This window comes from Maniola jurtina, chromosome 18 (assembly GCF_905333055.1).
Source record: "Maniola jurtina chromosome 18, ilManJurt1.1, whole genome shotgun sequence".
In the NCBI taxonomy this organism is placed as follows: Eukaryota; Metazoa; Arthropoda; class Insecta; order Lepidoptera; family Nymphalidae; genus Maniola; species Maniola jurtina.
Window position 1 is genome coordinate 13,063,002 of NC_060046.1, and position 72,089 is coordinate 13,135,090.

Here is a 72,089-nt window from a genome sequence, read left to right on the forward strand (position 1 = left end):
ACATTGTAGAATTTAGACCTGTGATCTTTCGAAATTCAGTTCGCCCTCTCGCGATAGATATTGATAGAGTAGTGTTTAGTCAGATCTTATATTTATTTATTATATTTATATTGTTGATTTTAATCCTGTAGTCGTAATAAATTGTGTCATTTCGGTCGCTCGGCTATCAGTACTGGCCTAGGTCTAGCAAAAAGCTAAACGCGGCGCAGGCAGACATCGCTACCTAGATAAATGGCAGGCTGCCCCACTTTCAGCCATTTGTCGTCGCCGCGGAAACGTTTCGCTAAACTTGTGCTCAATGCGAATATTGTAATGCTTCTTGCTTTAAACGTTTTTTAACTGACTTTAACGGAAAATCTAGGTTACAATGACTGCTATTGTACGCGACAGGTTGGAATGGCAATTGGGGAAGGAACGCCCGCGATAAACGATGTGGGCGAGCGGGTGTACACTGTACAGGGCGTCCCCCCATCTCATACCCCGATTGCCATCAAAACCTGTCGCGGACTCCAGATTTAAACTAATTAAGGAGCTTCAGGAAAGATTTTAGACATCTGTTCAAAAAAGGAGTATGTTTTCAGTGATCGTGTATGTTCATTGTATATGCGTGAGTTTCTTTATTCCACTGTAACTCCTAAATGCTCGAAGAGATATGGCAGAATTCTCACATCATCTCGAGTGACACTGGCTAAAATTTTTGAAAACAATTCAAGATATCAGAGCAGTCGTGTTTTTATTTTGCTAAATTATTATTATAAAACTTTAGCAAAAGTAGAAGGACTTTTATGACCTAACCTTTATAGCTAATTGGCCAGGGCTGAAGCCTCAGAAGTCAGAATAAATCAGTGAGTGATGGAATCATAGATGTATAGTATTATTTGGATTTCTGTGGATGGAATGATAATGGAAAGCGCAGCGTTGGTAGAGCGTAGAGTGTATGTTGACCCCCTAGAGTGTTTGTAGAGATACACAGAACGAGTTGCAGGAAGCCACAGGATTAAAGCGGTGTAAGACCGTGGCATGTTAAAGTCCCTACGAGAAACCAATGTCCAGCGGTGGACAGATTATGTAAATGATAAAAGAGCGTGGATTTGACCTGCAGCTCGCTCCAACAATGCGCGAGACCTCAATTGCTTTTATACATGGCATAATATTGTATATGAAATCTTTGAAAAGAGCAACCGTCGAGTTTCTTGCTGGTTCTTCTCGGAAAGGCATTCCGAACCAGTGGTAGATGCTTTTGACTATTCAAAAGAACTTGTAAAATTCTAATTGAATAACAATAAGTATTTTGAATTTGAATTTGAATTTGACATCTATTCGTTGATGATGACACAAAAAGTCATGACTCGCAGTGAAATAAGTAAATGTGTGTCACCTGAACACATCGAGTGTGTAAGTAGTTTCATGTCACTCGCACAAGCACACTTAACTTCATAAATCCGTGTCACGAGCAGCAAAGTTAGAAAGCGTAACATATTTCAACCCGCTGCGAGCGGGGGCCACTTTTTTGTCGCTTCTGAGTTGTATGAACTATTTGAAAACGGGAACTGAAAAAAGTGCTGTAGGTAGTTTTTTGTTAGTCTTTACTTTCTTCTAACTTAACTTAACTTCAGCAATATCTAGATATTTCATTGAATCATTGTGTGGAAATATAAAAATGATAAAAGCGAACAAGTGCGAGTCAGACTCGCGCACCGAGGGTTCCGTACTCGGGTATTTTTTCCGACATTTTGCACGGTAAATCAAAAACTGTTATGCATAAAAATAAATAAAAATCTCTTTTAGAATAAACAGGTAAAGCCCTTTCATATGATATCCCACATGGTATAGTTATCTAACTTTGAAAATTGAAAATACTTTTTATTATTTGTTCATGAATATATTACTTTTTTTTTGTGATGTCACCACAAATTCACAGTTTTCGGATTTTTCCATAACAAGTGCTATAAGATTTACCTACCAGCCAAATTTCATGATTCAAGGTCAACGGTTAGTACCCTATAGGTTTTTTTGACAGACGGACAGCCAGACTGGTATATAGATAGACACACAGATAGACAGACAACAAAATGATCTTATGAGGGTTCCGTTTTTCCTTTTGGGAAGTTAAAAGAGAAAGTTGGTATGAAAATTCTTAGTAGGTGACTATTTCCTTTTGCTTATTTACTTTACTATCATCATTCCGAGTTAAGCTTGTGTCCTGAAAATTATTTACTATTCAAAAAGGTATGAGTTTCACTAGAGACACCATTAAGCTGTAAAAAATAAATCTCACTTTATATGACAAATTAAAATGAAGCCACGGGTATATCAACTTGAACAACATTACTCACACACTTACACTAACCTTTAACTCAGTACAAATAGAGTTCAAAATTGCGAGGTAATTAGCAAAAACTACTTTGTTAGTCCTGTTAAAGAACTATGTTCAATTTGCGTTCGCAAATGCGTTATTTCTATTGAGGTAGAGTTCAAAATGATTGTCAATTATTGCGAAGATAATATGGTAAATAAAGCTGCAGTTTCCATTGAAGCGTCACAATAATTATGACAAGTGACGTTCTTCGCAGTGACTTTGCGCGAAGTCAAGTTATTGCACTTTGTGGCTCGTTCCGCTCATTTTGCTGAACTACCTACTTCGTTCTGTATTCGCGATATGTTGTCCTAAGAATTAGGATCACATTAACGACATGTAGACAAAAAGTGGCTATTATACAGCATGTATTGAATACCATGAAAATTGCTTTGTTTAAGGTTTAGTGAAATGATCGTCAAGTTCGTAATAATGCATAAGCTTAGGTCGAATATGATCCAGAACGAACTCTTGTTTGAAACGCAGTCTTGTCAGTCCTACCTCGAGTGTTTTTGTAAAGTGCAAAGTCAGATGCAAGTCTTCTAGCATAGACCATTTCAAAAAAAAATTACACTCTTGTTTTGTATCTATCTCAGGATTTCAGTCTAAACCGCCTCAGTTAAACGGAAGGCCTATTATTACATAGACTCACTTAGCGAACGTTTCACTAAACTATGTTGAGGGTTTTGCCATTTACCTAGATTATTTTAGTAAAATGAAGTTAGTCATCAATTGGGGTATTCAGCTACAACCGTAGATTTCATTATATCTCTTTCCCTAGGAAATCCTTCTGAGTGGAGACCCGTACTCAGTAATGAGCCGGCAATAGTTTGATCATGATTGATGGTGGTGGAAAAATTTGCAAAATCATTGACTTCGCCATTTTCCTGTGACGTAATATACAAAGTAAGTAATTACAGTCAACATTTTGTCGCACGACAAATTCGCTAATGTGATTAGAAGCTTTCGCGAATTAACTCGCAGAAATTAGGTCAACTTGTTTTAAGTTTCGCTAACTCGTCTAACGTCGGGGCAAATAATACGACTTCTACACATTAGCTCAGTTTGCTTCACTTCACTTCATTCACTTTTTAATAACGTAACTTTATTTATGCTCGAACACATAATGGAACTAGAAATACATTTTGTGAGCAATGCGATGGGGAATATAATCAATTTTTAGGGTTCCGTACCTCGAAAGGAAAAAGGAACCTTTAGGATCACCTTGTTGTCTGTCTGTCATGGCCTAGAATCATGAAATTTGGCAGGTAGGTAGGTCTTATAGCAAAGGTAAGGGAAAAATCCGAAAATAGTTACATACAAAAAAAAAATTAAACGTTTGTACGAAAAAAATATTTCACTAAATCATATGTAGATGGCGCAGTCCGTCATTAACTTGCAGTGTTCTACAAAGAACTCGCACTTGTATTAATAAGAAAATAAGTGCTCCAGATTTAAAAAAAATGTGAAAGTTGTGGTAAAAATTGCTGAAAAACTGCAAATCGAGACCTAAGCGTTGAATTGATTACTACTCAACTATTTATTGTTTGTAATTGATTTTTAAAGATCAACTTTTCACAAAACTACTTCAAAAACTTGACTAGCAATCAATTCCCGTAAAAATTCCACCAATTTATATATGTATAAGGAAACATCCAAGTTTCAAGTTGCTTTCAAGTCATTCGTCAAGGGCCCGGAGATCAAAGCGGGCGAGTTTTCCGAATTCCCGGAATCCGTTACAAATTTGTCACTAATCTAACTTTTAATGGCGACTGACCCTTGTCAGTCCACAGTGAAGGGTTCGAGAGATTCATTTACTGAAAAACATTCTTAGATATAAAGTAAGGAGGTATTTTTATAGATTTGTGAGGTCAAATGTACAGAAATAGATAAAAATAAGATATGAAACCATTTTGTTGTGCGTTGAGTGTGCACAAAAACTCTTTGACCTGGTTCCTTCTTCAACTTTCTACCATCGTTCTGCAAGGCCTGCATCCGTACGTAGTTGAAATTCCTCGGATACTTACGCAGCGATTTGCTTCCTCGTTTCTAATCCGAAACGCTAGGATATGGAACGCCCTTCCGGCATCAGTTTTCCCTTCCACTTCAAGGAAACCTATGGGTACCTTCAAGTCAAGAGTGAATAGGCAACTTCTAGGCAAGCGCGCTCCATCTTAGGCTGCATCCTCACTTGCTAGCAGGTCTGATTGCAGTCAAGCGCTTGTCTATTTAAAAAAACCTTTCTGGTGGTTTGGAATATCTGCGCAAAAGTTTGCTATCTATTAGTTTTCTACAGGGTATATTTTATAGAGCATGATCAAGAACTTTTAACTTGGTACCTCCTTAGTTCTTCACCTTGCTACTATCGTACCGCTGCAGGGCATCATCAAGAATATATGTACCCGTACGTAGACAATACTCCACAAGTAGGTACGTACGAAGCGATTTGTTTCCTCGTTTCTTAATTCTAATTCGAATCGATATGGTACACCCTCCTGGCATAAGTTTATACTTTCCAAATTGTCTGGTGGGAGGTTTCGGTTGAGGTTAGTTACTACTATGTCAGCAATAACTTACCGCCTAGCGATTTAGGGTTCTAGTAGGATCTTCCAAACCATTTGGTATCATACGGTACCTACTCGGATGACATTTTCATTCTTTTTAAATTTAAATCTTCTAATCAGCAAAATAAAATATTTCAATTTTTAAAAAAAATCTATTTAAAAGTAACATGGATATGGATTATCCTGTCCATGATTAATATATTAAAAGGTTCATGATTTAAACATATTTTTGTTTAATGTAAAAAATCCACGAAACTAACATTTTCCCGACACGCCAAGGTTTCGTACCAAAGTTTCGGATTCCCCAAAATATACAATTAATAATAATATTATTATAACGTAAATTAATTCAATGCCTCTCACAGGTTTACCGTTAGTTATTAAATTACCTAATTAACGTTCTGCCACGTAAACTGTAAATATTATGTATTACATTAATTCCACGTCTAATTACAGGACGCGATGTTATAATTAACTGAAGTCAGAGGGAAATATATATTACGTTTTCTGTAAAGCATTATTTTAATAAACAGTTAAATGTCATTTGCTTTAACTGTGAAGAAAAGCAGTCAGTAAAAGATAAAAAAGTATCCTATGTCCATCCCCGGGATATAAGCTAACCCTGTACCTTCGTCAGAATCGGTTAAACAGTTGGGCTAGTGAAATGGTAGCAGACAGACGGACAGACACACTTTCGCATTTATAATATTATTAAGTTGGATTAAACTTTTAATTCGTTGTAGATCATGGACTTCTGCAAAGTAACGCCTGCTTCTACACAATATTTAAAATGTTATGAGTTCCCCTTACGATGGTTTAATTAATTAATGACCCTAATTTGAACCCGGGGCCATATCCACGAGGGCTATAGGTAATCAGGAAATTTTTTGGTCAGATTACTTATTTTCTGATAACTTTTCCTGTCACGTTAACCAAAAGAGCTCATATAAGACGTAACTTCCTAATGAAGGTGACATTACCGGCGCCCGGCACCTAATGACATCACTCGGGACCAACCCTCAACCCTAATCCTATCGCAGAGTCTTAGGCTCGGCGCACACAAACCACCGACCACTGGTAGCCAGCGACAAACAGTTCACACGCTTTTTCATACTTTTACAGGGACCAAACTCAAAGCATTTATTCAAATTGAGAATGTACATTTTTTGATTTATTAATAATTGTCAATTGTTGAATTTGTAAGATGATATGTAATAGTGATAATTATTTATGTAGACTTAAAACTAAATTTACGAGGGTTCCAAACACGCCCTGGTCTGTGAAGAAGCATACAATAAACTCAGCCGTAATCTTTTTACTGTCACCATTTAACAGTATCTTATTAGAACTATCGAAGCTACTCGCCGCAAATATTGTCTGGGCAGTTAACTGTTAGGTATCACACTCATCGCATTTCTCATTATAGAGCATCCGAAATGAATATAGCTATATCCATTATTCCGAACACCAGTGACTGCCGCAAGAAATAAATAAATTTTATTAGATTTTTTTTTGTTTTTTTTTTTTGCGGCAACTTATTTTATTATAAATGAAATAGTAATATTTTTAGAGTGGGAAATTATTTCATTTAATTCAATAAATTTTCTTAAATATTTATTAACAATGGCGGTGCAGTGGCGCGTGACATCTACCAGTGGTTCGTGGCTCGTTTGCGCCCAGCCTTAATGTTGAGAAAAATCTCCGAGATTATCCCAATGTTGGTTTCCACAATTTGATTTTGTTTTTTTGGTTTGTACGACATGACTGGATGAAAAATGTATTTCTTTTAAGCTGACCGATGCATTTTGTTTTTACAAGCAATTTGGAGGTCCAATAGAAAAATCAGCAGTTTAGTTTTTGTAATTAAAGAGAATGGCGAGATTGCATACATATATTCTACTAATAGGGATAGCGTACGTCGTGGAAACTTATTAACAAAATTGTAGAACGTGAACGTAAAAAAGCAAACGAAACACTTCGAGAAAAAGGTACGTAGCGCCCCGGCCGCCGCGTTTGGCTCGTCTTGGCGGGGGCACTGCCGTGCCCCCTGATGGTAAGTAAGTCTAAAAAAGTGAAAGAAAAAAGATTGATTCTATAGTAAAATTATTATAACCATATGTATATTGACTAACTTTCTAAATAGCATTATAGAGACTGATCGATCCTTTATTATGCCCCTAACGGTTCGAATTATAATTATTATCAATCTGTCTGTCGATTAAGTTACCTAACGATGTTTTTGATAAGAAAGACCATTCAATTTTGACAATTAACAAGAAAGTTGTTAACGGAACTTACCGACAGATCATAGATAGAAAGATTTATTGGTCTTGGACGTAAAACAAGTCAGTAATGTGAGGACGAGTATAGGACGCGACAGGTCGAGATGGAAATCGGGGTGGGGATGCCTCACACACCCGTAACCCGATTGCCATCTCGGCCTGTCGCGGATTTTCTATTAACATATTCGCTTGGAGGGCAGTAGGTATGGAATATGTTAGTGATATATTGGTTCCTCGCAAAACAAACGCACCAACCCTTCCCTGACGAGGGTCAGTGTTTGCCATTAAAAGTTAGATTAGTCACAGATACCAAACGATAGGACAACTTTACTATCAAACATCTCCAGATATTTCTAAAAGCCCAAATATTTGGGTGTGTTTTACGGCGATAAAAAAGCTTATAAAGTTATGGGTAATTCATCATCGGCCCACTACCTGAGCACGGGTCTTTCCTCAGAATTAGAAGGGCTATAGTATACCACGCTGACCAAGTGCGGATTGGCTGACTTCGCACATTTTTGGGAACGCTATGGAGAACTCTTATCCATGCAAGTTTTTTCACGATGTTTTCCTTCACCGTTTAAAACTAGTATTTAATTCACTAAAACGCACATAGCTCCAAAAAATTGAGGTGCGTGCCTGGAATCGAACCCCGCCCGAATGCCCGAATAGACAGACGGCGGACGTCCTAACCACTAGACTATCGTAACGTAGCTATCTACGTAATAAAGTAATTATAATTGGTTATAATATTCCATGTAATGTTAAATAAACACCAAATTATCGATTTAGGTCAACGTTACAGCATAACGTTGCTCTAATAAAACAAACATCTTCTTGCAACTAAATACCTACAAATGAAACGGTACCTACAGATAATAATTACAGAGAAAGTTAGTAGAAAGCAGGAGAACTAAATTACAGAGAGACTAAATCTGAAATCCGCTAGACTGCAAGATTCCGAGTCAGTGAGCGCATTGTTTAACTACCTTTACTTAAGTGCCTTTAAACATTGCGTCATTTTCACGCGCAACCAACGCGCGTTTTATGAACGCACAGCAACAGTGCTGCAAACTACTAGGTAAGTATATTTCAAAATATACAGGCAAAGTTACACAAGCCACATAATCGTCAGTGAAGTTCTAACAGTGCGTAAGTCATTTTTGGCGGGTTTTGACATTTGCCGTTTGATGAAGACAGTTCACCCGCTTTCATTTCACCAATCAGAATCATATTAACGTCTTTTGTTTCGTCAATAACTTAATTTTAAATCCTTGTTCAATATATAATAAATACATCAAGGGTTGCTGACGAATATTTTATATAACTTTTTTCTCTCCTGTAAAGTAGATTTTTTTGTCTTACGTACTGTTAGAACTTTACTGGCGATATCGCGTTTGCGGCGCGTTTCAGCTGCGCGTGGAAATGTCGACATGTGTAGAGACAGTAGTACATTGTCGACTGGCGTCGCTAAACTAAGCTAATGTAACAAGCTATTTTACACTGTGTATTTTTAACTAAGGGTGAGGATGGAATGGCTCAGTTGCTACAGCGCACATCTGTAACTTGTTTTTACAGATTCAAATCGATAGTTATATTAATGGGTGACCATTTGACCAACTTTTATGTTCAAAGGCTTTTATCTTTCGTCGGAAATCACATTAATCCTTAAGCGTTAGAGAGAGTTGCGGTGCGTTTTAAAATCCGTAAATTTAAATCAATCAAAACCCCGTGTGCGCTTGCCTAGAAGATGCTTATTAATTCTTGAGTTGAAGGTAATATAAAAAGTGGAGGAGAAAACTAGTGCCAAAAGCGAATTATCCTGGTAGTTCGAATTAGAAACGAGGAAGCAAATCGCTTCGTACGTGTCCGTGGAATTTGTACTACGTATACAGGTGCAGACCTTAACAATGCCTTGACGAGGTTCAAAAGGTGAAGCAGGAACTACTCACCTATATAAAATAGGTAAATAAATTTCATTTACATCAATGGAAGTGCACAAATCTGAAAGGGTTGTGAAAGTTTATTACACCCATACCCCTTCTGCTACGTTTTCCTTTCCAAGATCAATCATTTAAGTTGGAACATGTTGGCAATAAAATGTAACGCGTTTAAAATATATGGAACCTTTTAAGTTGGGTGACAGGTGACGTCATAAATCTGGCTCGTAAACAGCAAAAGTTGGGGAGTGTAACATATTTCACTTCTCTGCAATTGCTGCACTTTTATACTTTTCTGGTACCTATATAACAAGGGTTTTAAACATTTTTGAAAGCTTGTTGCTATAGAGGAATTTATTCAAAACTAACCCCTTTGGTTATACAAGTTTTAAAATCCCATAGGGATCCTACAATTTTTAAAGATCTTCCCCGGGAACCTATCTCTGTATCCAATTTCGTCAAAATTGGGTAAACGGATGGACTGTAAAAACTTAGCAGATAAATAGACAGACAGATTTTCGCGTTTATATTAGGTAGTATGCAAGTATGAATGGTGGATGATGACATCGACCTTTAGAAAGAGATAGCGGTTACGTAGAGCGTTGTCTCTATCGTTGAAATTGACAATACGTCGCATAGGTATGAGTGACAGAGACAACGCTCTACGAAGCTGAAATCCCTTTCGAAAGGTCGATGTACAATATTTCCTGCCGGCTACTGTAGGTTTTTGAAATCTCGTGGGTACTCTATAATTTTCTCGAAATGTCCGTTTCTATGACGGAAGCCAACCATTTTCGACGGAATCGGTTAAAAAGACGGACCGTGAAGTTTTTAGTTGTCTGTCTGTCTAGTACCAGACAGACAGACAACTAAAAACTTAACCATTAGGTACTGCTTGGTGTTAAAATAATTAAAAAAATAAAGTGGTATTTTTAATTAAAGCTAAACCTAGTTTTATTTAATTTTAGTCCGATCGCATTAGATTTGTATGCGTAGAACACAAACTCTTAAATATTATCGACAGTAAAATACAGCAAAATATTTCGCATTTTGCTAGTTATCGGCAAGAATCCATAATTACGCGGCGCCGTTGAATATCAAATTGTGTTTATTAATTAATTAATTAACCTTATGGAATCACGGCGCGGTTCTGCCGTTTTAATTAACCGCCAACATATTGCGGAAGTACAACATTTTGTGGTGTTTCTAGGAACTTTCAAGTTGTAAGGGTACTTTTAGACGTGCCACAATCACAAGAACACCATAGTGCGAGCGGTGAAATGTCACGAGGAACAAAATTGAATTAAACCTAGTGGGAAATCTAGTGATCAGTAGATTTCAAATTAAGCTACAGTTTACTATGTATATATTGCTGATGGCTGGGACTTCGTCCCATGGATTTGGATTTTTAAAAATCCTGTGGGATCTCTTTAATTTTCCAAGATAAAACTAGCTTACGTCATTTTCCACATCTTTAACTATGTTCACAAAAAAAAAAATCATGTGAATGTTTGTTGTTGTTGTGTGGCGGCGTAATTGAAGGGCAAACTGACAACCAAACACTATTTTGCATTTATTATGAGTAGGATATAAGAAAGCGTACTATAAAATGCAATTGCAAGCCGTTACCATTCACAAACGGCTAATGCCAAACAACACGGCGTGGTGCGGTTCGTCTGAATAGACCCTTATGTCGAGGTATTTTTATTACGTAGAATTACTTCGCTAACTCTGGTTTTATAAGTAGGTAAACAAATTAGCTGAAAACATTTAAAATATAGAAGTAATTTCCTTACAGATATTATTCCTTAGCGAAAATATGAATTAAGTAAGAAAGTTTTTAAGGATTTGAGTCTTGAATTTATAATGTCGGCTTTTGTACTTTTGGTAAGTGATGGAGTCGTATGAACTCTTTGACGTCCACTGCTGGACATACTTAGGTCCATTTGGTGACAGACACGTGGTGTTGTGGTGTGGTCGTGTGTATTGCTTGCTTTTCCTGCTTCTTTAGTAGTGGGGGGGAAGGTAATCAGTGCATATCACATGCTGCACGTTGTTTTAGCTGTGAAAATAGTTTTGACTGGTTTAGCGAATTAACCTTTGTTTGTTTATACATTCAAGTGATACAATACTTTTGGATTAGTACTTGCCTACTATGTAAAAGTGTTATCAATAACCTCAGCAAAAATAACACATTACCTTATCTAACGCGCCGTAATATTGCAAAGTCAATAATATCCCCCAAAAAGTGTTGGAACAAATCGTTTTGTGTGTAAAGGAAAGCTCATGTGAGTGACGGTGACAAATGGATTCCCAAACCCGGCCCTTGTTTGAATTGTGTACCGGCTAACTTACCTTTACATTGTAAAGAACCCAGTGCCACAGCCTACCGACATAAAACAGTCTGTCAATACGCGAACAAGGACTTTACTTTTTCGTATAAAATTTAGCCTGTGTCACCCGGACAATAATAACGCATCGATTGACACCTCATTCATCAAAATCGACTCAGTAGTTAAGGCGCTACGGCGGAACACACATAAATGCAAACCTACATATTTCAAAATCATCACCCTTCCTTTTGGCGTTGCCGTAGTCAAGTAAAAATAACTATTTTAGCTGGAATACAAACTCTTATAATGTTAAACGTATAATTAACAAGTGTAAATTAAATATTTATAACACCCCCGGCAAGTGAAGGTTACAGTAACAAGAAAAGAGCTGATAACTTTCAAACGGCTGAACCGAATCGATCAAGCCAGCCACCTTTCAAATAAAAAAACTAAATTAAAATCGGTTCATTAGTTTATTAGCTACGATGTCACAGACAGATACACAAATACACACGTCAAACTTATAACACCGCTCTTTTTGGGTCGGAGGTTAAAAAGTATGATTGAAAAGATATTTAAGTGGGTTTTCTTTCAGTTTTCCTACTCTGTGGCGGTATCGATGTAAGCAAGCAAAGAAGCGGGCAGCGAGGTGCTAATGTTGTTGTTCAGGAGCCGGCGAGCAAACACTTTCAGGCGAGGAGGGAAATGGCCGCCGAGTGCGGTGTTGCTTGTCTCTTTGTTTTGGGTTCCGCACACCGCCGCCGCACTTAATGCCCATCGGTTTCACAAACAAACCACTTCTTCAGCAATTTTTATATTATTTAGGTAACTACTTATATTATTATCTATATATTGACTGACTGATCGATCAGATGATACAGTGGGTAAACAAGTGTAAATTAAAAATTTATAACATCCCCGACAAGTGAAGGTAACAGTAACTAGAAAAGAGCTGATAACTTTCAAACGGCTGAACCGATTTTCTTGGATTATAGCTAAGAACACTCCCGATCAAGCCACCTTTCAAACAAAAAAAACTAAATTAAAATCGGTTCATTAGTTTAGGCGCTACGGTGCCACAGACAGATACACAGATACACAGAGACACAGATACACAGATACACACGTCAAACTTATGACACCCCTCTTTTTGGGTCGAGGGTTAATAAAAAGAGCAAATCAGTATAATCACACGTTTATTTGTCACTTCACTCAACACACTAATGAACACTTTCATTTATTTGTTATATATTTACACAATACTAATAACTGCACTCTTTGACTATTCATAGCACAATAATAGACAATATTTGTACTTATTTACTTATTTACACAAACTAACAACGTTTTACAATGCACAGTTCAAACCACTGAAATGATCGGGCTGGCGGGCGGGCTGGAGGATCAGAAACCTACCAAAATGCCTCTAAGAGTTTCCATGATATTCCCAAAGGTGTATGAAGTTTAGCAAGCCGCACTTGGCCAGCGTGGTGGACTCTATCCTAAGCCCTTCTCATTTTGAGAGGACACTGGCTGGACACTGCTCAGTATTTCCGTTTTATTTATGAAAAGGACATAACAACAAATACACTACTTACTTATTTGTTTTTCTGACCTTTTTAAACAATATTAAAAAGACAAAGATGAAACCTTTGACTTTGAGGTACCACCTTTTGTACCTGTACTCAAGCAAATATAAAATACAAATCATCATCATCAGCCTTTGGATGTCCACTGTTGGACATAGGCCTTCCCTAAAGAGCGCCACCACACCCGGTCCTCAGCCCTCTTCATCAGCGTTGCCAGAATGTTACTTTTGTAACATTTTACGTTACTTTTGACCCCCTCATGTTTCCTCTATGTTACACGACTCAAAATGTTACTTTACGTTACTTTTAGGACTTCATAAAAATATTCAAATTTTTCCCAGCAAACCAAAAATAATCGTGAAACGGAACGCATCCAAAACAGTTTTCGTTTGTCGTAATTGGCCCATTTGTTAGTTTATTTCACTTTCTCTAAGTTATTGGTCTAAGTTCACTTTGTTTTGTAATTACTCTGTGATTAAAAAAGTGTTTTGTTTGTTTTTCTCTGTGACTCAACTTTGTTTTGGCCAAGTTTTGGCTAATAAAGTTATTCGTGGATTTCGTCTGTGGTGGCGTTTGCTGGCGCGCGTGTTGTGACTTTTTGGAGTGTTTTTTTGTTAGAAGTGGCCGGTTTTTGTGTTCTGCTAGTGTTTATTGGTGGTGGAACTGACCAAGGAACTGACTGGGAAGCACTCTAAAGGGGCGCCGCGTGTATGTTGGCGGGCGCCGGTACAGACGAAGTCCATTCTTATACATATTATAGTTTTCCTAACTTGTAAATAACTACAAACTTGACATTGGCTAATCAGTATAAAGCCAGTCGAGAGAAAAAAAAAAAAGTTATTCGTTGCGGGGTAGTGATATTGTAGGTAGTTAGGTATCTAAGTACAAAAAAAATTTGTATCTTTATTTCGTCAAAATTCGAAAGTGATTGGTTTGTTCGTTATCCTTATCGACTGTGTATATGTGTTGCTAACACTACTTGCTTGGTAAGTAAATGTTGTATACAATGTAGTTTTAAGTAAATAAGTAAGTAGTTAACTAATTAGGGAATCAGTAATGCAAAAACAAAGTTATAGTATTTGCAACTGAAAGCAGTTCGTTTTTGTATTGACTGTCATCTTATTATTAAGTCACATTAGTTTCCAGAAGTTCATTTAGCTATTTACTACTTAGTTATTGTTGTAGGTAACTTCGGTTTTCTTTACAGGCATGAGAGCGAGCTGAGTAGATACCGGCCGGCGTAACCTAAAATTTGAGTTTTGCTATCGAATCTATCGATCTCTTTGCTGAGACCAAGGTAAGTAGTTAGGTACCTACCTAGTATTGTTCAGTTAACAAAACGAATTTGAAATTCCCGCGTAATTTTCTTCACTGCGTACCTACCTAGTGCGTTTTTTTTTATTCTCTCGTCTGGCTTTACAAAGATTAACCAATGTCAAGTTTGAAGATATTTTTAGGTTAGGGAAACTATATAAGTAAGGACATCGTCTGTGCCGGCGCTCGCCGACATACGCACGGCACCCCTTTAGAGCGCTTCCCAGTTAGTTCCAGCATGGTTCTAGCACCAAAAACGCCAGTGAAACACAAAAATCAGCCACTTTTAACAAAAAAAAAAAAAACGCTCCAAAAAGGCACCACACGCGCGCCATCAAACGCTACACAGACAAAGTCCACCTAGTGCGTAGCCTCTCAAACTCAAACAGTCCTGTGTTGCCAGATCGCCCGATATAAGACGATTTTAATCTTTTTAACCCCCGATCCAAAAAGAGGGGTGTTATAAGTTTGACGTGTGTATCTGTGTATGGCATCGTAGCTCTCAAACTAATGAACCGATTTTAATTTAGTTGTAATTTAGTGGCTTGATGGAGAGTGTTCTTAGCTATAATCAAAGAAAATCGGTTCAGCCGTTTGAAAGTTATCAGCTCTTTTCTAGTTAATGTAACCTTCACTTGTTGGGGTGATATAAATTTTTAATTTAAGTACACTTGTATTATAAATTGATTAACAAAATAAGTTATAGCTATTCAAAGACATTTCTAAATCCATTGGTATATTATTATTTTACATATTGATTTGTTTTTCTTTTTCAGGATCAGCAGTCAATTTATTCAATCAACAATTATTATTACGATTCTTTTTAAGCTTAACTAATGGGACAAGAAAACTGTTTAAATTTTTGTATAATAAAGTGCCATATTAACCTGTGTACCTTATTACTTTTATTTTCCACGAAAAATAAGGAAATGTTACTTTTCTCGTGAAAATGTTACATTTTGAGATGTCTCGTGTTACAATTGACTATCTGCCACTGGCAACACTGCTCTTCATCCAGCCACTTCCCGCCAGCCGCTTTATATCGTCGGTCCATCGTGCTGGGCGAATACAAATAAAGAATACGATTATAATTATGATTATTATGAAATTACTTACAGTTGAATTAACTTCTAATCTCGAATAGAAGCTACGTTTTCAGAAAAAAGTTGCATTCATTAATAAAACAGGGTGCGTTCGTATGATCAACTCTTTAATAGGCACCACACCACTCAGACTCAAAGATAAACCGGTAAATTAAAGCTACGACTCAATGTTAGAGATACACAGTTGATGGTTTGTTCCAAAGGTGTAATATCCCGGGGGACCATTGAGCTAAACACATAAGACACACCTGCAACCAAGAAGCGATTTCCAACCTTAACACTTGTTAATACGATACAAATTACTTTGTAGCTAATGCATATTAGAAACAGCGAATCCTTACAAGGGAATTTAAACTTTACTTATCAGTGATAGAGTGTAGTTTAGGTTGGCACAGTTTAATAAACAGAGCTGTTGTGATTCCTTGAGATTATCTTGTGTTAAAAATCCCGAGTGAACGCTGCCTTCATCAAGGGCCTTTGAGGACGCACTTTTTACGGGCGGGAGTGAGTGCGCCGATATTATCAATGTTTTTTTTTCGTACCTCTAGCGTTTTATTTTAGTCTATCTTCCGCTTCCCGTGTTCATTTCAGACTTCCTCGTTTCGAGATTATTTTTAGCTATATCTACATAGTTACTGAAAGTAGTAGAACATTTTTAAGGGTTCCGTATCTCAAAAGGAAAAACGGAACCCTTATTCCACTTTGTCTGTCTGTGTGTCTATCTATATACCAGTCTGTCTGTCTGTCTGTCAAAAAAACCTATAGGGTACTTTCCGTTGACCTAGAATCATGAAATTTGGCTGATAGGTAGGTCTTATAGCATAAGGAGAAAATCCGAAAACTATTAATTTGTGGTTACATCAGAAAAAAAACGTCTTTCAATATTCAAACTAAGATACTACACCAAGTGGGGTATCTTTACCTGTACATTCTAAAACAGACTTTATTTATTTTTATGCATAACAGTTAAAGGAATATAAATAACAGTAACATAACAGCCTGTGTCACCCGGGCCTTAACAGGGCTCTCTCCGTCACTCGTTTCATACAATCGTAGTTCCGATTTTATTTGAATATTAAGCAACCAAAGTCCATGAAATTTTGCAGACTTATTCTAGAAGCTAATATCTGTGTCTGTGGTGTTTTAGATTTTTCTAAAAATATGTAGTTTTAAAATTACAGGGGCTCAAAGATTTGTATGAAAATTTCTAAGACCGCGTAACTTTGAAACCGAATATTTTAACAGAAATCTGGAAAACCACAGACATAGATATTAGTTTGGTTGCTTAATATTCAAATGAAATTGGAACTACGATTGTATGAAACGAGTGACGGAGAGAGCCCTCTTAACAACGAATCAATTGACACCTCATTCATCAAAATCGGCCCAGTAGTTTAGGCACTACGGTGGAACACGGAATCTGGATACATAAGTATCATACATACATATATAGGATAGGATAGGTACATACATACATAGACTGCTAAAATCATAACCCTTCCTTTTGGCTTTGCCGCAGTCGGTTAAAAAAATACTCACACCTATATAGTATTCTAAAGCTTTTTTTTAAACCCAAAAACTACAGTTACTACTTAGGTGGTTTCAATGTGCATACGTTACTACGGCGCCACCATCATCAGATTACGCGCGAACAGTGTAGCTACGCCGTACGGTCGCGGATTCGCGCGGATTAGCGGGCTCGCGTTAAATTGCATACAATGTTCCGAGCTTTACATTCCAAGCACTAGTTGAAAAAGTTAGTTGAAATTAAGTGTTTAAAAGCTAAGCTTTCATTATACCTGCTTAATTTAAGAATATGCAATTTAGTAAAACTTTTACTACTTGGAAGCTAACTAAATAAAATCTTAGTGTTTTTTATGTTAGATTCTTCATTATGTTCTAGATAGAATATGTATATACTGGCTGAGTGACATAATTATAAACGTACTAAATAAATCCACTGCGTTTATAAACTTGAGATTTTTGTATCTAGGTTTTTCTATAAGGTTGACCCGAACACCTGAAAACAACAACTACATTTATTCATTGCAAATACGCGTTTTACATTATAGGTGGTACAAAATATAAAACGTGTAAAATCTACAATGTAAATCGTGTATTTGCAATGAATAAATTATGATTATGATTTTATAAATTCCACCGGAACAACGCCTGGGCGGATCAACCAGACGGAGATGACGATATCTCATTATTTCAAACTTTAATGCTTAGTTTACGAGGTACGAGGCGGCAGACGAACATTTTAACTATATACCGACAGACGTGGACAGCTAAATATTTAACTATACATAGCATCTGACTACGGGATCGTCGTGTAAAAATAATTCATACATTTAAAACACTTGAAAAACTAAAATTCCGACGGTGAAATTACAAAATTTTTGTGCGGCTTACGGTAATTAAGTATTTTAATCGTACGCCATTTTAATTTTCTACAATTTGTACGAGATCCTAATCAGATTATTCATTTTGAAACAGCGTGACATTTTTTACAGTAAAATTTTTGTGGTTAGCCGTGTCCACACCAAGCCAGCAGCCTAGTTCAGCGACCGACAAAAAAAAGATATTGAGAGTAAAATCTTTTTTAATGCACTAAAAAGGGTTAAGAGGAATACACAATGACAAAAATATGCGCATAAGTCCAATCCTACCATAGTCACTAGGAAATTCCAGTATCCATCTTCCCTCTCCATGGTCTTGTTATTATATTTTTGAAAAACCAACTGAGTCTAAAATAGACTGTCCTGCATGATATGCCATCAGGGACATCCAATATCCATCTCCCACATCCATCATCAGAAACTCTCAGTGTTACCATAATCATCTGTTATCATCCAAACTACACGTGTACTCGTATGTTAAATTTTGATTTAAGCGAGCATTTTGAGGCAATGACTACATACGAACTAATAAAAAGATTTGAAAAGTAGTAGTTAGCATGTCCATCCACGTACGAGTGTTTTGTCTTAGGACAACATTCACTTTAGATACCCAAATAAAGGTCAAAGTTGTAGCCAGATACACGACTTCTTTGAGAGTTGAGTGACAAAATGACATCAAACGTCAAGCACGAATAAAAGATTGTGAGTGTTCGACCACAGTAAAAAACTTGTAACTAAACCTTGAGACTTCACTTTCGAATGTTGGCTATGAAATGACGACGTATGGACATGGGCGGTCGCGGTGTGGCAGTGTAAAAAACAGTTTTATACATACATAGATATTTTTTTTTTGTTTTACGTCACCCTTAGTGCTCAAATACCTAAAATTTGACAGCTGATGTCGATTCAGGATCAAACCGAGAGCTCACTCACTCCAGTTTACTCTGGTTTAACTGCAAGCAAGCTTTCTTTGTTATAAAAAATTCTAGCGAGACCTTTCGCTCGGTGTGGGCTCGGCTGATTAAATACACAATACACGAACGCCCGCAAAGTCGTGTCGACAAAGCCGCGCTGTGTAAGCTGTAATCTGATCCCGTCTGACGCGTTAAAGTAACTTATGCCTCGTGTAAGTGAAAAAGTTATACCCGACATTCATTTGCGCCGCGCGATGTATGCGCTCGTGTGAACTAAGCTCATGGGAATAGGAATTATGGTCGCGTAACTTTATAAAGTTTGTTGTAAAAAGTAGCACAAGAAATTAATATAATTTCATGTGCTATTTTTTTACCGTAAAATCCATATTCATAAAATTATCAAAGCGAAAGCGTGTCTAGCTACCTGTATGTCTGTTTATTTATTACATTTTTATGTTGCTTTTTATTCGGATACAAGATTTGACTGCAATCTCACCTGGTGGTTAGTGATGATGCAGTCTAAGCTGTTTCTGGCTTTGGTACAGAGATAGTTTTAATTCTGGAGATTAATGAAGCTGGAATTGTCAGACTTCTTACACTTTTGAGAACATTATGGAGAACTATGCTTTGCAGGTTTTCTCACGATGTTTTCTTTCACCTGATATTTAATTACTTAAAATGCTCATAGCTCCGACGAGTTAGAGGTGCGTGCCCGGAATCGAACTCCGAACTTCATAATAGAACAGGAGGCTATCACCACTCAACACAAGGCTTAGTGACAGTATGTTCTATTTGTAGACGCAAAAATGGAGACGCATATTTGTCGTTCCTTCCACAACAGAGGATAGGTCTTCAAAGGGCCCCACCGGGTCAAAGCTTTGAGGCGCCCTTGACGCTTTAGGTATTCGAATATAACGCTGTTTTAAAGACATATTGTACCTATGTTATTTACTGTGTATCTTAGTATTATTTACAAATTACTGGTAGCAAGTGTAAATTAAAAATTTAAACACAGTAACTAGAAAATAGCTGATAACTTTCAAACGGCTAAACCAATTTTCTTGGATTATAGCTAAGAACACTCTCGATCAAGCCACCTTTCAAAATTTCAAACAAAAAAAAACTAAACTAAAATCGGTTTATTAGTTTAGGAGCTACGATGCCACAGACAGAATACATGCCTCAAACTTATAACACCCCGCTTTTTGGGTCGGGGGTTAAAAATAAAACAAAAATGTTTGAAAATTTTTCAGTAAGTATAGGTTTCCTAGAACTTCGTCCGTGATGTCGCTTCTTAACCGTCGTGGACTGCATTGAAGTAGTCGGATAATGGGTATGTCTGGTATGGTAAATTTGGATCAGAGTTCCTGGCTTGATATTGTTGGCTTTCTATATTGTAAACATCTTATCATCACATATTGAAACAAATAAATTATTTCATTTCATTTCAGAAAGCAAATCCTTAAGCTCAATTCTCTAGTCAGTCGTGAAATCAATGCCTAACTTCTACAGGACGTGAGAGGCGAGCGAGTGCAGGCGGATTAGGAAATCATAACAGTCCACATGCACTGGGAAGTTAAACTTCATCGCAACTTGCGTACCGTTGCCAGCACTCCGGAACTAGATTACAATTGAGCGTGAGAAAACTCCATGTAATAATGCTTGTATACCTGAAATACTAGCTGATGATACTTCGTTCGCGTGGATTTAGATTATTAAAAATCCTGTTGAAATAAAAGGTAGTTTTTGTCACTCTTCAGGTCAACTCCAACCAAGCAAAAATATATAATATATAACTCAGTTCTCCAGATAGTGAGTTGTATAATCAACTCCACAGGAGATGCAAGCTGTCTTTGTACCGATTTCATCAAACTCAGTTACTTTGTGTTTAGGTTTAAGTTTATTTTATAGAATTCATTAACCCCCGACCCAAAAAGAGGGGTGTTATAAGTTTGACATGTGTATCTGTGTATCTATCTGTCTGTGGCATCGTAGCTCATAAACTAATGAACCGATTTTAATTTAGTTTTTTTTGTTTGAAAGGTGGCTTGATCGAGAGTGTTGTTAGCTATAACCCAAGAAAATCGGTTCAGCCGTTTGAAAATTATCAGCTCTTTTCTAGTTACTGTAAACTTCACTTGTTGGGGGTGTTATAAATTTTTAATTTAAGTACACTTGTTGTAATACGAATTACTAGAATAAATAAATTATTGGCATCAAAAATAATAGGCAAGTACTTAATATAATACTAAAAACTGAAAAAGAAAATCCAAGATAAGTTATGCAAGAACTTCATTCAATCAACTTAAACTTCGATCCCAGGCTTCGATGTACTGCTAAAGACTACCAGTTTTTTCGCCTTTATTGAAAACTTAGCTGAACCAATCAAAAGTACGTCATAAATAAAAAAAATATATTCGTTTATTTGGGACTAGATAGCTCAAACACAGAACACATAGTGAAACACAGCAACATACAGAGACACAAGTGTAAATTAAAAATTTATAACACCCCCGACAAGTGAAGGTTACAGTAACTAGAAAAGACCGAAAAGACCTGATAACTTTCAAACGGCTGAACCGATTTTCTTGGACTATTCCGCGCCTACGATCCAAAGTATCAGAGTTTTCCAAAACATCATTTTCAAATAAATAATTATGTATCAAGGCAACGTCCATCTTGACAGCTTGACATTTGTCAATTGACATAATATTATGAACCTAACGGTTATGTAACCTTCTTTTCTACAAGAAAACTAGAAAAGAGCTGATAACTCTTAAACGGCTGCACCAATTTTTTTGGATTATGTCTAAGAACACTCTCGATCAAGCCACCTTTCAAACAAAAAAAACTAAATTAAAATCGGTTCATTCGTTTAGGCGCTACGATGCCACAGACAGATACACAGATACACAGATACACAGATACACAGATACACAGATACACAGACACACAGATACACAGATACACAGATACACACGTCAAACTTATAACACCCCTCTTTTTGGGTCGGGGGTTAAAAACTGTGCTTACAACTTGGAAAACTCTCCACTATCGAATAGTTTGGAAGTAAGACCGAAAAGACATGAAAGTTCACGCGTTAAATACTGAAGTCGTGTTGTAATGAATTTAAAAGACTTTAAAAATGTAAAAACTTGTTCAAAAATTATGAGGTGCAAAGGTTTAAGTTTTTTTTGAATATCTGACGACCATAACTTAACTTAAACTTTGTGGTGTTACAAGTGGGAGGGCCTGAGTTTGATTACCGGCGGGGGCAATTTATGTTATTTCTAAATAATAATTATGTCCCATCTGGTCTGGTAGGAGGCTTCGGCGGTGACTGGTAAAGAAACTGCTGGAATTTCAACGTTTCAAACCGATGAGTCTTTAAGCCTGAAATTTTGAATCATGTTTCTCTCTTTAAGATCTCCAAAGGTTACCCTTAGCAGTCACCCGGGCAAAGTCAGGGCGGTTTAGTTAGTTGGGCTAGCTTTGAGGGTTCCAAACGCGCCCAGGTTTGAGAAGAGCGCACAACAAACTCAAAGAGTCCAAGAGATCCTACATGGAATTGAACCGTAATTATCAAAAAGATAATATTAAAACAATGAAAATTGGGGACCGTTTATAAAATATTTTATTCGTTTCATATTGGATGGCAAGAGTTTTCAGTCGAACGGTCTGCAAAGGACAAAGACTGGGGACTGGGGGCCAGGGACAAAAGCTGAGGGCCTGGGGACAAAGGCTGGGGAACGCTCGGTGAATGCGTATACAATATTATTACAAGGATAATGGCGGCGGAATAATTGCGCGCTCAAATCCCGGTGCGATTAGCCTGATCGAATTCAATTCTTGAATCAGTTTTTACATTTTTCTACCCCGGTAAAGGAAAGCAAAAGGAGGATTTGGTTTTAAGTAAGTATAAAGAATTGATTTTCATTTTAAGTAGGTAGTAGATATCTGATATGTACTTACTCTAGTTCTGACAGCATAGTAGCTTCTATCGGCGGCTTTGGTGCATAAATCCATTATATTATTCGTTTTTATTATCAGCTTAAAACTAGGGTCATTCCATGTCATAACTCAACATCAACTTACAAGTCGTCTTGTGCACAATATGGGTAGTGATTTTGTGCCCACAGTCACAATTATAACAAAATCAATACCATTTATACAACTAGGTAATGGCTCTTTTGCCACGTCTGTGACTCTGCATCAGTAGATGTTTAATACAGATTAGTATTATTTCTAGAATTTTGCCGTTACAGTCACATAGAAAGGGGAAGCTTAAAACTAGGGTCATTGCAGTCGTAACATCAAGTTACAAGCAGTGCTATCAGCGGCGCGCACGTGCGCTGGGAGTGGCTGCACGAACTGTGATACTCAAGTTTTATTCCGCCTTCAGGCGTCTATGCGCTGGACCGACGCCAGGACAGTTTCTTCCTACAGGTTCGCTTACACTGCGATACACTTGAAATGTTTTATCCCAAGATATAATATTACCTATCTTATCCCATTGTAGGAGAACCAGAGTGATCGAAATAGCTCAACGAATTAGCCAGCCAGAAGTGGCAGTGGGTACGTCTGCTGCGGAAGTGATCGCCGCTGGGGCAGACGTGTTCTGGAGTGGAGACTGCGTTCAGCAAGTGCAGTGTGGGACGACCTCCAACCCGCTGGACTGACGATCTTGAGTAGATAGCGGGAAGTGGGTGGATGAGGAAGACGGAGGATCGTGTGTGGTGGCGCGCTCTTGGGAAGGCCTATGTCCAGCAGTGGACGCAAACAGGCTGATTGATTGATTGACATAACTCTGAAAAGCTAGATGTGAATAAGAGGCAGGCATCTTAACCACTAGCCCATCACCACTTACTACATTTGTTGTAGGTTGAATCATCTCTCCGTAGAGTCGGCTAAAACTTGAACACGTAAGCAGTGTACGCCTACCGCAATGACTACAGTAATTAGACGAAACTTATACAATTATCAGCAGGCCGGCGACTGCGCTTATTTATTGTTACGACTATATTAAGAAACTTGTGGGTCGTCCGTGGAATTACGTTCATACCTTTTTATGTGACGACTGAACTTTATATTAAACACGGAAGTTCCGTAACGAGGCCCCAATAGAGGCTTTTGAACAACCGTTAACTTAAGTTAATAAGTATAGTTTAAGTAGGATTATTGTTGTACTTAACTCTAACATATTATAGGCCAAGCTTGCCTATTATGCGGTACTAATTATAGTGCTCAGCAAAGTTGCTCAACATTCAGAGCGTGTGGAACTTAAAATTTTTAGTGTTCAGTATTCAAAAGCACTTATGGAATCAGTTCAGTGTCTATCTGTATGTCACAGCTAAATTAGGAAGTAGACAACCTTGTAGACAACATGAAAACTGCACAAACAAAATTACTCATAGAACAGTAACAGAAAATTATTTTCTTTAGAGTAGGTATGTACCCTATTCAAAAAAAACTCTCCAACGAAAATTAATCCTAATTCAGGTATATAATATATGTCGGCGCGAAGGCGTTAATAGTTACTAATAATCAAACTATTCAAACCAAAAGTTAAACATTACTTTGTTCATCAAGTACTAAAATACCCTCAGAGTTGATTTAGACATGACTAATTGTTGTTGTTATTGTAAGTTTTGGTATGTCGGCGGTACCGACTTTTAGCTGTCAACACTTTGCTCACTGAGCATTACGTCATCTCCCCACTGTCGTCGTTGGACTATAAAATCAGACACGCTGTGCGTAGCGGGGCATTATTCGTCCGGTTGTTGCCGAGGACACTTCTCAGTAGGCATAGTCTGTCGTACTGTAGAATTGTGGTTACCTAAAGTGGTACTGTTGGTTAGACGAGTTGATATTGTGGTGATTAGGTTAGATGGTCGGTTTGGGACCGGTGTAGGGGTGGAGGAGCCGGTCTAGGTAGGTTAGGTTAGGTTTACCTAGTTACGCTGGTAGTTGTGACATGCAGTAAGTGAGAGTTATCATGGTTATAGTCGAAGGTAGTTCAATATCACTTGATAGTCCAAGAATATCGTTAGTACGCCCACGAAAGCTCGGTTAATCTAAAGGTTGCTATCCTGACGTATCCGGTTAGTTATTATCCAGGTTTACTAGTGGTTAGATCATGCTTCAATCTTAATAATCATTAGAAGCGCCTACAAAGTAATAAAAAGTGAAAATATGCCCACGATAACCTGATAACACCCTCTCACTCCGTCATCAGAAGTGGGATCGACCGCTGATCCACCAGGTCGATCATCAGATATGCCGCCGCAAAACCACCTTGTCATCGAACCTCGAAATGAAGTAAACCTGGTAGTCAAGAAACCGTGTCGGCGCCAGAAGACGTATACACGGATCCCGGATCATCCACTTCTCGAGAAGAGTCGCTGGAACAACTCACTCAAGAAGCAACCATGGAAAATGAGACGGAATAAAAACGCCGAGTTACCATATTCTAAAACCCAATTATCCAAAACCTTGCGTATAGTTATCGTCACCCGATTTAGGTGATAGTAACGACAAGTTTATCGTACCTCGATTTAGGTAGCATTACTTACTATTGCTCGATTTAGGTGACAGTAACGACTAGTTTATCGTCATTCGTCACTTGGTTTAGGTGGTATGAGTTACTATTGCTCGATATAGGTGATAGTAACGACACTTTTGCTGACTAAGACACGTGATACTATTCACTATTGGGATGGTCTTCACTAATGAGATAGAGTTGATTTCTTATCCAACCATGCTGTATAGAATTAAAGAAAATTTCGTATTGTAGCTGTAGCAGTACGATGTCAACAATGAACTTGTTGTTTAGCACTAGCGTTGTACTTTGTTACGTAATGAACTCTTTTACTAAAAGTTAATCAGGAAAAGCCGAGCCTTTGATTATAGCAAGTTTTCTCTTTTACACGAGCCACACACACACAGACACACACACACACACACGCACACACACACACACACACACAAGTTCTATCCACGAGTTTATCTACGAGACAATCCACGAGTTTATCTACGAGAAATCCACGAGTTTATCTACGAGAAATCCACGAGTTTATCTACGAGACAATCCACGAGAAATCCACGAGTTTATCTACGAGACTCTTTTACACGAGCCACACACACACAGACGCACACACACACACACACACGCACACACAGACACACACACAAGTTCTATCCACGAGTTTATCTACGAGACAATCCACGAGTTTATCTGCGAGAAATCCACGAGTTTATCTACGAGACAATCCACGAGAAATCCACGAGTTTATCTACGAGAAATCCACGAGTTTATCTACGAGACAATCCACGAGAAATCCACGAGTTTATCTACGAGACTCTTTTACACGAGCCACACACACACAGACGCACACACACACACACACACACACACACACGCACACACAGACACAAGTTCTATCCACGAGTTTATCTACGAGACAACCCACGAGTTTATCTGCAAGAAATCCACGAGTTTATCTACGAGACAATCCACGAGAAATCCACGAGTTTATCTACGAGAAATCCACGAGTTTATCTACGAGACAATCCACGAGAAATCCACGAGTTTATCTACGAGAAATCCACGAGTTTATCTACGAGAAATCCACGAGTTTATCTACGAGACAATCCACGAGAAATCCACGAGTTTATCTACGAGAAATCCACGAGAAATCCACGAGTTCTATCCACGAGTTATCCACGAAACACACACACACACGTACTCACACACGCACGCACACACACACACACACACACGCACACGCACACACACACACAAATACTAACGAGATTTTACTTGTTACTAAATAAGCTCAAAAACCAGAAACATTGAAGATGTGCTGGTTTACTACAAATATAACTAAGCATCATTTGATGCTGACAGATACCAAACTCAGAAGAGAATGTATTTTAGTTTCAGAATCAACATCAATCGTTAGGCAAGTGCAGAGCGCGCACCGCCTGTCAGTATGGCCGTGTCGGCGCGAAGGCGTTAATAGTTACTAATAATCAAACTATTCAAACCAAAAGTTAAACATTACTTTGTTCATCAAGTACTAAAATACCCTCAGAGTTGATTTAGACATGACTAATTGTTGTTGTTATTGTAAGTTTTGGTATGTCGGCGGTACCGACTTTTAGCTGTCAACACTTTGCTCACTGAGCATTACGTCATCTCCCCACTGTCGTCGTTGGACTATAAAATCAGACACGCTGTGCGTAGCGGGGCATTATTCGTCCGGTTGTTGCCGAGGACACTTCTCAGTAGGCATAGTCTGTCGTACTGTAGAATTGTGGTTACCTAAAGTGGTACTGTTGGTTAGACGAGTTGATATTGTGGTGATTAGGTTAGATGGTCGGTTTGGAACCGGTGTAGGAGTGGAGGAGCCGGTCTAGGTAGGTTAGGTTAGGTTTACCTAGTTACGCTGGTAGTTGTGACATGCAGTAAGTGAGAGTTATCATGGTTATAGTCGAAGGTAGTTCAATATCACTTGATAGTCCAAGAATATCGTTAGTACGCCCACGAAAGCTCGGTTAATCTAAAGGTTGCTATCCTGACGTATCCGGTTAGTTATTATCCAGGTTTACTAGTGGTTAGATCATGCTTCAATCTTAATAATCATTAGAAGCGCCTACAAAGTAATAAAAAGTGAAAATATGCCCACGATAACCTGATAACACCCTCTCACTCCGTCATATATATTATTTATTATTTTAAGTATGAAAATAATAATAAATATTGTATTTTTCATTTACCTAATAGGTATCATTTACAGTTAATTTGACAGTTTTCCGTGAATAAGTGTGAAGTCTGATAACTTTGATATGTCATATTTTATTTATTAGTGTGGTAGATTCTGGCCTAAGCCCCTCTAAGTCTGAGTAAAGATCCGTGCTCCGTAGTGAGCCAGAGTTGTGTTCAGATGATGATGATAATCCCAGCGCGAAAACGCAGCGAGTAGGTAGGTATTATTGGCACCATTACACGCGGGCTTGATTTGTATACTAATTAGATAAGGCTAGCTTTAAGTTATATTGTAATATTTTCAATAAATAATAAAAAATATATAGTTGTCTGAATACCAGATTTTTCTTTTATTTATATTTATATGCCAAATAACTGAAACCTCTAAGGAGTCGTATGAGGGCAAAGAAAATAAAGTTTAGATATAAAAACAGTCGTTATGCATTAATTTAATGGCGGCATTAAAGGTTTTATGGACAAAAAACAATGTAATGTACACATTAGGTATATTAGTCAGACCGAGCTAGACAGTGTTAGAAATACACAATAGGTAAGTATAGGTACTAGATACGTACATACCGATACTTAATCCATCGCCATTTTTTTACAACTATAATTAAATAAGTGGCTAATGCTTGCTGCCTTTTGGCTGATTTAGGAAATCATAATCAAAGTCAAAGTCAAATTGGGTAGGTACTATTGTACATAGTGTGTACATATTATAGTCTCTGTAATAGCCTCTGGTTAGTTCCAGACTAGTTTTGGTACAGCCCTATCGTTTTTATCCGCCTACGGCAAAGCTATACAACTTATTTTAACGGCAAAGGAAAACATCGTGAGGAAACCTGCATGCCTGAGAGTTTTCCATAATATTCTTAAAGGTGTATGAAGTCTGCCAATCAGCATTTGGCCAGCGTGGCCGACCATGGCCAAAACTTTTCTCACTCTGAGAGGAGACCCGTGCTCAGTAATGAGTCTGATGATGATGATGACGATGGTTACGGAACCCTGTTTTATTTTTGTGCTATCACGCACTTGGCCAGTTCTTCTAATTAAATCTTATAATAATCGCTCAAATTCTCAACTAGGCAACACCACCTTCGATCATAACTTTTTACGATTGTGAAAAAAATAAAACTTTTCCCAAATTAAAAAAAAGCCGGTCAGATTTTAATGGCGTCGTAAAATGTTTTACGACGAAAGAAACAAAAAAGATACGGAGGTTTTTAGACGTTATCTCTAACAAGAATTACAATTTTGGGTAATTCTTGCAACAAGCTCTTCTAGTAGGTATAAGGTACCTACCTACAAAGCGTGAAGTAAGTTTACATTTGCAGAAATAATGTAGCTTCATAATCGGTTCAGAAGTTACAGAGATGACTTCCTACATATAAACATACAAGCTGTACCTCTTTATAAAGTGTACAAGTGTATGCGCAAACACAACATGTGCACATTCCCTCACTCTCATAGCCCTAGAGAAACCTAATTTATTATAACTAACTATTTTTGGCCCGACCCGAGATTTGAACCCAGGACCTCGTCATCCGCAGTCAAACATGCTAACCACTGAACCAACGAGGCAGTTTAATATCACACTTCATGACATCACACTATCACACTAATATTATAAAGGCGAAAGTTTGTGTGTATACAGTGTATAAGTGTGTCTGTTTGTTACTCTTTCAGGCAAAAACTACCGGACGGATTTGGCTGAAATTTGGAATGTAGATAGATTATACCCTGGATTAACGCATAGGTTATTTTTTATCCCGAAAAATTAAAGAATTCCTACGGGATTAAAAAACCCTATATCTACACGAACGAAGTCACGGGCATCATCTACATAGTTATGTATATTTTGAATATAATTGTATACCATTGGGCTAGAAAGGTTTCTTTCTTTGATAATTTGCTCGTTCTAATGATAAGGTCTGGCACGTGAGGGTCTGAGGGACCCCTGTCCCGGAGGTTTCCGGCCCAGGTGCGGCCCTTTGAAGACCTGCCCTCTCTTGTGGCACTCCAAAAATGTGCGACCCTTTTAATTTTAGCCCTATATGTGACACGAATAAACCTACATTCTTATGTAAGTTAACACTCGTAGCCTAATAGCTAAGACTTTATTTTATTCCTGTACTTATGCTATAAGACCTACCTACCTGCCAAATTTCATGATTCTAGGTCAACGGGAAGTACCCTATAGGTTTCTTGACAGACACGACGGACAGAGAGACAGACAGACAACAAAGTGATCCTATATAAGGATTCCGTTTTTCCTTTTTGAGGTACGGAATCCTAAAAATGTATACGGAGAAGAAAGTGTCAATTCTGTTGAGATATTAAAATTAAAGATCGAAAATACTTTTTTCCTGGAAAAGGATAACCATAGGGTTTGATTTAAAAAAAAAAAACTATCATTTAAATCAAACCGTTAATTTTATTTGAAGATTCACAAATGAATCTTTTACGCAATCAAAATTAAAACTTTCCAATTAAGCTTTGGAAACAATAAAAGTTTTAAAAGACAAAAAGGGACTGGTCCCGAAATCGGAATCTAATTAATGGAGTAGAAAGACGTTGTCTATCGATACGTCCTATTATATTATTGTCGTAATATCTGGAACGCTCAACATTCAAACTCAATTATTAGGAATATTTCCATGGAATTAAAGAATTCCATCCCATTGTTCTCCTAATTCAAAATGGCTGCCCGTTTTATTACTCAAAGGACTTTTCAAGTTTAAAATTGATTACATCTGGTACAGAGAAACACAACTACATGGTAGAGCGGCCATTGGGATCTCTCTACTCATCACATCGCCAACATTTTATTTTAGCTTGTTGAGGTCCATATTGGATATAGATTCGCCACCATATCTTTGGCTCTAAGAGCCATTGCTTCTACAACAAGTATCACTCGCTACCCACTAACGCTAACTAACTAACTAAAAGAATTGTGCTATTTATATGCGATTTCTAAATTAAACGCCTGCAAAATTACAATTTTTTGTCAAATGAGTCGGCAAAAAGTTTTATGAAATCATGTCGTAAGTAAAAAATCGAATTATTAAACTACGACACTAACTACTTGGTAACGATGGCGGTCTCAAACAGCTGTTTTGTTTGGCGGTCATATGTGCATATTTTAAGCGATTCAGATAAAGTTTTTGCAGTATAAGTCCAGTAAAACCCTTAATAAAGCCATCTAGGAATTTAATTTATCTAGTCTAGAGACTAGAGACTTAGTTCTTTTTACCATTAGGTTGTTACAGATTACGTTTTAAACTTCTGTAAAAAACTTGTTATTTGGTCCAATCTATCACTTGAAACGTTTTAAATATCTTTGGTCAAGAATCAATTGACTGTGAAGACACAATTTTGCTCGGTGAAATGAGTTGTCTGATTTTTTCCTTTGACAAGTTCGCGCTTGACTGACTTTACCTTATCGTTAGAGATGATGCAGTTTCCTGAAATATTCTTAGAACAGCTTTTCAACTTGTAGAAGAAACTGTAGAACTGTACTGAACTGTAGGTACCATCTCCTAAATATAACAAATCATCGAGAAAAAATTAAAAACTTATGTCATACTTAATTGTCATATTTTGGCAAAAAAAGTCATTGGCAAAAAACTATAATTAATTAGTTTATAATTTTACCTATTGTTAAATTGAAAGGTGAAGTTCCACTGACCAGGAACCCCGTCCAGTGCGAGCTAAGAGAGCCATTATGCCATTATTGTGAAGATATACTTTTCTACATAGAGATATAATAGGTAGGTACGTCATACAAGAAAGACGCTTTCCTCCGCCGGTCCTTTTTTTTGTACGCTTAGATCTTCTAAAGTACGCAACGGGTTTTAATGCGGTTTTCATCAATAGATAGAGCGACTCAAGAGAAAGGTTAATACGTATAGTTTAATATTGTTTTGTATTAACTTATTGAAATATGACGATAGTTTTTCAAGATGTCGGAAGGAATCAAGCCGATTGAGAGCTTTCATCGAAAATGTTATTTTCTTTTTTTTTTTAAATATAATAACCACGCTGACACCATATTAGGCAAATTACGCATGGCTTGAGTTTGGAATACTCTTCCGCGATCTGTGTTTCCTTCACATTACAATGCTCATCAATCTTTAAAACAAGAGTTGCATGGGCATCTTCTAGGTAGGTAAACGTGTCCCATTTAAGCCACATCATCACTTTCCATCAGGTGTGATTGTGGTCCAGCGCTTGCCTATAATGAATACAAAAAAAACATAAGTATCTACGTTGCTCCCGGGCGAAGTCGGAGCGGGTCGCTAATATTATTATTATACCACAGAAAAACACTAAGGGACAAATTCTGATAATATAGGTACTGAAATAGAACAATATGGAACGAACAAGAAAAATAGTCAATCAAGTATGAAATTCAAATAGCGGCGACCCACATCGAAGCGATGACACAGGTCCTCCCCAGGGAGCGAGGGTAGTTCCATTAAAAGTTGAATTAATGCCGTGACGTCTGCACTCCACTGCCGGACCCTGGGGACTTTGATTCGATGAAGGCGGCTTTCAATTTTACCTATAATAACTTACTCTCCATTATTAAAAAGAAGTGAAGCTTGGATTCCGATAAAGCCATGCTAAAGCATACCTCCATTAAACAATCTTTACTATCATCAGTGTAAAGCCAAATAAACGAGACTTTACTTTGATCGATCAAAAAAAAGGTTAATGAAACAGTAAGTGTAGAGGATCATTGAATGTAAGAACGATTGAAAAAAGTTAAGTAAATGTAACTCCTAAGATATCTTTTATTTAAAGAAGTTAAAGAAATAGTAAAAGAACAAGTGTAAATTAAAAATTTATAACACCCCCGACAAGTGAAGGTTACAGTAATAACTAGAAAAGAGCTGATAACTTTCAAACGGCTGAACCGATTTTCTTGGATTATAGTTAAGAACACTCTCGATCAAGCCACCTTTCGAACAAAAAAAAAACTAAATTAAAATCGGTTTATTAGTTTAGGAGCTACGATGCCACAGACAGATACACAGATACACACGTCAAACTTATAACACCCCTCTTGTTAGGTCGGGGGTTAACGCACAACTCAAACTACTGGATGCATCAGGCTGTTTGGCATGTAGATATATAGCTATTATGAGTAGATATCCGTTTAAAAATATTTTTCGAAATTGAACCCCTAAGTAAATAAAATACGCGTTCGAAATTTGTATAGTACACGATTCACGTGGACGAAGTTGCTAATAAGCTAGTTTAGAATTAAGAACCGATGAAGAGGATAAAATTAATTCAGTTTCGTCTAGACTCAATTAATTTAACTGTCACTCTTTGAGATGAGCTTTAGAAAGATTACTGTGTCCTTGTATCTCTCTAATCAATTCATTTGTCTGTCTGTGCTTTACTAATTTGCATCGATAGTATGAAAGCTTAGTGATAATTTAATTTACTTATTTTATGGAACAAAACACAGAACCAATAATAAATGACAGGCTACATTATATAAAACACTCGAACCATAACTGTCTCCAATGAATCATTTACACAAGTAGAAACAACGAAAAACCTAATAAAATTATAATGTCATGTTAAATGATTTATCAATCATGCTGTATGTAAATATGCGACCTACACCACTAACTGATACACATTTAACCAGTTCATCATCATCATCATCAACAAGCTATAGAAGTCCACTGCTGGGCATAGGTCTCTTGTAGGGACTACCACACGCCACAGTGTTGGGTCGCCTGAATCCAGTGGCTCCCTACGACTCCCCTGATGTTGTCCGTCAACCTACTGGGGAGGTCTTCCAACTTCCAAGGTCACCATTCCAACACAACGTTTTTAACCCCCGAACCAAAAAGAGGGGTTTTATAAGTTTGATGTGTGTATCTGTGTATCTGTCTGTGTCATCGTAGCTCCTAAACTAATGAACCGATTTTAATTTAGTTTTTTTTGTTAGAAAGGTGGCTTGATTGAAAGTGTTCTTAGCTATAATCCAAGAAAATCGGTTCAGCCGTTTGAAAGTTATCAGCTCTTTTCTAGTTATTGTAATCTTCACTTTTCAGGGGTGTTATAAATTTTTAATTTACACTTGTTCGAACTACTACCCCGCCCATTGCCACTTCAGCTTCTGAATGCAATTCACGAAGCAATGTCGTTTACTTTGATTCTTCCACGGATCTCCTCCTTTATTTATGATCATGAGAGTAACCAGTTGCATTCTCATTAATTTTAATTTGTTAAAATTTAATAATTATATTAAAATGGTAAAACATATAAAAGCAAAAAGATTTGCGATAGCTTGGATTTCATAATTGTCATCAATTACAGAATTATCTCATGCGACGCGTGGTCGATAATAATTTCGGATAATTAAAATTAATATTCAATACTGCCCGCGGTATATTTATGTGCATGCTATTAATGCCAATTACGAGTATATAACACCCGTTGTTGTGTAAGCTGTAATTTGGTGACAGACGCAAATAAGTATAAAGTAAATAACTTTATACTTGTTTGCCCTCATTCCACCCTTTCTTTTCTACAACCGCACCGCTCGCCACCGCAAGCATTTTCACCCTCCACCTGGGTGCCTGGTGCACTTCGACTGCCCGTTGCGCCACATCCTTTTTTTCACGCACATGCAAACTGTGGAATCAATTCCCTTCAGCGGTGTTTCCATTAGATTAGAACGTGAGGTTATTCCTGAAAGGCCGGCAGCACATTGGCGGTTCCTCTGGTGCTACAAATGTTCATGGGCGGCGGTAATCACTTAATATCGGGTGACCTGCCTGCTCGTTTGCTCGTTATTTTTTATTAAAAAAAAACTTTTTAACCTAAACCTATTTTCAGTTTAACTTCTGAAATTAATTGATACTTATTCATGAAAATACAAAAACACACATTTTATTTAAACGTACCGCTGGTTCTCTTACCTAGAAGAACCAGCAAGAAACTCAGCGGTTGCTCTTTTTGAAAAACATATAAGTTTAAAGTGAGTATTATGCTAAGTGTGCACTGTGCAGTATTTGGTAGTGGGCCATGGGTTGATATGATAATGAATCAAACAAGTACAATTTTTTAAACTAACCTAACAGAGAATCTAAAATTATCTGCTATTCACAATAATTACCAAATTAGTGGAACTATCCCCATAATCAACAATAAACAATATCATGTTATTACAAAATTATCCAATAACGTAATTTAATAGCACAAAGTCCGCATTTGCCAGCGTTCAATATCTGAATCGCCCTTTGTTCCGTAACGTTCCCGTTATAACGTTATCCAGTACCGGTACAGCGTTATCCAGTAACGTTATCATACGCAGTGCACAACGTTTCGCGTCGCCTCACAAACGGTCATCTGCATAATCGCAGTCAATTGAAGCATTATCGCGAGGTCCTCACTAATATATTCAATAATATTGCCAGAGGGCTATAAACTATTTAGTACCAGCGTATAGTATTGGGTTTTATATAATACTAGAGGATGCCCGCGACTTCGTCCGCGTGGATTTAGGTTCTTTAAGATCCCGTGGGAACTGTTTGATTTTCCGGGATAAATAGTTGCCTATGTCAATTACAGAGACGCAAGCTACCTTGGTACCAAATTTCATACAAATCGGTTAAACGGATGGGTTTTTGGGAATCCCGTGGGAACTCTTTGATTTTCCGAGATAAAAAGTAGCCTATGTCCGTTCCTGGGATATAAGCTAATCCTGTACCAAATTTAGTTAGAATCGGTTAAACTGTTGGGTCGTGAAAAGGTAGCAGACAGACAGACAGACAGACATACAGACAGACAGACAGACATACTTTCGCATTTATAATATTAAGTATGGATCATGTGATACCTATTACTTGCCACTTTAAGTCATAATCTTGACCAAAATGTGGTACCTTTAAAGTATAATCTACCAAACAAAAAAAATAATCATCAAAATCGATTTATAATAGGCGGAGTAATCGCGTAACAAACAATACACAAATGTAAATTAAAAATTTATAACACCCCCGACAAGTGAAGGTTACAATAATAACTAGAAAAAAGAAGGAAAAGAGCTGATAACTTTCAAACGGCTGAACCGATTTTCTTGGATTATAGCTAAGAACACTCTCGATCAAAAGCCAGCTTTTAAACAAAAAAAAAACTAAATTAAAGTCGGTTCATTAGTTAAGGAGCTACATTGCCACAGACAGATACACAGATACACACGTCAAACTTATAACACCCCTCTTTTTGGGTCGGGGGTTAAAAACAACATACAATTAAATTGAGAACCACCAAGGAGGAGGTTTGAAGTCTGTTAAAACTTAAAGCCGTCTTCAGAACGCTAGCATTTGTGGCGTAATAAAAACTTAGCAGACACACCTTCTCATTTATAATACTATAGTATGCATTAGTATAGTAGAAGATAGAGTTTGATCGATACAATCAGTGAAGTATTCATGCGGTAGAGTGACCGCACAATACTCTTCACAAAGCTTGTATACCAACCCTACCAACCCACATTACCAACCCTATCGCGCTATCGCGGCCGATCGCAACATGCACATTGAACAGAACTATGCTGCGGATCTATCACTTGCCGTTACGTCAGGTGCGTGTACTGTTTGATAATTGATAACAGAGGTTTAAGTACATATTACTTTTAGTATAAAAGCACCTTTCCGGTGTAAATTTATAATAAATCTATCTATCTGTTAATAACTAATAGAGAGAGTATGCTTTCTTTCCGAGTTTCTTGCTGGTTCTTCTCGGTGGGAAATGCATTCCGAACCGGTAAGAGATGCTCTTGACGATTCAAAAGTACTTGTAAAGGTCTAATTGAATAAAAATATTTTGAATTTGAATTTAGAGAGCCAGCGAGGGGCAGACCTTCCTTATTTTATAAAAGCTGAAAGTTTCTCTTGAAGGGGGAGAGGTGAGGAAAGGGGGGGGCTGTACACACTCTCCAAAATATCTGTTCAGGCAATACAAAGTTACGGTGGAATACAGATAGCCCTGCCTATACGATGGTCAATCGTGTCCTTAGAACAATCAGACGTGTCCTTAGAATAACCAGTCGTGTCCTTAGAACAACCAGTCGTGTCCTTAGAACAAACAGTCGTGTCCTTAGAACAACCAGTCGTGTCATAAAGATAGACCCAAGTCGCTAAACATTTTCAAATCCGCACCAAATTACGCCCCAACATTTTAGGAATTCAACATTTTGGGCCCGAAGGCTCGTACGCTAACGGATTAAAAATAAAACGACGTAAGTGCAATTTTGATTCTCGCAGTCGGCGAATTTATTTACATTCAAATTGATGTTAACGAAGCGTGCCGCTAATAACAGTAACCCGTTTTATGTTAACATTTTATTTTATTTCGCAACTGCCTGCGAATAAACAGCGCCATTGTTGCGCGCACTTCGATCAGTTTTATTCATTTTAAAATGGCCGCCAAACGCACTTAATCTGTTGTTTGTCACAATGTGGCTAATTCTGTTCAACACAATCTCTTAACTGAGCTGAAATAATCGGTATAAATGTATTGCTGTCTCTTTGATAAGGAATGTATGTGCTATAAAATACAAAATTTTAGTTTCTTGATTTTTTTAGGGTTCCGTACGTCAAAAGGAAAAATGGAACCCTTATAGAATCACTTTGTTGTCTGTCTGACCGTCTATCGAGAAACCCTATAGGGTACTTCCCGTTGACCCAGAATCATGAAAGGCAGGTAGGTAAGTCAATAGCAAAAAAAAAAAACCGTGCATTTGTAAGAAAATTAAAATGTGTTCATGAACAAATAATAAAATTAGTAGGTAAGTACCTATTTTCAATTTGCAAAGTAAGATACCTATTTACTATACTAAGTGGGGTATCATAATGAAAGGGTTTTATCTATACATTCTAAAACAGGTTTTTATTTATTTTTGTGATTTATCGTGCAAAATGGCGGAAAAACTACCCCAATAGGTACGGAACCTCGGTGCCCGAGTCTGACTTGCACTTGGCCAGTTTTTTTAAAGAATAATAGCCCTAAATAGTTAGTTAATTATGATATCATAATGAATCATAGACAGTTAGGTAATATTCTCCTTTCCTTTCCAACTCAACGTAAACATAACAATAATAGTGCAACGGATGAGGTTGAAACACCGACCTTTCAGAATTCATTTCGCTTCTGTAATTGTTGAACCATTGAGGCTTAAGTACATTCATTCATTATAACTGGAGTTTATCGTGAAGTAATATCTCAGAACGCCAAGTTAATTTTTAACCCCCGTGTAATGAATTACTTCGGATTATGGAACAGGCGATAGCTGCGTTGGGTTTTATTTTAACACGTCCACGCCCTTAATATACGTCCGCCAGTAAATAAGTTTAGTTCCACCTCGGCGCTTTATAACCTTGTTTCTATAATGTTTACGTTCTGCCTGATTTTATATTTACAGTTTAGGGTAAAAAGGGGATAAGGTGTAATATTTTTAGATTCTAATTTTACCTTAAAGCGCTATTCTGGGGGTTGCCTCTTATTTTTCGAAGTTATGTGCGTTTTAAGCAATTAAATAAATATCATTTACTTTAAGATACTTTAAGATAAAGGAAAACATCGTGAAGAAACCTGCAAGCCTCAGAGTTTTCCAAATGTGTGAAATCTGCCAATACGCTGTGTGTTAGGGTGGAACACTAAGGCTTAAATTTTCTCATCCTGAGAGGAGATTCATTTTCAGTAGTGGGCCGGTTCACGCCCCTAATATACGTCGGCCAGTAAATAAGTTTAGTTCCACCTCGACGCGTTTATAACCTTTTATTGTCATCTATTTGGTACAGAGATAGCTTGCATCCTTGAGTCGGGCATAATCTATTTTTTATCCCGATCAAAGGGTTCCCACGGGATTATTAAAATACATGTATCCACGCAGATGAAGTCGCGGCACAGTAGGATTGGTTTCTCAGTCGTAGACATTCTACGGTTGTAGACACGCTACGAAACCGCTACGTGTTTTACATCTAAGCAGTAGCTTATAACATACTACATTCACTTTGAATGACAATACCTGCTTTTGATACCTAAAGTAGTATGTAGTAGTAGTAGTAGTATCTACCTAGACATGAAATTAACTTTAACCCCGAAAACCTACTCGCTTAATTTACATCGAACGTCAATTCCGAAATCCAATCAACGCTGTACAGTTTATTTAACCCGATGCCCAAAACAACACTCGATCGCGCTAAAACTGAATTCCAAATCAAATGTGCTTCACTTCTCCGTATTGTGTAACATTTGAAGTATCAGGTAGGCCCAGTGGTGGGATATTCAGCAATTAGATCGCAGGTTCAGATCCTGATTATTCGCGTTTGAGGTTTATCATCATCATGATTATGAACCGATAGATGCCCACTACTGGATGTAGGTATCTTCTAGGGACTTCGACGCGCCACGGCCTTGCGCCGCCTGAATCCAACGGCTCGCTGTGACTCATTTGATGTCATCTGTCCATCTATGTCCATCTATCCCAAAAGGAAAACAAAACCCTTATAGGCTCACTTATTTGTCTGTCTGTCTGTATCCTTCCACATGCATATTTAACATTCTTCCAGTCTTCCAATGACATGATTTTCTTTCCTCCGCATTACATGCCCGTACCATGCCAAATTGCATTAATAAATAAACAATAATCAGTGCCATTGTTCAGCAGCCATTCGATGATTTTTATTCATTTTAAAATGGCCGCCAGCGGACGTCTTTTGTTCCTCATGCACACATTTTCATGTGAGCACGTAACTACTGATTTTGTATTCACGAACAAAACAGTTGCAAAACAGTTTGCATATTTTTCCATTAAAAACGTTTTTTCATTGAGGTGTATTGTTATTTTGTTTACTGAGGTTTACAGAAACTACGTTCATTTTTAGGGATCCGTATTTCCAGAGAAAAAATAGATCTTATAGTATCTTATACTTTGTTGACTGTCTGCCTGTTTATAACCCATAACCCCTTTTGTTCCATCAATATCGTACATTCATCGTACACATTCCTACAAAATATCATTTAGATCCTTTCTTGCAATAAAGCTACTACGATTACAGTAAAATAATTACTTCATTAGCGAAATAAAAGTTTTAAATCAAAGTACATGACGTCATCATAACGATGGCATCATCATATTTATTGTTATTTTTTCGCGCCCTAAATAACTAGATATTGCAAAATTGAACTCGATATATTATTTATTGTTACCTAACGAGTATTCAATTACTATTTAAAAGTATTCAATTTGTTGCGGGTTTTTGACGCAACTAGTCAAGAGTATGAAAACTCCTTTGTTATTGTACGGAAATATGTACTTAAGGTCAGTGTGCCGACTATTTCAGCTTGGCCGGATACCTACTCAAGACACGACGTGGCGTGGCGTGGCGTGGCGTGGCGTGGCGTGGCGTGGCATGGCATGGCGTGGCGTGGCGTAGCGGGCACAACTCACGTTACAGCGCGTTCAATAGATGAGCTGCGCAGAGATTTGCCGAATCACAGTTTTAAATTCAGATTCAGGCTAGCCCTTGACTGCAATCTCACCTGGTGGTAAGTGATGAAGCCGTCTAAGATGGAAGCGGACTAACCTGGAAGGGGTAGGGCAGTTTCTATTAAACCCATATCGGGTTTCACTTACCACCAGGTGAGATTGCAGCCAAGGGCTAACTTGTACTTATCTGAACAAAAATTAATCATGACTAACATTCCTCTTTCCTCTCCAACTAAGCGTTAAGCTTGTGCTAGGAGTGGGTACGACAATAGTGCAACGGGTGGGGTTTGAACCGCCGACCTTTCGGATTTCAGTCCGCTCCTATAATCGTTGAGCTATTGAGGCTTATATAGGAGTGACATGACAGAATATTACAGTGTGACGTCAATCTCGGGTGATCGCGCGTGACACTGAGGTGTAATTGACAGCGATTATGCAGATGAGCGTTTGCTCACGCGGATTTGCATTGTACTGCATAGTGATCAATGACGCTCCGTTTAATGCATGGTTGAAAGTTTGTGTGCAAGGTTTTCTGTTGAGCCCCAGTTTCCTAGTGAAGTGGTTATACCTAGAGCATCAAATCCGAACTAATATTACAAATGCGAAAATGTGTCTGTCTGTCTGTCTGTCTGGCAGCTTTTCACGGCCCAACAGTTTAACCGATTTTGTTGAAAGGCACAGAGTCAGCTTACATCCGGGGCACGGACATAGGCTACTTTTATAGCTCCTTCACACTGGCTGCGTAAGCGTTACGTAAGCATAGATGTAGCGCGTACCATTGCGTTGTAATGTATGGAACTGTATGATACATGGGCACATGGCACACCGCTTGCGTAAAGCGTGGATGTATGCGTAACCCGGTGTGTTAGGGGTTTACGCGCGTCACTACGCACGTGTCACGTGTACGTGCTTGGTGTGAATCGGCCTTTAATCCCAGAGAAGCAAAAAGTTCCCACAGGATTTTTAAAAACCTAAATCCACGCGGGCATCATATAGTGAAGCCTATAAATTTTATGAAAAGATTCAAAAACACTCTCTAAAACCTAAGCGTAAAACTCTCTTCTGGCAATATCAGATTGAATGTATGCCCGTTTAGGAATTATAAATTCCCAAATTGCCCCTGCCGGGACTCGAACTGGTCCATGGAGCTCACCACTGAGCCAGTCAACAAAGGCCTACCTTCACTTTATTATTTTAATGAAATACACGTTCATATTGAAATAGTACTTCATCCCCTCGCTATGGTTTTATTATCATTACTTAAAAGTATGACTGCATTATGTTGAAATATTTCCGATTAATGCACAGAATGTTTTTCAGTCAAATGAACATTTATTAAAATGGATTTGTAATTAATCTACATTAATACTATTTATTGTTCAATAGCTGTTACCCGCGACTTCGCGTGGATTTATGTTTTTAAAAATCCCATGGGAATTCTGTAATCTTCTTAAGTAGTAGCTTATGTCTTTTTTAAGACCTGGAGTTTTTACTATACCCATGCAAAAAATCACCGTATATCTAGTTAGTTCTCTACAGCTAGTGCTCTATTTTAGAGGTCGGGGGTTCGATCCCGGCCACGCACCTTTAACTTTCGGAACTATGATCGTTTCGAGCAATTAAAATATCAATTGATTTGATTCAAAGGTCAAGGAAAACATAATTATTATTATAGGAATAAGTATAGGAGAAGTCTGCCAATTCGCACTTGGCCAGAGGGGAGAACTCTCAGACATGCAGATTTCCTCATGTTTTATAAACGCTCTTAACTCTGAATAGCTAGTGCGTGATAGGAATCAAATATTAAACGAACCAAATAGGAGGCTAACCACTAGACTAATGGCAGCTTCTGTGTCTTCATTATCAAGTTTACTAGTTGATGCCCACGACTTCGTCCACGTCATCCCGTGGGAACTATTTAATTTTTTCGATTTAAAAAATAGCTTATGTAGTTCTCCGAGTCTTCTTTGTTCTATATCCGTGCACACAAAAGTAGATCGTTTGCTCCGTGATTGAAGGACAAACCAACAAACAAAATACATTGTTTTAAATTAATAATAAGTTAATATTAATAAGATTACTTAGACGCACTTATTTTTACACACAAGTGCGGTAATTCTTTTTATCACTGAGAAAGTAGTGTAATATAAGAATTACTTGGAAACAATCTTATTATTTGAAGTTCAAAAGTCAGTAGTGGCAGTTCCCCGTACCAGGTGTGTTCTCAGCTTAGCACTTCTAAGTTAGGGAGCTAAAAACTTATTGTTGGAGCATTTGCTTTAAAAGTCTAGCACTAGTTTGCTTTCGCCCAACTAACTTCTCGTACGTGGCTTAAGAACTCTTGCTTGGTTTTGTTTTACTTAAGTTAATACACACCCAAGTCACAGAATACCTAAAAGTACAGTCTAAGGGTAAATAAGACTCTGTGGTAGGTATATAATATTGATAAAAAAGCGTGGATTTGACCTGCAATTCGCTCCAGCAATGCGCAGGACTTCAATTGCTTTTATACATGGCATAATATTGTATATCAAATCTTTGAAAAGAGCAAACGCCGAGTTTCTTGCTGGTTCTTCTCGGTAGGAAAGGCATTCCGAACCAGTGGTAGATGCTTTTGACGATTCAAAAAAACTTGTAAAAGTCTAATTGAATAAAAATATTTTGAATTTGAATTTGAACAAAGAATTCCTAAGCAAAATAATGCGAAAGTGTGTTTGTGTATTGGTTTGTACTTTAATCCGCTATAATGTTTTGCATGAATATTATACTTAGTTAAAGATTTATAGAGTGACATAGGCTACTTTCTATTCCAGAAAATCAAAGAGCCCCCATGGGATTTCAAAAATCTTAATCCACACGGATGAAATGAATTTAGTTTTAAGTAAATAAACAAAAAGAATTTTTGTACCAGTGGTAGATGCTTTTGACTATTCAATAGTACTTGTAAAAGTCTAATTGAATAAAAATAATTTAAATTGTATTTTAATCTAAACAACAGCATGTTCTGAATTTCCATTAAAAATAGAGTAAAATATAGCACTTTACATGCATATATTTCTGTCTGTATTTTATTAAGCCCCGACCCAAAAAGATGGGTGTTATAACTTTGACGTTTGTATCTGTGTATCTGTCTGTGGCATCGTAGCTCCTAAACTAATGAACCAATTTTAATTTAGTTTGTTTTTGTTTGAAAGGTGGCTTGATCGAGAGTGTTCTTATCTATAATCCAAGAAAATCGGTTCAGCCGTTTGAAAGTTATCAGCTCTTTTCTAGTTACTGTAACCTTCACCTGTCGGGGGTGTTATAAATTTTTAATTTACACTTGTCTTTCTACGGCCCATCCGTTTAAAACTGCTTTTGAAGATATATAGAGATAACTTGCATACCTACTGGGCCACTTTTTATCCCAAAAAAATCAAATAGTTCTCACGAGATTTTTTAAAATCCGAAATATAATATGCGAATGAAATCTTTGGCATCACTTAGTAAACTATAAACTAAGCAGTAAACAGTTCGGTGTGTGTAAACGAGCGAATTGTAATTATAAACCGAAATGCTGGCATTGCGCGCGGCACACGAATCGCGTTATTAATTCACCTGCGAAACATTTCACGTAAGCTGCCCGCAAAGCGTGATTGCAATGATCGCTCACAAATTATTCCACCTATTTCAAGTACAAACACGCATAGAGCTAGTATTAGATTGTAAATCTTGCCAACTTGATAGAATTTGAGCGTCGAAACACTTTAACGAAAGGATATTGTACAATTAGACATGTTACGTCCATAATATTACATGTCGTATAAAATTTGCGTCCGTAATAAGTATAAGGGCCATTTCACAGGTAGCATGTGAAAAATCACGTGAAAAGCCTTTTCATTTGTAACACTTGCTACCCACCTAGCCTGTGAATAATTATGAAGCAAAATGTGATACAGTTTGAAATTTTACAGTTTGAACGGTTAATTGTTGCAATGATTGCTAAAAATTAGTGCACATATTTGTACAAACGTACATGCAGTTTCCTCCCTAAAGTATCAGGCGAGACGCAGGGAGCCGCTGGATTCAGGCGGCGCAGTGCAAGACCGTGACCCACTGACAAATGGACGGACGGATTGCGAACGCTTAGTAATGGGGTTCTGTTGGCACCATCAGTTAGGTAAGGAACCCTAAAAATGTAGTGAAATGGTACTCAGTGGGCACTAACCACGTCGATTGATATGTTTTTTATTAATGCATATTCAATTTGGTGCGTTACTCATGTAAATTTATGCGTCGTGATAAATTGACGGTTCAGTCGTTATCGGCCGTCCGGCATATTTCAGATTTGCTCACATAATCAGTGATTTGCATAATCGTGGCATATTCACTAGCCGTATTATTCGGCGCTTGGTCATCGGGGAACGGCCTGTGACAGTTTGAAATACAATTTGTTGTTAATGAAAAGAGGCCATTGGGCTCGAGCACTTTTTGACCTCATCTATATTCTATACTACTAATAAATAAAATTGAAGTGTCGTGTCTGTTTGAACGGGCTAATCTTCGGAACGGCTAAACCTATTTTGACGGGACTTTCACAGACAAGTGGAGGATTAACCAAGGAGTAACATATAGGCTACTTTATTAACCGACTTTGAAAAATGGAGTAATTTTTTTCTACCTATGTAAACTGATATCTCCGAGATTTCTGAACCGATTTGCGCAATTTTTATTTATCATTAAGGGAATTTTGCGACATTGTTCCGTAAATAATTTGTATTCCAATTTCCAACTCCTCAAGCCTGATGCTGCAGCGGATCTGACCAATCCATGCGGGCGAAGCTGTGGGCATCATCTAGTTAAAGAATAAGTTGGTACATTGGTACCCGTGTTGTATGTCATCATCATCGTCATCAGCCTATGGACACTGTTGTACATAGGCCTTCCCTAAAGAGCGCCATTCCCTATCCAGCCCATTCCCGCCAGCCGCTTTAAATATCGTCAGTCCATCGTGCTGGAGGGCGTCCCACACTACGCATGCTTATACGCGGTCATTTTTTGTCAAGGACCTAACTATGTTCTATGGAACTCTAAAAATGTTATCTAAAATTGTTATTAAATGTTGTTGTGGTCCCATCAGGTAGGTACGGAACCCTAAAAATGCAGTGAAATGAGCGGTGGGCTCTATAGCAAGGTTGATCGGTATATATAGCTTGTAACTCTGTACCAAGCACCAAAATTGGGCTAGTAGACAAACAGACAGACACACTTTCGCATTTGTAATATTAGTATCGTCTCTTCTATAGTCAGATCAGTCAGATCTTTTGCTCGGAACTTTGATTTTACAACAATATTTAACAAAATTTTTATTGCTAGATAGTTTCAATGAGAACCTTTGAAAGTCTAATATTGATATAATAAGAAACAGTTATAAATAAACTTAATATTTCTTATTCAGTCCACGTTTCCCGACGTCGTACAATCATTTACTGCAAATACTGGCGATAAAATCACGTTGCATTTTTTATTTCAGCGCTTCGGTCAAGTTAATAAATAAGTTCAAACAAGTTTAGCGACGCGGACTGTAGTGAATATCGATTTTATATAGTTGCGCCGTATTTGGGTTAATCATTTCTATCAGCGAAAATCGTAGACCGCCCCGTCGTTTTCAAAATATGACCACCGCCGGATATATTGATCATATTCCAATTGTTTGAACTCTTTTGATCTTGCTGAAACTTAATACAACTACTATCCACATGATTTTGGGTCAACGGGAAGTTCCCTACTTAGGTATAGGTTTTCTTGACAGAATGACGGACAGCCGGACGGACAGATAGACAGACAACAAAGTGATCCTATAAGGGTTCCTATTTTCCTTTTCAGGTGCTTCTTCTTCTTCATCGTAACGCTCTTAGCGAGCGGTCGTGGTCATCTTGAAGTGACGTTTTTTGGGGACAGATGTTATACGCCTCACGAGCATTCGTCACTTCTCCCTGCTGGTCTTGGAGTATAGAAACGCTGGTGCGAAATTCAGTCCATGAGGTACGGAACCCTAAAAATAACTTATTCAGTCTCTAACCACTAAGTTATCACCACTTTTTTGTGTACATAGAGCCCCAAAAATCCTGACCACTGTGTTTGTAAATCACGTGCGATGCTTGTTGACCGCCATCATGTAACGACCGCAAACAAACAGCTGCGTGCATTTTAATTAAAGCATAATGATTCTGCCGCCGCAGCCGCTAATTGAAAATCGCTATTGCTAGTCTGCATCGTTACATTCAGATTAGAGTTAGACGTGTTAGGCAACCTAGATTTATTATAATACTAGATGATACCCGCGGCTTTGCCCGCGTGGATTCTGGTTTTTAAAATCCCTTGGTAACTCTTAAATTTTCCGGGATAGAAGTAGCTTATGTCCATCCCCGGGATGCAAGCTATCTCTTACATAAGCAAGTACCTCTGGTCAAAGTCGGTTAAATGGATGGGCCGTGAAAAGCTAGCAGACAGACAGACGGACACACTTTCGCATTTATACTATTAAGTTTGGATTATGCCTGGCTAATGCCTGGTTTTATCCGTGTCGATTTAGGTTCTTAGAAAATCTGTGGAAACTTTTTGATTTTCCGGGATAAAAATGATGTCTCTGACGTTGAGACCGACAAAACTTCACATAGATATAAGTGACAGAGACAACGCTCTACGAAGCCAAAATCCCTTCCTAAAGGTCGATGTACAATATTTCCCGCCGGCTATATCCGGCTAAACAGATTAAAATTTATTTTCGTGGGAACTTTTTGATTTTCCGGGCACAAAATCGAAATTAGCGCTGACGAAGTTGCAGGTTTCATCTATGTAGTTTAAGTGTAGTTTATAATAATGTCGAGTGACAGCAAATAAAAAAAAAGTCTACCTCAAAAAGCTGCAAATACCAAAAGGTTACTTCTATTAATAAGTACTCAACAAAATATTGAAAAATTGAAAAGGACTCTCGATCGAGTACATAACCTCGACATACCAATCCAGTGGACTAACAATAGTCGGTATATTTGAGCGAATGGAAGCAATTACAGCGCTGCAGCGCGGCTCGGCAGCGCTGCAGCGCTGTGCCGGTGCGCAAACACTCGCGTTATTAACTGCCCGCCCGCGAGACACAAAACAAAGAATACTCTCCACTCTCTTGACGAACTGCGTAAATGCCTTTTTGAATTGCATGGAAGTAGTTAAACTGCTGAATGCAACTTGGCTGGGCAGCGTTCGGGAAGCTTTGAGATATCTTCTCGTTCGTTCCTCAGTGCTTGAAGATCAAAATTTTTGAACAGCGTGACAGATGGATTTGAGACGAGGTTACTTACTACGGGCCTCATAAAAAAGCTCAAAAAAAAAGAAATCAAAAAATCAGAAATGAGGAAATCTCTAGAAGAACCAGAGTAACCAACATAGCTCAACGGGTTGCGAAGCTGAACAAGCAATAGACAGGGCTCATGTTTCGAAACTCTGATAGACTGCTCCTATTTGCCAAGATGCTAAATTGGTAACCTCACACTTAAAGCGCAGCGTTGGAATACCCGTTATTAGGTGGACAGACGACATCAAACGAATCGCAGAGAACCGCTTTGTGACGTAAGACCTATGTCCAGCGGTAGACATATTCTATCGGTTAATAATGATGATGAGGTGAATGTAAACAAAAATGTTTTTATACCCTCATGTCGAAAGGTTCAAGACTTCAAGGAAGGTGTGACAATATTTAGTTTCTTCATGAGCACCACAAGATGAAAATTTTGTATTGACATCTCCTACAGAGACCATAATAGTTTGCGGCAAAGGCGAGCTTTTTCTAATAATATTTCATAACATTTAGCTAAATGTCAGTTAGGCAGTTGTCCGCGTGAACGCAGTCTGCTAGCAGCATACGTGCCTCAAACAATAATCTTCCAGCGCTCAGCGCTCGGTGCTCAGCGCTCGGTGCTCAGGCCGGAGCATTGATTTTACTACCTTTTGAATAAAGCGAGCCAGTTATACGCCATTGTTTCACGTCCATTGTTGGATTAACAAACCATCAAACGTGTACGTTATTGTTGTATTGTTTTTGCAGGAAAAATAAGATCTTTTCAAGTTTTTTCAGGTGTATGATGTCTGTTGTATAAAATATCTTCATTCTTATACCTATGCCTATAATATTACTGCTATAGTGATAAGTATGATTTTAACTGACTAAAAAGATCAACACGTAACTCTTGCTGAAATACATCATAGGCGTACTATACGACAACCTGCCTGGCGCAGTGATAGCGTTGTGGTATTATTAGTGGGAGGTCCCGGGTTTTCGGCAGGGGGTTTGGAATTTCATAATTTCTTTTCTGTTCTGGTCTAGCGAGAGGCTTCGGTCGTGCCTAGTTACCACCCTATTGGCAAAGCCGTGCCGCCAAGCGATTTAGCGTTCCAGTATGATGCTGTTTAGGGGTATGGGTTTAATAAAAACTGCCATAGCTCTTCCATGTTAGCCTTAGTCCATCATCACTTACCACCAGTTGAGATTGCAGTCAAGGGCTAAGTTGTATTCGAATAAAAAAAATACGCGGCCCCTAAGACCTTGTTACCGCGAACTGACAATGAAGTAATCCATACTGATCCACACTAATTATAAATGCGACAGTATACCTAATATCGAAAGTGTGCCTGTCTGTCTGTTTGACTGATTCTGACGAAATTTGGTGCAGTGTTAGCTTATATCCCGAGGGCGGACATAGCCTATTTTTTTATCCCGGAAAATCAAAGAGTTCCCACGGGATTGCCAAAAACCCATCCGCTTAACCGATTTGTATGAAATTTGGTACCGAGGTAGCTTTCGTCCCTGTTATTGACATAGGCAACTTTTTATCCCGGAAAATCAAACAGTTTCCACGGAATCTTTAAAAACTAAATCCACGCGGACGAAGTCGCGGAGATCCTCTAGTTATTTATAAGAGTAAAAAACCTAACACGAGAGGGTCTTACGTGTCGGGAAAATCGCATCTTTTACGCGTTTCTTCGAGAACATTTCTGGGATTTGTTGCAAAGTGCGACAAGCATAATAAAAGCTTTAGATACGTATAAAACTTCCTCTTGAATCACACTATCTATTGAGCGTAGTTTGAAAGATCTAAGCGTACAGAGGGACAGACGGCAGGAAGCGACTTTGTTTTATACTATATTTATATGTAGTATTTTTTTAAACTTCAAAATATATTGGGAATAAAATATCTGACTGACGCTAGAGGTCAACGAACGTTACGTAAATAAGCCAATTGGGGTTAATGCCGCGTAGTAGATGGGGCATTGATCCGAGTTTTGCACGATATACATTGCGGGTTTGAAAAATACTAGGTAAATTACAAATCAGGCAAATGGTTATTGGCATTGCATGTGTTTAGGTAGTATAATGATAACCCTAAGTTTTTGATAGCGTTCTGGTTGCACCCTGTATAGCTACAGATGTAAAATAGGTCTTCACAATATTGAAACGGATTAATTATTATTTTACAGCGATATTAATTTCCAGCTCGCAATTCCCCGTTTAAGCGCTCACAATAGTGATTTGCGGCGGGGTGCGCGAAATTTCGCTGTCAAATTAATATCGTGATTCGTGTATTTGCGGTGCGATGCCGCCATTGCAGTTAATTATAACAACTTGTATTGTGGCCGCCATCATGTGAAACGGACTGAAATAATTATCATTTTTATTTACTAGCTGCGTCTCGCAACAAGGCCCGCGGTACATTCAGGATTTTAATGAATGAATGAATGATTCATTTAATCAAAACCTGTATAAATAATTAATGTAAGTAATATGAATTTCTTACTTACTTTACTTACTACTGTAAAATTTCTTCTTTGACCAAGCGGTAGTCATTTTCTTTCTTTATACCTATGCCCATATTAGTATACTACATATTATATGCGATAGTATGTTTGTTTGTCTATTGATTTGTCTTTCAAATGTGCCGTAACAGGGCAACGGCCTTCTTGCCCTGCATGACCTAAATCCTTTTCGATCAGAGAAGTAGCCAGAGGTAGTCAGAGAGATATTAGAAAACAGTATACAATTAATTTCATTTGCCTTTTTTGTGATCTCAACCCAAATTAATGAACTCCGATTAATATTTTTGTATACAAACCAAAATTATAAATCTCGTGGTGAAAATAGCTTCGGCTTACGGATTCATGTGACCAATTCAGGCTTAATTACTAATAAACTACAATGTTCATGTTTTGTTCAATTTGTAACACAAATCGCCGTGTGGGTGAGGCTTAAAATAACTGAAATTTTATCATTAGCACTGCCAGGAAATTAAATTTTATTTTATTAATTCGGGTTATAACGAGTAATAGCACAGTTTAAGCGTAATCAAACTAAGCTTTAAAGTTAGACCCATTGTACTCGTAGTAACGTCCTTAAACTTAAACTTTAAAAGTTAAAGGGTTGGCAGGGGGTTGCCACGATACTAAGCCTGTACACCTTTGTTATCTCCCAAATTCACCATGATCCAAACTTCATAGTCACTGGACTCCATAGTCATCGTTCCTCCCTGTGTTAGGAACAATACGCAGAGAAACTTTCAGCTTTTATAAAATAACGAAGGTCTGGCACGCGCTGGCTCTTCACACTATCACACTAATATTATAAAGGCGAAAGTTTGTATGTGTGTGGGTGTGTGTGTGTGTGTGTGTATGTTTGTTACTCCTTCACGCAAAAACTACCGGACGGATTTGGCTGAAAGGAATGAAGATAGATAATATCCTGGATTAGCACATAGGCTACTTTTTATCCCGGAAAATCAAAGAGTTCCCACGGGATTTCAAAAAACCTAAATCCACGCGGGCGAAGCCGCGGGCATCGGCTAGTAGTCTATAAAGATGCAAGTGAGATTCTTGTCTAACTCTAAAGGTTTTGGGAAATATGAAACGATATTATGTTTCCAGAATTTATTAATGTTTTCGTTTCTCTACGAGTCTGGGTTTACTAATATAAATTTTAAATAGCGCTTTATATTATGGTCACAGACTACCGGAATAATCTAGATGGATCTTTTACGTATAAATGTGATTCTAAAAATAAAGCCGTAATAGTGTTTTGTATAATTTTATTTATATTTTTATTATTTCAGAAAAGGACTTACCGCTTTCGCAAGTATAAAAAGCGTATCTTAGTTGGTAATGGCATCTGCGGTTTTTTATATAAATAACGAGCAAGCCCAAGGAAAAAAGTGACAGATAACATAGATAAATAATTAATTCAAAATATCGTGGCGTGTGGTACCAAAATGTTAGTATTTACTGTCTGTGGCGTAAACACAAGCGCTGATTTTCCGTGGAGCCAGAAGTTTCGGACAGTATAAAAGATAGGATAATAAATTGGGTTAGTTTAAGAATTTAATAAAATGAAAGCCCCATGAACGGTTACAGCACCAGAGGAACCAAGGTCCAAACCATTTCACGGGCACGAGTGGTTTGGATTTCCATCATGGGATACCGTTAAATGTCCTCCTGAGTGAGACAGACATTAAAAAAAATCAATGGTATGGCGCTTTTCAAATGCAAAAATTTTTACTCTTTAGTTCGTTTTTGCACGACAGCCATTTTTTTTTTAAATTACGACTTTGTAGATAATTTTTTCCTTAAGTCTATGGGTAAGTATACCTCGGTAAGCCGGCCGGTTCCTCTAGTCCGCCATATTTTAGTGCGGGCGGACGTAACATAACAAGATCTGCTTTAAAATTCATTCGGTTTGAGGAAACCAGCGTTTATTACGCGCCGGAATGCAAATCCTGTGGAGTGCTGTGTAGTAAATAGTGTTTACCTGAACCTTCGTGGAACTGACTTTTTTTTTATATAATAAAATAGCAAGCAAACGAGTAGGTAGGTAGGTGATGTTAAGTGATTACCGCCGCCCATGAACATTTGTCAGTCAGTCATGACAAGTATTTTCCGTTGATTTCTATAATTCGTTCACCATGCTCTTCGCTTGCAAAAACGCTCTTTTATTTTAAATATGAAATTTGATTTCAGAAAATAAACAAAATGGCACATTCAACAGTTTCCACTTGTTATTTTTTTGTGTATAATTTTAATAAAGGATCCCACCAAAAACATTTCATGTAAAAAGGTTGCCAAGACTCACAAGTTCATAATGCTTTCACTGTTAAAAAGTTATGAGATCTCTAGTAGAGCCAAGCCCCTAGCTGAGCTTAGAATTGCGCTGCCCATGGGACCTATCCCAAGTCCAAAGTATATAGCTCTTAAATGCTCTTGAGTATATCACATTTATAACAATAAAGAACAAATAACTCTACTTACAAGCTCTGATTTTACAAACCCTAAATCTTGGTTAAAAAAGGACGGCTTGGCCGTTTAATGTTCGTGGAACTTTTATCTGATATGACATTTAAGCCCGGAATCGCTTGTGCGACAATCATGAAGTATAATACAAATTAGTAATTGTCGAACAAACTATTCCTTATGACCTTAATATAATATGTTATGTCATGTAATAGTTTCACGAACATTAAACGGCCAAGCCGTACTTTTTTAACCAAGATTTAGGGTTTGTAAAATCAGAGCTTGTAAGTAGAGTTATTTGTTCTTTATTGTTATAAATGTGATATACTCAAGAGCATTTAAGAGCTATATACTTTGGACTTGGGATAGGTCCCATGGGCAGCGCAATTCTAAGCTCAGCTAGGGGCTTGGCTCTACTAGAGATCTCATAACTTTTTAACAGTGAAAGCATTATGAACTTGTGAGTCTTGGCAACCTTTTTACATGAAATGTTTTTGGTGGGATTTCATTTCTTTTTGGCAGGTGCCCTAGATTTTTTTTGGATCTATTTTTTGTAGGTACCTACATCATTTTCATGGCCCGCTCTCTATCGTTACCTCTTTTTTTAAAAGCTTTTATTCCACTTGCAATGTATGTAACTATGTTTGTTTGGGTGGAATCTTGCAACTCAATTTTAAAGCAGATATATCAAATTTCAGTCTTTTAGGACTTCAGGAAACACATTTTTTAAATGTACAGACTGGGTAAAGTTTATTTTCCTGTTGTTTGAATGAAATCCCTAGCCTACATACCAAATTTCAGTCTTCTAGGACTTAGGGAAGTACTTTAGAACTTTTGACTAGAGGGGTTTTGAATGGCAATAAATCTGAAACCATAACAGGTAGACAATTGATACTTGGTACGTTTGATAAGTCTGTCAAGGACATATTATCCTGAAAATATCAGCATTCTAGCGATAGACTTTACAAATAATTTGCTTCCCCCATACGTGGGAGTGGAGGGGGAAAATTTTGAATTTCTTAATTTTCCTGTAGTTTGTATGCAATTTCTAGTGTACACACCAAATTTAAGTCTTCTAGGACTTCGGGAAGTACCCTAGAATTACAGACTAGAAGTTTTGACTGTCAATAAATCTGAAACTATAAAAGCTAGACAATTGATACTCAATGCGTTTAATAAATCTGCCAAGGACATCTTATCCTGAAAATATCAGCATTCTAGCGATAGAATTTACAGATTTGCTTCACCCATAAGAGGCGTAGAGGGGGGGCATTTCCAATTTCTTAATTTTCCTGTAGTTTGTAGTCAATTTCTAGTCTACATACCAAATTTCAGTCTTCTAGGACTTCGGGAAGTACCTTAGAGGTTTTGAGTAGAGGTTTTGATGATCATCAGTGAGGGACGAAATCGGCGTATTTTAGGTATCAATAAATCTGTAACCATAAAAGCTAGATATTTGATACTTGGTATATTTGGTAAATTTGCTGAGGACACCTTATACTGAAAATTTCAGCTTTCTAGCGTCATCCAGACCGAAGTTATGACGGGTCGAAAATACGGCGAAACACTTCGAGAAAAAGGTACGTAGCGCCCCGGCCGCCGTTTGGCTCGTCTTGGCGGGGGCACTGCCGTGCCCCCTGATATGCGAAAAGTTTTGTATTTTATGTATCAGTAGGTTTCATGTTTCGAATACATATACAAAAGGTGAAAACGAAATGATATTTTTACGACTGTTTAAATTTATTTGTTTGCCCTTTTTATGTATCTTTAAATAACCTATAGAAAATAATTACTACTACCTATACTAAATAATAACTGAACGTAATCTGTATATAAGGTGTACCAAACATTTTAACAGAAAGAAGTATTCATACACAAATGACAGGTTACGAAATCCATGTTAAAACAAGTGTAAATTAAAAATTTTAACACCCCCGACAAGTGAAGGGTACAGTAACCAGAAAAGAGCTAAAAACTTTCAAACGGCTGAACCAATTTTTTTGGATTATAGCTCAGAATGCTCTCGATCAAGCCACCTTTCAAACAAAAAACCAAATTAAATCCGGTTCATTAGTTTAGGAGCTACGATGCCACAGACAGATACACAGATACACACGTCAAACTTATATAACACCCCTCTTTTTGGGTCGGGGGTTAAAAAAGAAAACTTAAAATGTATCTGTACAAAAAGGCGGTCTTATCGCTAATTAATGTATTGAGTATTTTGTGCTTATAGGGGGAAGAGAAAGCTTTCGTTTTGTTTGTGTTGAAGTTCCCAGAGAAACTTTGTCTTCTAATAAGTTGTGGCAAAGTTTCTTAGTTTAATTTATATTCAGTCGAGCCGGGACTTGGTCCAGACTGTATGCTCGTGGCCTTACACTTATAAGTTGGGGAACTAAAAAGTTACAGTTGAATGTTGACTTTTCCACTCGACCACTGGTTTGTTCATGTTCAAATAAGTTTGAGAGGACTAGAGGCTTACGCTCCTACTTCGTTGTAATCCGAATTTCAACTATTATTGTAAGGAATTCATTTCTTATTCGATGTGAAATTAGACTTTGAATGTAAGCTCACATTGTTGTAATGAACAATGTAGTCTAAAAGGGAGAGGGCTAATTTGGAAGTACCACCATACGCTATCTAACTATACTATGTTTAAAGTTCAGATATAAAAAGGCTAGACTAAACATAAGTAGGTAGGCTAGTAGAAAACAAAAAACTCAGACGGAGTGTCTGATGAATGGTGGGTCGGTATAGAATGTATCGTCATCATCATCAACCTATAGGACTCCATCATATAAACCCACGTTGTTTAAAACTGGAGCCAACAATAATTGTAACGTGTATTTTTTTTTATTTTTTGGATAATAATAATAAAAAATCAAATGCTTGACTGTATTAAAAATGTAACATTTTCTAGATAACCAAAGCGAAGACTGAATTTTCTGTTTACTAATTAATCTGTCCTACTATGCCAAATATGTTAAAATAGCACGTAAAATGGGCATCCTTGTTAAATGGATAAAAAGTAAAGTCTAACCAGTCTAACATTGAAGACGAAAGAGCGCAAGTAATAGCGGAGAAAATAAATAAAAACGCCTCCCCTTTAATGTACCCTAAAAACGTACGGCATTAAAAATCGCACCGAATAACGTTGTAAGTGGCGTGCAATTTAGATGACAAAAACTCACGCGTCGAATATATGGCTACCCCACTAACATATCAAACACAATCATCGAAAACACTACTCTATCATGAAAGTAATAAAGTTGAAAGTCGAGTGGTAGATTAATAATCGTATTTAGGCGTTATCAGAGAATCTAGGCAGTGAGTGATAGCTGACATTTAGAAGATGGGTACATTGCGGATAACTAAAGCACATTTCGTTTGCGATCCAGTTTGAAGCGATCCAGTTTTGTTTTGGGTTAAATAAACTCTACAACGTTGATTGGATTTCGGGATTGACGTTTGATGTAAATTAAGCGACGCGACGAGTAATTTGGGTCAAAGGTAATTCACGTGTAGGACTCAAGTTCTGTGTATAGGTCCTCTTGATTACTTCGACTAAGTTTAGTCAGGCTAACACCAGCTGGTTTCACATTTTTTAGGGTTCCGTGTCTTAAAAGGAAAAACGGAACCCTTATAGGATCACTTTGTTGTCTGTCTGTCCGTTTATATCGTGTCTGTCAAGTAAACTTATAGAGTACTTTCCATTGAGCTAGAATCGTGAAATCTGGCAGGTATAGGTCATATTATAGCACATGTAAAGTGGAAAATTCGATCTGATAATATAATTAGCATTTTCAATTTTCAAAGTAAGATAACATACATAGGTACATTCTAAAACAGATTTTTATTCAGCTTTATGCCTAATAGTTTTTGATTCATCGTGCAAAATGTGGGGAAAATTACCCGAGTACGGAACCCTCGGTGCGCGACTCTGACTCGCACTTGGCTGGTTTTTTATATTCCATTTTATTTTGTTCCTCTAAATATTAAACTACTTGCAAAAAAAAAATTTCAAAAGAAAAATAAAACCGACTTCAAAAACCAAAAACACTAAAAAGTAGAAAATAATTTTTGTTTAGCTACACATGTAATGTACCTAGGTATGAAGTCGAGCGAGCATATTAAAACAAAATTAGAAATCCAAGAGTGAAGCTCGCCCGACTTCATACCTAGGTACATTACATGTGTAGCTAAACAAAAATTATTTTCTACTTTTTAGTGTTTTTGGTTTTTGAAGTCGGTTTTATTTTTCTTTTGAAAATTTTTTATTTCAAAATTTTTAGTGGCCCCACTGTACTATAATATGCTATGCCCAGTTAAAACCCTACTGTTTACTAAGCTATTACAGTGATCGCGAGCAATTTGCTCTTATCCATTGAGGAGTTCTGTTCTCCATCTCCGAAGATATTCATCAGATCTTCACCAAATTTATATGGGACCACCTGCACAGTATACCCTTTCAAACAAAAAAAAAAATTTCCAAATCGGTCCAGGGGTCTTTGAGTAATCGGGGAAAATACATAAAAAATATAAAAAAAAAATAAGAAAAAAAAAGATCCCGACGAATTGAGAACCTCCTCCTTTTTTGGAAGTCGGTTAATGATTATCTTGTAACGTTCCCTAGTGCTTCTATAAATAATGTATATATTATTTATGGAAGCACTATACCCTAAAGCGATTGAGACGGAATGATTCACAACAACAGTAAACCTTAGTGGTTTTTTTGTTGTGTTAAAAGCAATTTGTAAACATTTTATATTTGATAGTTAATAAAAAAAAAAAAAAAAAAATTTTACAAGTTCTGCGATCTTTGCTGCGATCTCACCTGGCGGTAAGTGACGATGCAGTCTAAGATGGTAGCAGGCTAACTTGGATGTGCCAGGACAGCTTTTATTACACCTATTATACCCCTTATCGGTTTCTACACGGCATCGTACCGGCATGCTAAATATTGAACGCCCTTCCACCATTAGTTTTTCGATGTCAAGAATAAGTAGGTAGGCATCTTCTAGGCAAGCGCTCTCCATCTTAGGCTGCATCATCACTTACCAGCAGGTCTGACCGCAGCCAAGTGCTTAAAACAAATTGATCACTAACTATCAGATGAGATTCCAAGCTCAACTTTTTATCAAAGTTTAAAAATAGCAAATAAAAAAGTATTTTAGTTATATCAAATTTGAATACAGCAATATAATTTTTATTTGAAACAAAATGCATATTATTCCGATCTGAATCGGCTCACAATCGGCTCACGGGTTTATCGAACCGATCCAGAGGCGAATAAAGTAGAAATGCCAATGTTTTGTTTTCATTTGGAACACAAATCGCCTCTTTCGCTTCATGGTCCGGGATCAAAATGACCTGAATATATTCAGCCACAGTGAGTACGCTCACCTACAAGAGTGTTAATGAATTTTCTATTAAATTAAGCTACGTAGTGAAATTTTGCCTGGATTTGTTGTGTTTTGTTGCATCCAATCCACTCGCTTAAAACGTTTTTGCTCAACGTTACTGAGACAATCCGCTAAGGTGTGAAATGCAATCTTTCTATCTTTCAGGCATCCGTGTTTCCCACCACGTTTGACCCAAATACCTAACTTCAAAGCAAAGAGCGACATCAAAATTTGATTTTGAAACTTTATTTAATTTTAACTTATTTTTATTATTTTCCTTTAAATATTTATACTGACAAGTAAATAAAACAATTCCTAGCCTGTATTCTTTGATATAAAACTTTTTAGATACTTTCTCCTTGTATTTATTAAAATAACTTTAACCATAAAAATGTAACAAGTGGAAAATTGCGCACCACTGCATGGCAGATTGTAATTGGATATTTATAATTTTAAGACCCATTGTACATACAATTTTGCAATTAATAAATAAATCTAAATCTAGGCATCTTTCAGGCAAGCGCGCTCAAACCTAGACCTCACTATTGTTTATTGGAAAGGCTGAATGAATTTCAAATTGCCAGATTTCAATCTGCGAGAGTTGTGTAGTTCTGGTAGAGCCAAATTATGACTTCTGTAAAAGTCAGGTTCAGATTTTATGACGATAAAAAGTGTGTAAGAAAAAAAACTTTTTGAACTGGAAACTTTTCCCACTAACTATACCTTACCAATTAGCGATTACCATTCACTCGTTCAGTTCACTCGCCAAAGTTTGATTATGAACATTTGAACGAAATCACTTCACGATTCATCTGAAATGGTAATTTTCACAAATTAATGAGATTTTCTCAATCACGTCTGCCGAATTACAGACGTAATACAACTTAATACTCATATTGTATCTGTAATTACATGGTAATCATCCCGGTCTATCCATTTATCAACCTGTAGGTATACGTCCTCTACTGGAAATAGACTTTTCAAGAGCGGCGTGCAACCATAATAACTAGATCAAAACCGTATCAACTCAAAAAATACTGTTTTCAAGAACTAAGAAATAATACTTTTTAGCTTTTGTAAATTATAGTTAGTGGTTTTCTTTTGTAAATAATTAGTAAGCGAAGAGATTAGTTAAAAATTTCTTCGAAAAATATTAATTGATCTCAAATTACTGAAGTCCTTTAATAATTAATTAATTAATAAGTAGTTATAAATAAAATCTTATAATAGTGAAGTAAAGGTTAATATCAGTTTATAGCTTTTCACGATCAGTTAGTATTATTTTATTTGTATATTTGATAGATCAGCCGGTCAGTCAGTTTATCTTTTTATATATATAGATTTAGTGGATTACAGCAAATTAAGCTTTTTGTTCCTTCTGTATCATATGGATTTCGCAAAGTACCTAGCTCCTGCTTCTATTCACCGTCGATCCATATACCGTCATAACTCTCCCAGCATAGTAAATAACAGCATTATATTATAGAACGGGCTCTATAACTCGTTCTAGTCGGGAATATTTTAGCACCAGAGGCAAAACAATGAGAGCCGTATTCAAAATTCATCGCGTTTGTGGAAGCGCCGTTTATTATATCGCGGCATGCAAATCTTACGACCAACGCGTTTATTACACCAGATTTCAGCTTCTAAGAATGTTGGGTCGATTAATGTTCTAGCTGTTGATAGGTATACCACTTCACTGAGACGGCTTGTGAAGTAGGGTGTGTAGTAAGTTAAATCATCACCAATTCAATTCAATATCTTTATTTCGAATTTGAGTTTGTTTACAGATCTTAATAGGTACTATTGTTAGGTTCTGCCAAATTCTACCTTATGCTATGCAATAATACAATAACACAGTCATGAATTTTCAACCAATAGGCGTTCGCTGCTGGACATAGGTCTCTTGTAGACACTTTCTTGTGCCGCCAGAATTCAGCGACCCCCTGCGACTCGTTGGATGTTGTCTTGTCTACCTAGTGAGAGGTCTTCCACGCACTACGCTTTCCGGTACAAGGTCACCATTCTAGCAGCTTGGGACCCCGCTGTGCTTTCAACAAATCAAACACAATTAATAAACTAACACCGAATTGATTGACACCTCATTCATCAAAATTGGCCCAGTAATTTGGGCACTACGCTGGAACACACAGAATCTGATTCAAACATACATACATACATACATACATACAGACATACAGACAATTATACTGCTAAAATCATAAATAACCCTTCCTTTTGGCTATGCTTAGTCGGGTAATAAAATAAAGGGCTTTATTAGAATAAAAATATATTTTAGACTCCAATTTTCTTTATTAGTATAGATTCGATACTGTACTACCTACCTACTCAATAATAATAATGTATGGAAATATCTTGTTACAGTACTTATTAAAAGAAGCCTCAGGCCAGAGCCATCTAATAAAAAAATATAACATCATTTATTTTACTAAAAACAGGAGTATAAAAAATGTTTTTCTCTTACATTTTGAAGCAAACATAAGGCCGTATTAGCTTAGCACATCCTCCCTAATACAATTTGTATACCCAGTTCCTCATATTATCCTTTACACAGAACAAAGGCGGCGTCCGAATTAATTATATTAACCGCATACGCTCAAAACGAAAACCTTATTACCTACACCATAGAGACTATAATCCGAGAGAACTTAGCACGCTCCGCTATCCCTGTAGCCTGTAGGGTTACCAATATCAAAAATAAAGGCCTGACAAAATAACATCAATTATTCTTCAGAGCCGTTTCTGATGTTTTTTTTTGAGAATGTTTATTGTGAAGGCATGATATTTTATTCCATATTTATTTTAGAGTTCTGAAATCCAATCCAATTTTTCTATGAAAAGACTTATAAAGCGTGAATTTTATAGCAGCTATTAGCGTAAGCGTTCTCAGTGAAATCACTGTTCTGGGAACTTTTTTATTTTATTTTTAGAAAATTATACTAATATAATATTATTCCCGGCTGGTCGATAGCGGAAAACCTGCATCAATTACTGCTACTCTACTTCTCAGTTGTTGTGATTTGCTGAATCTATGTCATTCTTGCAGCAACAATGTATTTCTGCCAATAGTCGGAGAGTTTTGGCCAATCAGCGGTGGACAGTAGCTCATTCGGGCAGGATGTATTCGGACTGTAAATTGTCAATAATTTTATTTTAAATATTTATCACGAAGATTACATTTAAGTACATCAAAAGTTATTTAAGCCTGACCCATCCTTGGCATATTAACACAGATTGTGAATATCTCATTTTGTGAAAAATCGTCAAAATTAAAATATTTCACCGAATTTCCTGACAAGTCGTCTAAATTTCAAAACCCGTCCGGAAAATATTTGTCCCCTGGCAGCCCTAAATTCATGAGAATTAGCAAATGTTTCAGAAGTTACCGAGTTATGAGTCTTATGGCTATTGACATAAGGAATTCGGATGGTTTTAGTTTTAGGACAACGGCTAGTTATGCTCAATTGTGCATGTGTATTTAAGCGGTTACGCACATTACATTGCCGGTTCAAACATTCTGATTGTTGTTTAAGTAAATACTGTAACATTATGGTGACGACTCTGAAACGATCCACCACTACCCATTTTCACTACTCATATTATATAATAATATGTGAAAGTGTGTTTGTTTGTTGGTTTATTGGCTTGTTAGTCTGTACTTTAGTGACGTCCCAACGGATCGAAGTGATTTTTGATGGTTATAGTTAAAAAAGACCTGGATAGTGACGTAGGATACTTTTTATCAAATTTTAAAATAAAACTAAATCTACGCGTAGCTATCTAAGAAGCTGCGAGAATCAGTTTGCTTATGCCTAAGCCGTTTTCCAAAGAATTCATCTAAATTATATTAAGTACATCTAAATTAGTTTTAGCTGCTCAGGAAAAAATAATGCTATGGACTCAAATATGCCTCAAAGCTTTGTCTGTAAATTCAACTAGGTTCGATTCCAAAGTTTAACCAGGAAGCCACAACATTTATAAATGAACTAGCTGACCCGACAGACTTCGTCCTGTCAAAAAGATTTGTAATGTGGCAGTTTTTGTGCCTACGTATTTTAAAAAATTCTCCTGAACAGAACCGTCACCCTGGTGATAGGGCGTTGTGAATAAAAAATAATTAAATAAAACATATATAAGGATTTAAAAGTAAGTAATCGCTTTATTGTTAATCATGTGAATCATAATTATTATTATTATCATTGTAGTGCTTTGTGGTATACGATGTTTTTTGTTTGATTACCTGGCGCATAGATAAACAAATCTGATGGTTTTCCAACACGGGAACAGGCAACATACAATTGACCATGTGAGAAACATGGGTTTTCTAGATTAATACCACAAACACTTAATGATTGCCCCTGGGACTTGTTTATAGTCATAGCAAAAGCAAGCCGCACTGGAAACTGTAGTCGTTTAAACTCAAATGGCACATCAGTCGGAATCATTGGGATGCGCGGTATGAGAACATCTTCTCCTTTATACTTTCCTTTGAGTATAGTTGCTTCTATCACATTGTTTAGTAATTTTTTTATCGCTAACCGTGTACCGTTGCAAAGACGCGGTTGGTTGATATTTCGCAACATTATAACCACCGATCCAACCTTTAATTGAAGATTGTGAGGTGGCAATCCTGGCAAATCCAGCGAGTTTAAAAATTCCGGTGGATAGTTGACTACATCATCTTGATTAGTAGCCGAATCAACTGATTTATATATCCTCAATTCGCCTGTAATTTGTTCTTGAATTTTGAAATTTAATTCATTTACATCTATGTTTTTTGCAGCCAGTATAGCTCGTTCGCTCAACCAATCATGGTTTCTGTAATTTTGAGAAACATCTGGAAACACCTTCTGAATAAATTCATCTTTTGATCGAGTTAACTGACAAAAACTTTGAGGAAAGTTAATGCAGCCAGTCAACATGTCTATAGGAAATTTGCCATTACCAATGTCAATGAGTTGTTTAGAGAATATGTTTCCAGATTGGTCATTTTGCAACTCGACACGCATATTCTTGCTTAAATGAAGTACTTTGACATGTTTCCACAAATTGGAGGACTTTAGACATGCATTGAGTTCATCAGCTGGCGTTGATCGTGGAATCACTGGCAATGTTTGACGAAAATCTCCTGCTAATAAAATCATTGCACCACCAAATCGGTTATTATTGCTCCGTAGATCTTTTAAGGTTCTGTCTAAAGCCTCCAAAGATTTTTTATGTGCCATCGTGCATTCATCCCAAACAATCAATTTACATTGCTGCAAAACCTTTGCCATTGCAGAGTTCTTCGAAACGTTGCAGGTTGGAGTTTCATTGCTTTGCATATTTAATGGGAATTTTAGTGCTGAATGGGCTGTTCGACCACCTTCAAGCAAAGTTGCTGCGATTCCCGACGAAGCGAGTGCAAGTGCAATTTTATTTTGTGAGCGAATTGTTGCTAATATTAATGAAATCAAAAAAGTTTTTCCTGTACCACCAGGTGCATCTAAGAAGTAAATCCCTCCAGTTTCATCATTTGTTACTTTCATAAGAGTTTCAAATACATACTTCTGTTGTTCATTTAACAGTGGAAGATTTGTTTGAATTAATTCTTTCAAAGCGTTGAGATCATACAGTCTTTCTCGATGCAACTCTTGGTTAAAAGCGTCATGCATTGGACGATTGGGCGCGGTCAGGCCTAATTGAATTAATAGTTTGTTTGACATTATCAAGCACATGTCCTCAATTGAAATCAATGCTTCATTGTAAATATCTTCACTGATTTGTATATTTGGATTTCCCATTCTATTCCGTATTTGATACAAAATATCATCACACATATAATCTTTGTACTTGATCCACAAATCAATTGGGTTTGATGGGAAGCATGTAGATATGATAATAGAAAACAATGTTCGTATTTGATGAGCGTGTGATGATATTACAGCATCATTGAGAGTTTGATCCCAATGAGCGTCATTTTCAAGCAATTGCAAACGTTGACAGGCTTCTCTGTAGGATCCACACAATTCACCATCAACAGTTCGTAACTGTTGGAATGATGTTGGGCCACGTACATTGACTAATAGCAGTCGTAAATAAAAACATTCATCATTGCTTGGATGTACTGAATAAATCCGGCCAATCGCATCGGTGGAATATACATCTGTATATCCTGGAACTGGTTTTCCTTGTTTCCGTCGTATAAATCTCCTTGAGAATTGATTCCAGGTATAATATTTTGGCATTTCAGAATATAGCAATGTTTGTGCGAAATCATCGTTTTGGCATGTCTCAAAAAAACTGGTTAATGTAGTAGATGGTGGCTGAGCAGCTCTTTGTACTGCGTTCTGTGCTGTAAAATACACTCTTTGTCCATTTTCTAAATGCACAGCTAAGTGAACAACAGAAGGGTGTTTCTCATGAATAGGAAAAGAAAATATTCGCCAAACTGCTTCATTACTACTGACATAGCGGCCCATTTGGTATTGGGTAACTTCATCATTGGAATTCTCTGCACCAATTCCAATCACAGCCATATCACTCCCTTTGGTTACATATTTGCAAATGTATTTTATAGATTTCACTGAATGGCAAGATTCAACGTTGATGTGTGCTTTGAATGTCTTTGATAAAATGGGTGAATATGGAACAATCCAACGATTATCTATTTCAATATCTTGTTGATTTAATTTGACAATTGTTGATTTTCCATTGTCTGCTGTCGATCTGCGACGATACAATGGATAACCGTCATTACCAGTAATTGTTTCCGATATTAATGTCCGTGGATATCGTTTTGAACATTTACCATCCATCATACACGGTGAATTTTGATTAAGAGTTCCACAGGGACCATGTATCATGTTTTTGATAACTACCTCATGCAATCCAGGATCTACTTGTACATTAGGGATTTCAGCTGATATCACTGCATCAACTTCATTTGGCCTTATCTTTTCAACCAACCAAATCAAAATGTGTGCATGTGGCAATCCTCGTTTCTGCCACTCCACAGAATACATCCAGCAGCGTGTCTCACCAAACACATTATGTTTCACGATGAAATCCATTAAAGATTTCAACTTTTGTCTAAAGACTCTGGCTGTAATATCATGACGATCAATGGGTGATTGCCCAGAGAATAACTCCTGCTTGATTTCTATCCATTGCGGATTGCATGTAAATGTGATGAACAAATCTGCTGTACCATAATGACGAACATACGACATGGCATCTTGAGCATATTCGTGCATATGCCGAGGGCTTCCGATGTATGTTGCTGGAAGAATAGTCATCCGACCGACATTCTGTATATGATCTTTGACGTTAGGAACACACCTACATTGCTTAGACAACAGTGAGTGCTTGTAATTTAATATGAACTTTATACCATAGCAATAAAGCTCAAATTGACTACGTTTTAGTTAGAAATCATTTGTATGGGAAAAAGAAAAGGGCTATTTTTAGGGGTTTTCCAGCAATAATTCTAATTTTTCTCGCCGTAAAAACCATCCTTGAACTTCAACGAACATTTAAAAAAAAGATTTGGCCAAATTGGTCCAGGCGTTGTTGAGTTATGCGCTTACCAACACATTTTGCGATTCATTTTTATATTATAGATAAGAACTCTTATCATCTGTGAATTAATTAGGATAAGCAGCACCCTCGTAATGAAGGCCTCCCCACTGTCCGCTGCGTGTTTATCTTGTACTCTCATCTCTTGAATAATAATCGCCGGATGAAAGGAGCTCATGTTTTCTTGTGAAAGCGCTTCTATTAATCAGGGTTTGAAGGGTTCTACTTGAGTAAAATATTGCCTCTACCTAATTTTAAGATACCAGCCAATTAAGCGGAAAATATTTTAGGCACAAGTGTGTGCGCAAACACAGGTGCACTCTTTATTCCCTCACTCTCATAGCCCAATGGGACGAAAATCTGACACGCCCGGAGAAAGATCAAGCGCGGGACCGACGTTTTTACGTGCATTTTGAGGCACGAGGATGAAACACAGCCAACTTTCTAACTCCAGGCTATACTGATAATGTCTTACCAGAAAAATGCAATACCCGGGAATCGAACCCAGAACCTCGTCATCCGCAGTCAAACATGCTAAAAATTAGACCAACGAAGCAGTCAATTTACCTAATATTGAAGATATAGTACGTCTCGGTGTATATTCGATCAGCGTTTTAATAAAATTCGAAGTTTCCCTATTCCCGATAACATTCCCTAGTATAAGGTAAAGACGTACATATGCGACGCGAATTTCTCCAGAGTGATGTATACGACGGCTGCATTATAATTTTAAATTCAATTTCACCACACAAAGTGACTAGCAATACACATACACACATACTATTGAAGGAACTAAATTTACTCGGTAAACTTTTAGTGAAAATTACACTATAGATTTTTTGTTTCCAAACTTTTTGTCGTATTGCCCCCGCCCCGTGCAGACGCTTGGAGACGAATGTTTTACACATAACATAAAAAATAGAACTAACTCTAAAGCAAGTTTGAACTCTCAACAAAATTAACTTAAGTATTGAATTCTATCAATTAAAGTAGAAGTTACTTTCTTAGAAACTCTTTGTTAAAAATGTGCATAAAATTAAATAGATACGAGTAAGTAAACATAGACGAACAAATCTTTTAACAAATATCTATCGCCTTTAGCGAATTGTTCCTATCCATACAACGTCTATTATATTTTCAGTTTTTCACATATAAAATACATATTTTGTCGACATCTTAGACAGTAAACATCGCGCAAGTCTGTTGCAAGGGTTTCTGGAAAACACTTTCTTATATCCTTCGTATCCAGCCGCCTCTAGATTTCGCTTGAGATCATCTCTGTTGAGACTTGTTGGAAAATTGATTATTCAGATGATTAATTGATGATTCAGAACCTATTATTTCCATTTTGATCATGTAGAGTTACTCCGTTCATGGCTTTCTCTGCCTCTCGATTCGTGACTTTGAAATTTTTTATCAGGCTCTGATAGGTTGCATAATAGAAAACTTTTTGTCGTGCATCATGTCGCCAGTGCAGTTTTTGGTACATTTGCGTTTCTGAACGTTTATTTACTTCCTCTTTCTTTGTACAAACATTTGTATTTCGTACACTGGTCCGTTTTATGTGGATGTGCAATTTAAATGCAAAATAACGAGTTTTACATACTTTTTATCCATTTTGCGTTTAGTAATAGGATTCCTGAACGTTCCATTTAATTAAGTAAATTGCTTTGCCACTTTAAAAACGGTAGAGATTATACCAAATATAAAATACAACGTGTGACGGAAACGTGAAAGAGTTTTTCAAAAAAAAAAAAATAAGCTTGAGCATGACTGATTGGCTGACTGACTGACTGATCCATCAACTTTACGGGACGGACCAGGCTGAAAGGCATGCAGATATAATATATCATTATGGTGTAGGCCTAGAATAAACGTGGCTCTTTCAAAATCAATTTCAAAACCGCCGAGTTTCTTGCTGGTTCTTCTCGGTAGGAACGGCATTCCGAATCAGTGGTAAATTATTTATTTGACGATTCAAAAGCACTTGTAAAAGTTTATTTGAATAAAAATCTATTCTATTCTATTCTAATGGGTGTAGGCATCCGCTAAAGAAGGATTTTTGAAAATTCAACGATTTAAGTGGTTAAATAAGGGTTTGAAATTTATGTAGTCATGATGTACCTATGTGATGAAATCGCGAGCCTAAGCTAGTATCTTCTGAATGACTTGACAGATTGACATGTACTTATTATGTAGGGTGTCTTTGAATTTCTAGCATTATGCAAAGTGAAAAACTACTAAGCTGACTATAAAATATTATCTGAAAAAACTTTAATGCGGCGGCTGTATTTTTAATGTGAAAATTTTAACTGTTTACTTCATTCTTTACAGGGCACCCCAGTCGTGTTTTTAATATTTTTTATTAAGGCTTATTTTATGAGACTAAACTCACCATATCAGTTAAAAATTAATTATTTTAAAATACAAAAGAGCTTTTTAATAACATAGTTTAGTGAATATCTGTAACATTCTATTTCTGTAACTTCAAAGGGAGTGTTTTAAATTTTAATAGATCTAACATATTATTAAAGTTAAAGAGCCAGCGTATTCTGTTACTTCAAAAACATACAACTGGTACGTTGAGCTGAAAGGATTTAGAAGTATTTAAAAGCAAATTAAAATGGTGCCAAAGAAATGAAGAAATGATAAAGATGGATATAATAGCTGAAAATAGGGATAAAAAGAACTTTCCGAAATTCTGGAAAGCCACTAAAAGCCTTCAACATAAAGATGTCCTACCTGTGTCGGTGAATAATGAACAGGACCCGAACAGAATCGCTGACATGTTTGCTGATCATTTTAAAGTCCAACCCATGGAAGTAGGTGGTGAGCAAAATGCTGAGGCCATTGCCTCCGATACAACCTTACAGAAAAAGTCATCTGGCGATCTAAATAATATTTTTACTCCTGATAACATTGCGAAAACTGTAAGATGTATAAAACGTGGGAAATCTCCGGGACACGATGGCCTCAGCATTGAGCACATACTCTATGCCAGTGATGAAGTTTATCGGGTCCTGTCCATTATATTTAAGTTATGCTTAAAGCACAGCTACTTACCAAAGGACCTTATGAAAACGATAGTAGCCCCCATCGTAAAAAATAGAACCGGCGATCTGTCTAATCTTACCAACTATAGACCCATATCGTTAGGCACTATTGTCGGAAAAATACTGGAAAGGCTCTTACAACCCGAACTGACTGGGAACTTTAATATTGACGATGCTCAGTTTGGTTTTCGTGCTGGACTCTCTACAGATTCAGCCATTTTAAGTCTCAAATATACTGTGAACTATTATGTTAATAGGGATACTTCAGTATATGCATGCTTTTTAGACCTAAGCCGGGCATTTGACCTCGTTAACTACAAAATATTATGGCGTAAACTTGATGGTCATGTACCGAAAAAATTAATGAACTTGTGGAGATTTTGGTACGAAAACCAAACCAACTACGTAAAATGGGGCGACGCACTCTCTAGTGAATATAGGCTAGAGTGTGGCGTACGTCAAGGAGGGCTGACGTCTCCGGATCTATTTAACCTCTACATCAATGACCTTATTGGGAGACTGAGAAGTACCAAAGTCGGTTGCCATATTGGTAACGTCTGCGTTAACAATTTGAGCTACGCTGACGACATGGTGCTTCTCAGCCCCTCAATAAACGGGCTTAGAAAACTGCTCAGTATTTGTGACCAGTTCGCTAAAGAACATGGCCTCAAATACAATGTAGCGAAAACCGAAATGCTCATTTTCAAAGCGGGTAAGGGTCCGGAGACCGTTCCGCCGGTATTTTTGAATGGGTCGTCAGTTCGGGTTGTTAAGAGCTTTAAATACCTGGGTCATATTCTAACAAATGACATAAAGGATGATAAAGATATGGAGAGGGAGCGCAGGGCTCTCTCGGTGCGGGCTAACATGATAGCGCGCAGATTCGCGCGTTGCTCCAATGACGTGAAGGTGACGTTATTTAAAGCTTTTTGTCAATGTTTTTATACATGTCAACTGTGGACAAAGTTTACCAAGCGCAGCTATAATGCGCTTAGGATACAATATAACAACGCCTTCCGCATCCTAATGAAGCATCCGCGTTTCTGCAGTGCTAAAGCCATGTTTGCTGCGGCGAGGGTCCCTGACTTCTTCGCCATACTCAGAGCAAGGACGGCTTCCTTCTGGGAACGACTAAGACACAGTACTAACTCCATCTTGTGTGCTGTTAACGAAGATCTGAGTAATCCTTTTTCTAAAAATTGGTCAAACCTGCATCGGTGCGACAACAACAGCTTTATTTAGATTAGTTTACACTATGTATATCTACATTAAGCTGTATATTATTTTGTGTTTTTTCTTTTTCTTTTTGTTTGTTATGGGTTGTCTTGTGACTTATATTGCCTGAAATAAAATTATTATTATTATTATTATTATTATTAGCCAAATTTGATAACACCGAGCTTATACAAACTCGGTGCGTTTGTTAGCTCCGTTAGCGATATAAATGTATCACTAGATGCGGCGCTTCATAGTAACTACATGTTCCAACGAACATCGGTGTCCGCACTCCGTCAATGGTAACGTCACATTGAACATTTATTGAACTAATAGTGTTATTACGTTACCTCCTCGTACCTACCCTACCTACCAGTTACTTAGAAATTGTATGAAAAAAAATTACATTTTGAAAGACTTTTGCTGTCCCGAATTTTTTCTTTCGATACAATGAATTTATCCTTACATGAAACTTGAGTTGATCGGCATTTTAAAAAAAAATTAGTCAATTTCATTGATTTTTATGGACAACTCACGCTTGACCGAAAAATTGACTATGCCAAAATTGTTCACAGAAAAAAGAGCTGAAGTTTCCAGGGAGACGCAGCAGGTTCGAATCCTGCCGGATTCGCAATTTTTGATATGTATTTATAACTATTGTAGGTACCTATTAAGTCTGTTCTAACTTATCTATTTATCTAGAAACAAATTGGGTCTAAAGCGGATTACCTTTGACAGCAGTGCGTACACCGATGTTCGTTGAAACTTCAAACGTTCGTTATTGTTAGTATGAAGCGTCGCATCTAGCAGAACATTTACATCACTAGCTCTCCAGTCCTAGTCTAAAGCCTAACACAGCACTTAATTATGCCGTGGTCTGGAACACTGAAATGTTGAGAAATTCTCACAGTGAAGCGCTCGCGGCGGCGTTCTAATCACCGGCTCCGGGGCTATGCGGGGCTTAACCAACTCAATATAGTTGTACAATGTGTATTTAATATTGTAATAAACTATTATTAGGCACCCTAGGTTGAAATTAATATCAGGCTAGTACCTAAGGCTTCATAAGCTGTAATTAAATGTCTTAATTATAGCTTCAATAGAGTGGGTGGATATATTTACCTACTTACATAATCTATACTTTTTTTAATAAATAAAATTGGAGTGTCTGTCTGTAATTTCGAAATAACTACCGCATATTAAGGTCATATGGTTATTTGAACGATACTATAACCGAATCACACGTTTTTAAAATTTTTGTCTGTCTGTCTGTCTGTCTGTCTGTCTGTTTGAAAAGGCTAATCTTGGGAACGGCTGAACCGATTTTGACAGGATTTTCACAGACAAGTAGAGAATTGACCAGGGAGTAACATAGGCTACTTTTTTAACCGACTTTCAAAAAGGGAGTTGTGTTTTTCTACCTATGTACACCGAAATCTCCGAGATTTCTGAACCGATTTGCGTCATTTCTTATTTAATCGATAGAGGAACTTCGCGACATTGTTTCATAAAAAATTTGGAGTCCAACTCCTCAGTCCTGATGCTGCAGGGGATCTGATCAATCCACGCGGGCGAAGCTGTGGGCATCAGCTAGTATTAAGTAAGGTTATTGCTTGAACTAGCTGATAGTTGATACCCGCGATTTCATTGTGCGTGGATTAATGCGGTTACATTAACGTTAACGTCAATGCGCAACAACGCCATAATTATCGTGATAATCAACGCGTTAAACTGAGTGGCCACACTTGAACGGTTAACGTCTAATGCCAATTGGTTACATACCTGACAGTTCCCCAACAAGTGTAAATTAAAAATTTTCAACACCCCCGACAATTAATCATTTTCAAATAAATAATTATGTATATCTAGGCAACGTCCATCTTGACAGCTTGACATTTGTCAATTGACACTTGAATATTATGAACCTAAGGGTTATCTAACCTTCTTTTCTACAAGAAAACTAGAAAATAGCTGATAACTTTTAAACGGCTGAACCAATTTTTTTGGATTATAGCTAAGAACACTCTCGATCAAGCCACCTTTCAAACAAAAAAAAGTAAATTAAAATCGGTTCATTCGTTTAGGCGCTACGATGCCACAGACAGATACACAGATACACAGATACACAGATACACAGACACACAGATACACAGATACACACGTCAAACTTATAACACCCCTCTTTTTGGGTCGGGGGTTAAAAAAAGGTTTTCTTATGTTGTTTTCCTTTACTTTTAAGTAAAGCAAAATGATGTTCTGAATTATTTAAAAACAGGTTTTTTTTAATAAGGTGTATTATATAATTAACATGGATCTTTATAAAAAGATTAACAAAGATAACGTCTTTATTCAATTGATTGAAATAACTTCAAAACTCACCATTTCATTCAATATCTTGCATGTAGACAAGTAGACAACCGCAAAGTTGCCAACAAATTTTAATTAGCA